The sequence below is a fragment of the Falco biarmicus genome, unplaced genomic scaffold (genome assembly GCF_023638135.1).
Source record: "Falco biarmicus isolate bFalBia1 unplaced genomic scaffold, bFalBia1.pri scaffold_27, whole genome shotgun sequence".
In the NCBI taxonomy this organism is placed as follows: Eukaryota; Metazoa; Chordata; class Aves; order Falconiformes; family Falconidae; genus Falco; species Falco biarmicus.
The window spans coordinates 3,890,122-3,961,483 of NW_026611833.1; the positions used below are offsets into that span (position 1 = coordinate 3,890,122).

A 71,362-nucleotide genomic window follows, 5' to 3' on the forward strand; every position below is an offset into this window, starting at 1 on the left:
ATTTTACTCCTGTTTCTATTTCATGATAAAATGAGTTAAATAACAGTCTATGTTGCACTGACTCTTTTATCCTTTCTTTGATTTTAATATTAATAACTACACCCGGGTCTTTTCCAGGTCCATATATCTTAAGTCCAATTTTGGTTACTTTCTTCTGTTTCCAAATCTCTAAATTTATAGGGTTAAATTTACTAGATTGCAGGTACGGGTTGTACAATTACTGTCTGTTTGTACCCTTGTGATTGAAGCTTGTAAACTTCCACGTGGATTACCATATCCCCAGCCTGCAGTATCCCAACATACACAGGACCATCCCCTTCTTCGGCATAGGTGTGCCAATTGATACCTCGCGGTTTGACTAGGTACATGATCAGGGTTTATTTGACATTGACGTCAGCCGGGGCAGATGTATTTTGGTTGATTACTATAGTACCGTCTCCACTCCAAACTCCCACAATTAGTGTCTGGATCATCATCTATAATATCACATGCATCAAAGATTACTGATACTGACGTGTTCAAATTGGTTATAACCCGACTTGTTCCAATTAATCTACCTACTTCCGAATTTGTCTTAATTTCCACCCAATATTGAGAAGGGAGTTCTTTTGGATCATAGCAGACGGTCCTGTTACCTTTTCTGCACAGAGCATACTGGGTTTGGTTATGAATGCAGTTTCCTGTTTTCTGGTCTTTACAGTCATAGACCGTATGATACACCAAGGTTTGGGAACTTACCCGTCCCCTTCTAGTAGTTACTATACATTGATTGCAGTTGTTGGTCGTAGCCTGGGTTAAGGAACTCACCCCAAGCAGGACTAGAAGAGGTCCGGTAAGGGCTATAGCGATCGATGGTCACAGCCCGAAGGGGTTGCAGCCCTTGGCAGACCTTCCAAGCCGCAGCACCAGTTCCCTATGCGGTCTTGCCCTCTTCGTTAATCTTAAGGGATCGCCTCTTTTAAACAGCCAGATGAGATAATTTGTATGCTGCGTCCCAAAAATTTTGGTATATATTGTGGATAGCTTATTACTGCCTCTTATTTCCTAAAAACACTTCTTGATTAAATCAACAACAATAAAACCTTACCCAGGGTAGGTTATGGAAGGGGGTGGTGGCTTTGTATCGAATACACCGAAACTCTAAGCTGTTATTTAGATAGTGTTCCTGTCCTCCTCCTGGGGAAGTAATATACTTAAAACATTTGGAACACTTAGCCCTTAAAAATAAACAACACTGTTTACACGACGGACAGGCACTAGTACCGGCTCCTCTCCAGGGGCTTGAGAGGGTACGACTTTTTGTCAATCCTCGTATACATTAATACATTACTGGCTCTTAACTGTTCCCGGTTACTGCTTAATTCTACAGGAGTAATTACAATGAAATTCCCACAGCAACTTAGCTTATGCTCTTTGATGAAGGCTTCGTCAAGTTCTTCTGATGGTTAGTTTAGTTCTTCCTGGTTCCGATGTTATTTTCCACTCCTTCACCAGACCTTTTACTCGCGAAACATGTGGCCATCCTTTCTCAGCAGTTCTTACAGCTGTTTCTGTAGTTAATAAAACAAGAAAAGGTCCTTCCCAGTGAATAGTGAATGCCGTACCACTTATCTAAAGGATGACGCACCTATGTTTAGTTGAAAGTTGGGACATGCCCAAGGACCCTTATTGCCACATGACAGATGCACAGACTGCTAAGTGCTTGGGTTGATTACCTTTAGAAGGGACATTTTGTCTTAGATTCCTGTTGTACATGCGATGTGGCGAAGATGGAGACTTTAAACATGGCCGCTAAGGAATAGAGTCTGCGTAGAGACAACTCCTCAAGGACATTGCGCAGGCACGAGATATGTAAATGGATTCTCAGAATTGTAATGAATATATAAACAATTTCTTGGAAAACTAATGAATAGGTCTGAGTAGCTTGTATAAAGGGGGGACTGAAAAGCCCCCTCGGTGTGCATGACTTTGGTGGAGCGATCCCCCATGCACCCAGCGCTGCCGAATAAAGATAACCTCCGCCCGCCTGCATATTGCTGACTGATTCTTCAAATCACCAGAGGGGAGATAGGTTTTCTTCTTCCCATGTTTTTATCAACACCTCATCTCCCGCTTTCAACTGATGCATTGCAAAACCTAGAGGTGGTGTTTGAGCCATCATCCCAATTTCTCTCAGCTCTTTTAATCTCTTTCCGATGGTAATGATATATTTTTGGATACTATGATCCTCAACTACACTGTTCCCTAGAGGCATCCCTTGAGAATAAGGCATGCCATATAACATTTCATATGGCGATAATCCAGTCTCACTGTGTGGTTTAGTTCTTACGTTTAAAAGTGCCAATGGTAAACATTTTGTCCAGGGCATTTGTGTCTCGATCATTAACTTAGCTAATTGTTGTTTTATTGTTTGATTCACTCTTTCTACTTTCCCCGAGCTTTGTGGGTGCCACGGAATGTGGTATTCCCACTGAACACCTAATGATTGACATAATAATTTTATTATCTTGGGAGTAAAGTGCGTGCCCTGATCAGAATCAACGTACTGGATTATCCCATATCTAGGTATCAAATGCTCTAATAAAATATTTACCACTGTTTGTGCCGTAGCTCGTGCTACAGGATAAGCTTCTACGCATTGTGTTAAATGATCTACTATTACCAACAAATATTTTATCCTCCCTACCTTTGGTAATTCAGTGAAATCAACTTGTACTTTCTCAAAAGGTCTGCAAGCTGGTTTTCTCCCCCCCCATGGCTACTTGTCGAAACACTGTCTTATTTATCTTCCGACAAGTTAAGCAACCCTGTGTGATTTGCTTTGCGATTTCAAAAATCCCAATGCAGCCAAACTGTTTAAGGAAATGATCACTTAACGCCTTTGTACCCCAATGTGTTGTGCATGCAAATGTTCCAATATTTGCCTAGCATAGGCTTTTGGCAACATCTCTCGCCCATCGGGCAGGGTCCATTTTCCTTGTTCTAACTTAGCTCCTATTCTCTCCAATTTTGTTTGTTCCTCAGGGCTAAACTTCTTTTCTTCTTCCTCTTGTCTTTCTTCCTCCTGTGCTACGTCCTGAGTCCTCAAGGCTGCTTCCTGGGCTTCTTTATCTGCTAAATTATTTCCTCTGGTTTGGTAATCTAATCCCTTTTGGTGTCCTCTCACACGTACCACTGCTATCTCCCTTGGTTCTCTTAATGCCCTTAAAATTCTTACTCTTAATTCCTGATGTATAAAATTCCTCCCTTGAGTATTAATTGAACCTCTTTCTTCCCAAATTTTTCCAACAGCGTGGACCACCCTATATGCATATTTAGAATCTGTAAATATAGTCCCGCTTTTCCCCTTTTTTAACAATTCCAGGGCCCTTCACAGGGCATACAGCTCACAAGCCTGAGCTGACCATGATGGACTCAAAGGTCCTGATTCCACAGGTTCTAGGTCCTTATTAATTCTTGCATAGCCTGATTTTATTTTCCCTTCCATACCCGGGAGGAGCCATCTGTAAACAGTGCTTCTCCTTTCTCCAATTCAGTATCCCTTAAATCTGGCCTTACCTTCGTCTGGGTTTCAATTACCTCTAAACAGTTGTGTTGTCATTTCTCCGATGGTTCTCCAAACAAAAACTGTGCTGGACTCTGAGCAGAGGTTACCCTCAATTCTCAGTCAGGGGAGTCAATTAGTATTGCTTCCTACTTTAGGATCCGGCTATCTGTTAACCATTTTTCCGCTTTCTGTTGCAAAACACTTCTGACATTGTGTGGAGTATACACCTTTAAAGGAGCACTAAAGGTAATCTTCCTAACTTCCTCTATTAGTAATGCTGTAGCGACCAAAGCTTGGAGACAAGCAGGCCATCCTCTACTTACCGGATCAAGTAACTTAGAACAATACCCCGCGGGTTTCTTAATTCCTGCCCAGTCTTGAGTAAGGACTCCATATGCTGTCTGGTTTGATGTATTTACAAAAAAAAATAAAAAGGTTTTCCCAGATCTAGGAGGCTCAATACAGGCACTTGCATTAATGCCCTTTTTATTTCCTCAAATTTGTGATCATCTTCTGTGAATCCCTGAAGTTGGTTATTAATTTCTCATATAAGAATTTAACCTTTTCGCTGTAGCTTTCAAGCCATGGTCTACAATATCCTAATAATCCCAATATCTGCCAAATTCCCTTTTTAGTTTGAGGGGGTCTTAAGGCTAGGATCCCAGATACCCTGTCAGGATCCAACTTCTTTCTTCCCTTACTCAGCCAATGCCCTAAATATTTCACTTCCTGTTTTACAACCTGTAATTTTGATCGAGACACCTTTAATCCCTTTTCTCCTAGAAAATCTAACAACTTAATAGTAGTTTCTCGGGTTCCTTCTTCAGTTTCTCCTGCTACTAATAGATTGTCCACATATTGCAATAATTTTGCCTCCCTGGGTAATGTAAAATCTTGTAAGATTTTCTCTACAGTTTGTCCAAATAAATTTGGTGATTCTGTAAACCCCTTTGGTAGTACAGTCCATCTTAATTGTTGTTTTCATCCCGTTTCAGGGTCCTCCCACTCAAAGGCAAAATAATCTCTGGATCTCTCACCCAGGGGGCAGGCCCAAAAGGCATCTTTCAAATCTATTACGCTATACCAAGTATGTTTGGGGGATAGATGGCTCAGTAAAGTATAAGGATTTGCCACTACAGGGAGTTTAGTGATTGTTTGCTGATTGACAGCTCTCAGGTGCTGTACCATCCTGTATGACCCATCAGATTTCTTTACAGGGAGGATGGGTGGATTATGAGGTGACATACGTGGTTCTAAAGTTCCTTTTTCCAGACGTCTGTCAAGTACAAGTTTTAATCCCTTTCGACCCTCCACTGGTATAGGGTATTGTTTGACTCTAATGGGACAATGCGGATCTATTATTTGCACTTTTATGGGGCCCATTTCTATCTTTCCAGTTTCCCCCTCCTTACACCATACTGAAGGGTTAATGGCTTCTTCATCCTCTTGTGTTAAAGTGTGAAATTTAACCTGCAGTTTGTCCCCTTGACTCTGAATCCTCAAGTTTAGTTTCAAAATCAGATCCCTTCCTAGTAAGTTGTACTCCGCTTCAGGGAGCAAAAGTAAACCATTAAGACAATTTTTTTTCTCTGTTTCTACTTCTACATCTTTCAAGACAGGTACTTGAAAAGGTTCTCCTTTTGCCCCTACTACTGACATATAACTCTTCCCTTTTTCTATTCCTTTTGGAAGTTTTCTAATAGTGGATTTTTCAGCCCCTGTGTCCACTAAGAATAAAACTTCCTCCTTATGGGGACCGATTAATAATTTTATCAAGGGCTCTGTTGATGTTGAAGTCCCCAGAAGATATAGCCCCTGACACCTCTGTTCTTCTTTGAATACTTTCTCATCCTGTTCCCGCTTGCGACAGTTCTTCCGAACATGTCCCTTCTTATTGCAATAGTAACAGACAGGAATTGTGGATCTTTCTCGATAGGATTGTCCCCTGGGTGTTTTCTCTATTCCTTTTTCCCTTCTCTCTCCAGACGGGGTCTTATTTCTCTGGCTTTCTCTTACTGCTGCTACAAAGATTTTGGCTCTTGCTTTTTGTTTTTCCTCATCTCTCCTAACATATACTTTCTGTGCTTCCCTAAGTAACTTTTCTAATCCTCTCTCTTGCCAGTCTTCCAACTTTTCTAATTTCCTTCTTATGTCCCCCCAGGATCTAGCCACAAATTGTGATCTAAGGAGTGTGGTTCCGGCCACTGTACTCGGATCAATTCCAGAATACATTTGTAGGCTTTTCCTTAATCTCTCCAACCATTCTGTTGGAGATTCATCTTTCCCTTGTTGTTCATTAAATGCTTTATTAATGTTTTGCCCTCGGGGAACCACTTCCCTTATTCCCTGTATGATTAATGTTCTCAAGTCCCTCATATTCTGTTTTCCTTGGGGTTGTTGATGATCCCGGTGGGGATCCACATTTGGCCATTTGTGGTCTCCCAGGGGTCCTGCCTGATTCTGTCTTTCCCAGATTCTCATTCCAGCTTGCCTAATCGTTCCCTTCTCCTCAGCAGTAAATAAGATCCCTAAAACGGACTGTATTTCTTCCCAAGTATAAGTATTGGGGCCTAGGAACTGGTCCAGTTTTTCAGCTGCTCCGAAGGGATCACCTAACAGGGTCCCCATTTCTTTCATCTGTAGTATTTAATGGGACTGCCACAAACCCGATGCCTCCCTGATTGCCTCCGAGGGGTTCCTCTCGTAAGGGATACAGAGAAGCTCCCTCAGATACGGCAGTCCTACTTCTCATACGTGCAGCCGGGGGTCGATCTAATTCCGGTGCTGTTGGTGGTGGAGGCAGGGGCAACGGTGGTACTGGTGGAGATACCATGGCCACTGGAGGGGGAGCTGCCGCCGGGGGTGGATTGTTAAGATATGGAGGTGGTAGGTTATCTAATGGCTCCCATTTATCATCTTTTTCTCTTTCCTGTTTTTCTTCTTCTGCTTTTAGTGTAAGTATTGAGGCTGGAAAAGGACGTGAAGTCCTGATCCATAATCCTGCATAATCACTTTCCTCCTGACTAAAAGGTTCCTTTGAATTAACATGCATATTTAAGGCCTGGCGAATCCAGTCTTCAAAAGAACCGAAAACAGGCCAAAAGAGATGTGGTCTTATAGGCTCCTTTGGCCATTCTACCATACAATACTGGATCATTTTTAATTTACTTTTTCCTTTTATGGGGCCAACAATATGGAATTGTTGTTCCAATTTCTAATCATTATTGCTAATGGACTTTCTGGTGGTATGTCTGGCAATTTGCTCCCTTTCTCGTGGTCCCTGGTCTTCGATTTTGTCTGGCCCATCTAGGAATTTTACTGTGGCAATTCCTACAGCCCTTGGTTACCTTAGTAGGAGTGTCTTGCAGGGGGTTTAGGACCCACCACCCACCCACGAATCCTATAGGAATCGCTTTGGTCCTTCACCGGCCAAGTCCCTCGCGGGAGATTGGAACCGCGGTTAGAAGACCTCCACAATGGCTCTGGAACAAAGTTCCGTCTCAGTCACACTCTTACACACACAGGCAACCGAATCCCACCCAAGGGAACGGTATGCGCCTTAAATACTTACGACTCTGTCTTCGTTCGGATCTTTGCACGCAGAATTACGGGCAACATATAGTGCTGCAGCCAGCAAGGGAGCTCATTGAAAAAATCAAATTCTTTGCTTGCCTTTATTCAGGTTCAGGATGGCGTTAGTCCCGACCTGACTCGAACAGGAGCCACCAAATGGTGGAGCGCCCCTCCTTGATCAAGTCAGAATTCAGGAACCAAAGCCATCCCAGATGAGCCCTCAGGTGTGAAAAGAACTTAGTCCCAAAATAGGATTACGATCAAAGTTTGCAATTTATTAAGCAAATAGAGGCAAGCAAACAGCGCTGGGTGCGCCGGGAGCCTCCGCTCCACCAAGACGCGCGCTGTACAAAGTTTATTTTTGGTTTATATTTCCTAAACTAAGACATATTCCTAGCTATTTCTAAGAAAGGGTCGGTTTATGTCAATGGGTCCTTGGAACAGGTGTGTACTTCGTGGCGCGTGCTCTTTCTGTCCCCGAGGGTCTTCTTAACCCCTGTCTGGCGGTCGGTGGATGAAGTCAGCAGTCTTCCTCGGCTCACCCTTAGGATGACCCTAGATTTTACGCGTGCGCCCTGTAAACTTCTCTTACTTAACACTCTGCTGTTAGCAGCTCAGCCTGCATATCAGGGTGTGTAACCAGATGTCCTTTTTAAGATACAGAAATGAGGTATGTAGCCAGATGTTCTTTGCAAGATACAGGAACTATAGACATTGATCACTCTGTTTTTCTTAAGCGTGTGGTTATACAAGGGTCTGTCAGACAGAAGGTTACATTTCATCCTGCGGTCCTAGCATTGTTCTATATCGACACGAATCAAATGCACACATTTCACACAGGGAAGTGGCTGTGATGAGGGAGAGCGATTTAGTGGGGCAGAAGGTTTTAGCCCAGCCGCAGGGTGGGAGCGGGCCAAACCAGGGGAAGTGATACAGGCTCCCCTGCGCCAGGCTGTGGGAAATGAAGGACCCATTACGGTGACGGTCCCGTTTTCAAGAACAGAGTTGAAGCATTGCAAAGCAACTGCAGGAAATTACCGAGACGACCCTAAGAAGGCGGCTGGTGTTTTTGAAATAATGATGGTTAAAACACAGGATGGTCCATGGCCGGAGCAGTGCGCTCCCCAGCCAGCTCTGGGAGCCGAGCGGCAACTCCCTGTGGGGCCGAGTGCTGCCCTGGGGGCTGGCAGGGGAGCCGGCACAGGGGCTTTTCCAGCTGGGACACGGGGGCACGGGCGAAGGGCCACAGTCACGCAGCCTCTCTCCTCGCCTTCTCTTGCAGACGGACAGCCCGGCATGCAGGGTGGCAATGCCCTCCATCAGGGTGAGGCGGGAGGAGACAGCCCGTCTGCCAGCAAGGCAGGCAGCAGCACCACAGAAGGTGCACGCAGCTCGGGCACCAGGAGCTGCCAGCACTTGCTGCAAGCTCCCGCCTCTGCCAGCAGCAGCCTCTGCAGCTTCTGCCCAGGGCAGGGGAAAGGCCAGCAGCACTGCAACCAGCAGACACCGACAGCTTGTCCCATCTACTCGGGGCATCCCTGGTGAGCAGGGGAAAGCCACCAGTGCGCAGAGCAGGAGGCATGCCCCACACAGCCCTGCAGCCAATGCCACAGCTGGGAAGGAGACAAAGAGGTGCCTTTTGAGTACGGACCCGGACAAGGTTTTCACTGGGAGCCACCGACCCAGCCAGCAGACAGCGGCACAGTGGCACTGGGAACACAGGCTGGGTGCGGCGAAGATGGCAAGATCAGAGGAGGTCCGGGTGGCCCACAGTGGCAAGGCCCCTGCAGGTCAGCACGTGCCTGATCCTCATGCACGTAAAAGCACCGGTGCTGCTGGCAGGGTTTCTGTGCCAGCTTCCCTGGGCAGGAGGGATGTGGCTTCAGGGCAGCAGGGACAAGTGGAAGAGCGCCACCCCAAAACACAGCTGTCTCTCATAAAGACCAAGTGCAAAGGCAAGTCGCTGCGGGAGCACTGAGAGGCTCTTAAGGAGCATGTGGCCATGCCGTCAGTGAAGACGAAGGATCAGATGGCCACCATCACCACAGCCAGCAGACACCAACAGCTTGACTCATCTACTCGGGGCATCCCTGGTGAGCAGGGGAAAGCCACCAGTGGGCAGAGCAGGAGCCATGCCCCACACAGCCCTGCAGCCAATGCCATAGCTGTCTCCCAGCCCACCCGCACCCGCTGCCTCCAGAACCAGCTGCAGCAGGAGATGGCACTGTCCACCCAACCCATCCTGCAGCGGTTCAAGCGCGAGCTGCCTGCCTCCCCCTGCACGGCCCAGCCCGAGGGCTCTCCTGGCCACCAGGGCCATCAGGGGATGCAGAGCTCCTGCTCCTCTGGCAGAAACAGGCCCCACACCTTGGCGGCCCTGCAGGAAAGACCAACAGAAAGCCACAGTGCTGGGCCACAAGCCACGTGCCAGGCTGTGAGAGGTGCTCAGCTCCGGGTGATGGAGCGGGAGGACTTGATGCTGCCTGGCAGCGCATACAGCCATCTCCTGGAGCAGAGCAGACGCCTGCAGCGTCTTCTGAAAGACCTGGAGAGGCAACAGAGTGCCCTTGAGATGGAGAGCCGCCTCCTGGGAAAGGACGGTTCTCCAAGAGCGTGCAAGGAGGCAGGGAGACTGCAGCAGAAGAATGCTCAACTAGCTGCCCTCACCTTGCGGCTGGGAGAGCGAGCCAGGCAGCTGCAGGTGACCATCCATCGCCTGGTCAATGCTCGCGGGCCACTGCCCATCCAGCGCTCCGCTGAGCAACTGTGCCCGCCATTGCTTCCTCAGCCGAGGCGTGGAGAAATGGGAGAGCCCAGCAGAGCTCTGCTGGCACGGGACAAGCGGCACGACTTGGCACAGAAGGCAGCTGAGGGGCTGGAGGCCCGAGCAGCTGCAGATGAAGAGGGATCCTCTGATGTGAGCACCCCCGGGCAAGCTTGTGAGGAGTTGCAGGTGCAGCTCGCCAAGGTGACAAATGAAAACACCCACCTGGCTGAAGAAAACGCTCGCCTGCGTGGGCAGATGGCTTTGACAGAACAGGTTCAGGCTGAAAATGCCAACCTGAAAGGGCAGCTAGCGCATCTGGCAGAGGAGCGAGACTCTGCCATCCAAGCAACCATCTGTCTTTTTACCCAACTGAAGCGGCCAAGCGCGAGCTGACAGCCATGAAGGACAGGGCAGAAAGGAGTCGACAGCTGGAGAGGGAACATGAGGAGACAAAGCTGGCCCACAGGGAGCACAGAGAATCCCTGCGAGCGTTTCCAGCCCCGCTGAAGGAACTGAGTGATCGGTTTGAGAAGCTAAAGAAATGCTGCCAGCAGCTGTTTCAGAAATTGGGACGGCTGGAAGGAGAAAGATCCAACAGCACCGTTTCCAAGCCGCAGCAGGCTAACCTGGGAGCAGACAAGGAGTCCGTCCTGCCGGAGGCTATGAGAAAACAACCGGCAGAGCTTCGAGCATTCATCGCTCGTTACAGCTATGATCCTTTCGATGGTCCCAACGAGCGGCCTGAGCTGGAGCTTCCGCTAGTTGCTGGGCAATACGTTTACATCTTTGGAGACGCGGATGGAGACGTTGGTACATGGGAGAGCTGACCGACGGCACAAGGGGATTCATCCCCTCTAATCTCGTTGAGGAAGTTCCAGGTGACGGGCGACCTGATGACACCACAGTCTCCCCAGAGACAAGTGATTGGTGGCAGGGCATAGATGACGTCTGTCCTGTCTTCTCATAGAGCTTCTCATTAAACCTCTTTTAATGACCTCTCTGTGTAATCTCACTCCCTGTCCTGTTTGTCTGTGAGCTGAAGGGACTCTGTGCCTGCTATGGGGGACGTGGCGCGGGTGGACTGAGTGCCAGCTACTGGAGTCAACGCGAGGCCGTAGGCAGCTCTGGCTTGTGGTGCCAGCTACTGGTGTGCGTCCCAGTGCAGCCAGTGGAGTGAGAGGGGGTCCGAGTGCAGCTACCGGAGCCAGTGGGGATCTCAGCCATCAGGCACTAGGGGTGGGATTGGCGTGCGTCCTGAGAAACCACAGGGTATTTGCACTACAGTAGCATGTGCAGTAAAGAAAACTGGTCTTGCAGTTTGATCCAACGCTGCATCTGCAAACAAAACGAGGTGGAGGCATGAGGAACATGGATGGAAACCTCACCTGCCACACCAAAGTTACGCCACGGAAACTCTTCCCTTTTTGTCACCTGCCTCGGGTTTGGTAAATCTTTTGCCGAGTCTGAAGCAAAGGCCCATTGCCTCTTCTTCCTGTTTCTAACGGCTAACGTCTGGGTTTCACAGGCTGCTTTCTTGTGCGGCACCGCTTACACCCCAGAGTTGCCTTCATAAATGCATCCTTGTACTCGGAAAGGAAAATTGCCTGTCATGCCAGTCATACCGCTGTACTACCCTACCCGCAGGGCAACAGACCGCCCTGCTTGTAAGAGGATTTAATACAGGAAATAATCCTCCAGTATCTGGGTGTTTTAACAGTTCAATCACGTGCTCGCAGTCTGACTGCTGACACAATCTAACAAGAAAAAATATTAAGGGGGCTAAATCTGTGTTTCAAAAAAAGTGGGGTTTCTCTTTCCCTTCCTGAGAAAACTTGCTCCCTCTACGTTTCTGCCCTGTCATTTCATCTAGCAGCTTCGAAGAAGGGTTTCCCGGCCAGCTATTTTGATGTCATGGTGAGCTCTGAGATGTTTGAGTTTGTTCCTTTCACGCCCCCAGAACCTGGAGTCCTGTGGCTACAACAGCATCTCTGCTGCTGTACAAAAGCAGGGCCCTTGCCAGGTCCTCACGATAACGCACTTGATGGGCAAGGTGAACACGTTATTTTACACAGCTTCAGAAATCTCACTGCATTGTTGCCTGCGAAAAGCCACTTTCCTTTTGGCATTTGAGACACCTTTGAACACTGACCATAGAGCCCTGTGGCAACCTCTAGGCCTGGGGGAAACCTGCATTAGGGAGGAAATAGGCATCTCCTCCTCCCCTTCAGCTTTGCGTGTTGTTCTGTAGAAGGAAGAGAGTTGCCTTATTGCCCCAGGGTGGGGTAGGGGAGCCCAGAGGCAGCGGTGCCTGAGCCTGGGACAGGGTTCTCCAGCCCGGAGGCCAAAGCTGTTGGTGGGACTCTTCCCTCCAGCCTCCTGCCTGGTCCCTGCAGGGGGCAGGGGACCCGTGCTGGGGCAGCAAACACTGCTGTAAAGCCTAAAGGTGTCCCCAGGGGCTGCTCTCAGCTCTGCCTGGGAGCTGCTGCCGTCAGATTCACCCACTAGCAAGCAGTTCCTGGTGCAGGAGTGACAACTGCGTGGAGGAGAACAAGTCTGGGTGTCTAATACCAAGGTCTCCAACATCAGCTGAGCAGCGTTTATTTTAATGGTTTGGGTTTTTTTTTCTCCCCAGGAGTTTCCATTGTGCCCCAAAGCCATTTTCTGTCAGAAAAGGTGCAGGCACGTGCACGAGACACGGGTGTTTCTCTGTGTTGTAACTGGGAACAAAGGCGGCTTTTCTTTTCGTTCCAGCTCGAAGGGGAGCACAGAGCGTCAGCCCCAGGGAGGCAGCCCTGCTCCCTCGTCCTGGCTGTGGGTGTGAGCCCGTGCACGCTCCACCTCTGGAGGAAAGGCACTGAAGAAGAGCAGCCTGGGAGGGACCTCCCAGAGCCGGCTGGGGAGAGGGCTGGTCACCCCGCGGCCCATGGCGACTGCCGGGAGCAGCTCGGCGTGGCCAGTGGCCTCTGGGCACGGGCCTGCGGGCCTCCCCTGCGTTGCTGTAGGCGGGCACCGGAGCGTCCCCAGGCCTGGGCGCCCTGTGTGGGAGCCATGGCTGGGGACAAGGCCCCGGGCGGTGGCAGCCAGAGCTGCTGCACGCACACAGGACTGAGCTCTGCAGAGGCTGCTGGCACCGGGGGGATGTGGGAGGTGCGGGCTCGGGCCTGCTGGGGCCTCTGTGAGGGGCAAGCAGGGGCTGCCCCACGCCGGGCACAGCCGCGCACAGCCAGTCCCCGCCAGGCTCCACAGCATCGCCAGGGCTTTGTGATGCAGGCGGCGCACCGTGCCCAGAGGTCATTGTGATGCGGGTCCCCACGGCAACCCCCGCGGGTATTTAAGGAGCCAGAGCCCTGGGGTGCCCACTCCCAGGAGAGCCACTCCCTCAGGAGGCAGCATCTCCCCTGGGTGACCATGGCCGGTCATCGGCAGGCGCCGCCGAAGATGCCCACGCATGAGGAGGCAAACGCCCCCCCCCAGCCCAACAGCAGGCTGCCGGGCCTGCAGAACTGGCGCCAGGTGAGGGACGGGGCAGGAGGGGGAGGCCGGTGGTGGGACAGGGCCACGCGGAGCTGCCTTAGTTCCAGGGCCGGGCTTGCCGCCACTGTGGGGGCCGCTGTGCCAAGGCAGCCGCCTCCAGTCCTTGACTTCTCCTCCTCCTGCCCGCAGATGGGCCACAGGCAGCCGCTGGCAGCGCCGCAGGACAGCCAGGGACAGGCTTCGTCGCCCCATGGGAACAGGCTGCCACCGCTCCCCTGCCCACAGAGCTCGCAGGCCGCTGGGAGCCGACGTGCACAGGTAGGGAGCCCGAGGGAGCCCGGGACAAACGTCTTCCCGAGTCCAGGCACTGCCGACAGGCAGGCGGGAGCTGCAGGAGGGGACGGGAGGGCCCGGTCACATAGCGAGCTGAGCCCACCTAACCGTACCTGCAGGCTGCCCGGGCATGCTGGGGATGCTCCCAGGAGTCACTGTGGGCCATGGCCGGAGCAGTGCGCTCCCCAGCCAGCTCTGGGAGCCGAGCGGCAACTCCCTGTGGGGCCGAGTGCTGCCCTGGGGGCTGGCAGGGGAGCCGGCACAGGGGCTTTTCCAGCTGGGACACGGGGGCACGGGCGAAGGGCCACAGTCACGCAGCCTCTCTCCTCGCCTTCTCTTGCAGACGGACAGCCCGGCGTGCAGGGTGGCAATGCCCTCCAGCAGGGTGAGGCGGGAGGAGACAGCCCGTCTGCCAGCAAGGCAGGCAGCAGCACCACAGAAGGTGCACGCAGCTCGGGCACCAGGAGCTGCCAGCACTTGCTGCAAGCTCCCGCCTCTGCCAGCAGCAGCCTCTGCAGCTTCTGCCCAGGGCAGGGGAAAGGCCAGCAGCACTGCAACCAGCAGACACCGACAGCTTGTCCCATCTACTTGGGGCATCCCTGGTGAGCAGGGGAAAGCCACCAGTGCGCAGAGCAGGAGGCATGCCCCACACAGCCCTGCAGCCAATGCCGCAGCTGGGAGGGAGACAAAGAGGTGCCTTTTGAGTACGGACCCGGACAAGGTTTTCACTGGGAGCCACCGACCCAGCCAGCAGACAGCGGCACAGTGGCACTGGGAACACAGGCTGGGTGCGGCGAAGATGGCAAGATCAGAGGAGGTCCGGGTGGCCCACAGTGGCAAGGCCCCTGCAGGTCAGCACGTGCCTGATCCTCATGCACGTAAAAGCACCGGTGCTGCTGGCAGGGTTTCTGTGCCAGCTTCCCTGGGCAGGCGGGATGTGGCTTCAGGGCAGCAGGGACAAGCGGAAGAGCGCGATCTCAAAACACAGGTGACGCTCACCAAAAACAAGTGCAAAGGCAAATCGCTGCGGGAGCACTACAAGGCTCTTCAGGAGCATGTGGCCATGCCGTCAGTGAAGACGGAGGATCAGAAAGCCCAGCCCAGCAGGACAGGCAGTCATGCAAGCGCAGCAGCTCGTGTCCCCAAGAAGAACTGGGCAAGGGCAGCAAGGCCACGGAACAGCCCGGGGTCCCTGCCAAAGGAAAAAGACTGGGGAGAAGACAGAGACAATGAGCTGCCCCAAGAAGAGGGCATCACCATTCACAGCATCTGGGTCAACCCCTCATTCCTGGAGTTCTTCCAGGACCCCCACGCTGGTCCCCAGGATGGGCCCTGCTGGCTGAGCAGTGTAGGCAGAGGGGCAGCAGCAGACGCAGCTGGCAACCTACAGAGCATTTCAGCTATGCAAGGGGAACCCGTGGAAGTTGAGCCAGCAGCTGCTGCCCTGGCCACACCTTCTGAGGAAGAGGGGCACTGCGCACATCTAGCTCCCATAGCACAAGAGTCAATGAATGCACCCGATTCTGCTCTCCTCAGTGAGCAGCCCACAGCAGCACAGGCAGAGAGCCAGGCGGCTGCCCCACACAGCCCCGCAGCCTACAACATGGCTCTGCAGGACACAGACCAGTGTAAAATGAGTGGGGTCCTGAACGAGGCTGTGGCTGCGATCCAGGGACTCGGTCAGCAACTGGCAGAACAGCGGGACCCAGCACAAAACGTGCATGTGGTGATGGCACCAAGACCACCTTCAGCAACTCAGGACAGCGAGTCTTCCTTGCCTGGAAAGCCTCCAGGAGAGGCCAGCACAGCCTCTCTCGTGCAAGAGGAATGTGAGGATGGGGAACACATGGCTTCTGCCATGTCTGGAGACCATCAAGGAGAGGCCAGCACAGCCTCTCTCGTGCAAGAGGAATGTGAGGATGGGGAACACATGGCTTCTGCCATGTCTGGAGACCATCAAGGAGAGGCCAGCACAGCCATTTTCTCCCCAGCAGCGCACGAGGAAGATCTGGCTTCGTTGCTGCCTCAGATCTCTCTGGATGATGCTGCCATACCCCACCTTGACCGAGCAGGGGAAGATAAAAGAGGTTACATGGATTCTCCCTTGTCTGCAGAGTCTTGGCACCAGGTGAGCCTGGAGTGCATGTCGGGCACGGGCCATCACAAGGTCCTGTAGGCACGTATAGTGTCCAGGGTGTGTGCGGCAGGGAGATGGCTGGTGCTGTCCGTGTCAGCCCGCTGACATCCCCTCCATCTCCTGCCTGTGCTCTTCTTCTCCCCATGCAAGTGGCCTCCCAGCACAGAGGTGACGCACAGCCCTCCTCTGGCTGCAGGGACCATAAACCTAACCAACCCGACACATGGCACTGCGTAGTCTACCACTAAAGCATGTCCCTAAGCGCCTGTCTTTCCCCGGTAGCCAATAACGGATGCTTAGATCTCCTTTGGCTGTTAATGTTTTTATAGGATGCGCCAGGGTTCATGTCTGAGGAGGACAATTGGGAAGATGACGATGATAAAGAGCTGTCCCAAGATAAGAACATCATCTACCACAGCATCTGGGTCAACCCCTCATTCCTGGAGTTCTTCCAGGACCCCCACGCTGTTCCCCAGGATGGACCCTGCTGGCTGAGCAGTGTAGGCAGAGGGGCAGCAGGAGACACAGCTAGAGACCTGCAGAGCATGTTCCCTGTCCCGGAGGAACCCATGGATGCTGAGCCAGCAGCTCTTTCCCTGGCAACCGCTCCTGAGGAAGAGGGGCACTGTGCACCTCTAACTCTCATAGGAAAAGAGGTGGCAAAGGCACAGGAATCTCCTCTCCTCAGTGAGCAGCCCACAGCAGCACAGGCAGAGAGCCAGGCGGCTGCTCCACACAGCCCCGCAGCCTGCGCCGCACCTCTGCAGGACACAGACCAGTGGGACGTGAGTGAGATCCTGCACAAGGCTGTGACAGCGATTCAGAGACCCAACAGGCAGCTGGTAGAACAGCGGGACCCAGCACAAACCATGCATGTGGTGACTGCAGCAACACCTGCAGCATCTCAGGACAGTGAGTCTTCCTTGCCTGGAGAGCGTCAGAGAGAGCCCAACTCAGCCACTCTAGTGCCAGCAGAATGTGAGGATGGAGAACACACGGCTTCTGCCGTGTCTGGAGACCATCAAGGAGAGGCCAGCACAGCCATTTTCTCCCCAGCAGCGCACGAGGAAGATCTGGCTTCATTGCTGCCTCAGATCTCTCTGCATGATGCTGCTGCACCCCACCTTGAGCCAGCAGTAGAAGATGAAACAGATGCCCCGGGGTCTCCCTTGTCCTGGGACTCTTGGCACCAGGTGAGCCAGGGGCGCGTGACCAGCACTGAGCACCACGAGCTACGGCCGGCAGGTGCAGTGTCCAGGCCATGTGCAGCAGGGAGATGGCTGGTGCTGTCCGTGTCAGCCCGCTGACATCCCCTCCATCCCCTGCCTGTGCTCTTGCTCTCCACGTGCATGTGGCTTCCCAGCACAGAGGTGACGCACAGCCCTCCTCTGGCTGCAGGGACCATAAACCTAACCAACCCGACACATGGCACTGCGTAGTCTACCACTAAAGCATGTCCCTAAGCCCCTGTGTTTCCCCCGGTAGCCAATAACGGATGCTTGGATCTCCTTTGGCTGTTAATGTTTTCATAGGAGCAGCCAGGGCACTCAGCCATAGAGGAGGACAAGCGGGAAGACGACGACGGTGGCAAAGAGCTGTGCCAAGGGGAAGACGTCGCCATCCACAGCATTATGGCCCACCCCTCATTCCAGGACCCCCGTGGTGGTTTCCAGGAGGGGCAGCCAGCCCCTGAGCAGAGCGATAACACGTGGCCCTGCTCCAAGCCCAGGGATGAGCCCGAGGATGAGCCAGGTACATCCCCGAGTGTAGCGCTGGCCCGGCAAGGGAAGGCTTAGCCCAGCCGTCCCGGCAATGTGCACCCAGGCCAAAGCAGAAGGACTGCGTGCATGGGGGCTGGCCGTTCCCTGGCCACCACTCCCTGGGGAAAGCTCTCGGTGGCGGGGAGCAGGCAGGATCTTGCCCGGTACCTGCCCAGCCCCCTGCCTACACTTGTCTTCCTTCCACAGGCATGGCTGCCCTCCCGCATGCCCCAGCTCGACGGCGACGGCCCTCCCTCCTCCGCAGGGCGCTCAGGGCTCTGCGCAAGGCTTTCTGCCCTTCTTGCATCAGGCCACAGCAAGAGCAGCAGCGCCGTGCTGGCAGAGGGGTCCCCAGAGATGGCAGCTGGCCCTGATCCTGTGCGGTACCCAGAGGGTGTGGCACAGGGAGGCACGCGAGGCATGGGTGCATGGACGGCGCCCAACACGTTCAGCTGCCATGAGGACGTTGTGGTGCCAGACTCTGCTCCACCCTGGGCACGTTCTGAGAGCAATAAAAGCTGAGCACGTTCCGCCAGTGGTTGCCTGTGCCTGGTCCATCCTGGGAGAAAGACGTGTGCAGGCAAGGCCCATGCCGGCAGGCAGAGCTGGAGAGCCCCTGTGCTCCTTCTTCTCCATGCCAAGCAGAGCCCACGCCTTGGGCCTCTGCCCGTGCCTCTGGCGCTCCAGCTGCTGACCAGCTGGGGCCTCTGCTGCCCTTGCTCCCAGGGCCTGTTATTTGAGTCAGCCTCTGTCCTCAGGGTGTCCTGGCACTTGCTCGGGAGAGCCCTGGGCTGGTGCTGGCAGCAAGCCGGCACTCTGGCCGGAACTTGCCTCTAGCTGACTTCCAGGTGCCTCTCTGCCATTCAAACCGAGGACTTTGACCATTTCCTTTGCATCGTAAACTTGGTCTGGTTTAACTAATGCTTGCACCGCACCACCCCGCAGCACCTTGGTCTCACGAGGAACCTGCCCATGGCAGGGGGGCGTAGGAGCACCTACATGAGCCACTTGTTTTTAAAGCCCTCCGTTTTTAAGACCTTGTCCTGAGAGTAGCTGTTTTGGTGAGAAAAGCCAGGCCTTCGGTAGTTTAGCTGTTGGCCAGACGTCTGGGGGCTCCGTCTAGAGTTGGTTCTTGACATTTTGCCATATTAGCAGGGCAGCAGGACCATGCTACGAACGAAATGAGGTGCACAACAAACCTCTCAGAATAAACTGAAAGAGGTTTTTACAGACGTTTGAAACAGAAATAGGGAAGACTGGATAAAGGTGGGGAGGAAGACTGATGAGGATACTTGAACATTGCTGCCTGAGGAAGCAAACCTCAGAGTAAACTGTTACGTGTATGTGCATTTATGTCTCTGTCTCAGGCATCTTTCCACTTGTGCATTTCCCTGACCTTTGGCTGTTCTTAGACGAGAATCAGTTCTGGAGGAGAGTGCTTCAGACTTCTTTCTGTAACACTGGGACCCAGGAAGTGCCTCGGTGGCACCCCTAGCTGTGACGAGAGAAGGATTTTCCTTCCGTGGAGCCTTTCCTTCACTGTGGCTGTTTAGAACAGGAGGAGGCATGGGAGACCTTCCAGGGTGCCTGCTAGCTGAAATGATTCTGGCGTTCTGTGGGCAATATAGCCACACCTTTCTCTGTCCTCCTTTATGGAGAACATCTGGCATGAACCTTGGGTGGTAATGGGTGTCATTGTGATTCTCTTTTGAAACGTAATTTTTCACAGTTTAAACTCCAAAACGCTCTAGTGATTACACGCATGCATGCAGTTGGGCATCCTTTTCCTTCCCGGAGAGAAGCCTAGAAAAACCTCAAGCATGTGGTGTAGCTGAGAGTTGCAACGGGTAAGAAACTAGGCAAGGAAGCGCTTTCTGACATCAAGGACCAAGCGGGTTGACAGTTTCCCCCCTTCTGGCTTGGCACTGGAGTTTCAAACCGTGGCACTGCATGCCCGGCGGCACCATTTTCTGTGTTGGCTGCCTGAGGCAATGGAACAGCTGAATTCAGAGGGATCCTGTGCCCAGGGCTATGAGGCCTCCTGTCGGGCCTCGCCCCCCTCTCACAGTGCAGCCAGGAGCTGCTCTCAGGTGAGCGTCCCCTGTGCCTGACGGGAAATGGAGGCTTTGAGATGTTTGCACCACCCCTCAATCATCAAAACCGATGAGATTTTTGAGACATCAGCTGGAAAAGTGTACATTGTGACGGAGCTGGGGGAAAAGGGAGACTCCTGGTCGGCACAAGGAACAGAGTTGGCTGCTTTGGGAAGAGCCCTGTCAGAGCGGCCATGGCCCAGAGGAGGTGACTGTGCCCCCAGCCCGTTCCTCTATACTCCCAGTTCCTGCTGGTGGGTCCACAGAGGGCCCAGGTCGAGCCCCCTCCCCAGGCAAGGGGGGGCCCAGGACGGCGGACACGGTAAGGGGGCCGGGGGCGGCACTGACACACACACCCCAAGCGGGGGGGGGGGCGTGCGAGCTGTCCCCCCCGGTGCCTCCCCAGCAGCAAACAGCCCGGGGGGGCTGCCCCACCCCCCTGGAGCAGGCAAGTGGTGAGGGGGCGGGGGGGACAGGATGGGGGCTATAGGGGTTAGGAGGGGCTGCAGGGGCTATGAGGGAGCAAACCGGGGCTGTAAAGGCTGAGGGGGCAGGGGGGCGGGGGTGCAGGGGGGCGCGGGGGGGGCAGGTGGTCGGAGGAGGCAGGGGGGCGGGGGACACGGGGGGGGGGCGCACGGAGTGAGCGGGGGGGGGCTCTCCGGGCAGGCACAGTTTTGGGGAGGGATGGGGGTGCGGGTGTGGGCAGAGGGGGGCCGGGAGGGGCAGGGGGCTGGAGGGGCAAGACAGGGGCTATAGCGGGGGGGGAGGGCGGCAGGGCCCACAGGGGCAACCCCCCCCGGGGCCGTGGGCATGCCCGTGGCCGGCGGCGGGCCCGGCCCGGCCCCGGAAGGCGGGTTTAATTTCCGGCCACGCGGCGCCCCGGCGCGGCTGCGGCGGTGCGGGGCTTCCCCGGGAGCCTGGAAGGCTTTCGGGCCGGGCCGTGCGGCGGCGCGCTGGGTGAGCGGGCGGGCTCGGGCCTCCCCGTCGGGCAGCGGCCGGCCGGGGGGGACGTGGCGGGCCGGCGCTCGGCCGCGGCAGGGAGCGCCTGGTGCCGGCGGCGGGCGGGCTGGGGCGGGAGGACGGCCCGGGCGCGGCGGGGCTGCCGGCGGTTCTCGTCTCCCCGGCAGTGGCGGTGCTCAGCGGGCTGCTCGCGGTGCTGCCTTTTTTTCACTCGGAGCTGCGCCGCTGCCTCAGCGAGGAGGCGAGGAGCGGCGGCGGGGCCCGGGAGGGGGGTCGGCCCGCGGCGCCCTGCCGCCCCCCCGCCGCCTCCGGGTGCCCGGGCAGCCGCCGCAGCCGCCGCAGCTCTGCGCGGGGCTTTGTCTTTCCCCCAGCCGCCGGCCGGGGCCGTGGCAGCGGGCTGGGGCCGCAGGGGCTGCCCTGGGGCCTGCGGTAACGCTGGCGCAGGGGGGCGGCTCCGGAGCCTCTTCAGCCCCTGCGAGCGGGCACGACGAAAAAGAAAGCCGGCGGCGGAAATTCCCCCCCGCCCCCGCGGCTGCTGTCTTTCTGTACAAAGTATTACAAAGGGCAAGCGCGAGGAATTGCTGGTGCCTCGTGGTTACGCAGCCGGGCCTGCTGGGCGCTTGAACCAGCGCGTCCAGTCAGGTAGCGTCATTTTTCTAGTTTGTAAATGAGCCTGAGGTTTCAGCCCCCTTACATTTCTGGACGGCAGTGTACTTGGTCAGAGAGCTCAGTCGCACTGCCAGAGCTGGCGCAGAGTTCCCTTGGGACTCCAGACTTGACTGTCTTGTTGACAGGCTCGAGAGCCTGCTTTGGAAGTCACTTGGCAAGGCACAGCTTTGCCGTGGTTTTGGTACTTGAATTCTGACTGTAGTGCCACTGCCACATGTTAGCCTTTCTCCAGAAGTTACAAAAGCATTCACGTTTTCACTTTTTAAAAAAAACTGAACAGGCAGTATAAATAAAGGAAGCAAGCTGAACTGTAAAAAAAAAGAATATAAAATAAAAATCAGTGAAGCTATCAAGGAGCTATGTGTACCCTCTAGAAGAGGGGTCCTGAAACTTTTTTAAACAGGGGGCTGGCGTGCAGATGAAGTGGCAGGCAGATTCTGCGGCTGCTTGGTTCCCCCCCCAACCCTGGGCGGGGGGGCATGTTTCTGTAAATACCGGGGGCCGGACTGAGGACTCTGGGGGGCTGTATCTGGCCTGCGGGCCGTAGTTTGAGGACTCCTGCTCTAGAAATTCCGCTAGCTAACATACCAATGGGTGAGACTTGTGCATTTTTCTTGGTGGAAAAATATTTCTGCCCTGTGAGCCCTGAGGATGGCTCTGGTAGCAGGGAGAGGCAGTTTCTGTCACTGTGCAGAAGGGTGAAGCTTCTGCTTTCCTGGCTGGGTTTGGTAGTGCTGTCAATGGTGATTGTGTGGTTCTACCAAGATCAGTCATTTGAAATGTTGCCACTTGTTATGTATAATTGGTGGCTCTGGTCTGGTGGGAAGCTAGATCTGCCCTTCATGCTGTGTGACAGGCCATCAAGACCATGTGTCAGACTGGTTATGCCTTTACTGGTGGCTATAGACAAAGAGAAGATCAGAGGGCAAGTGCTGCTCCTCACATTCACTCTTTCCACCTTTTTGCAGGCTCCATGAGAGAGCACCTAGATGTGTTTGAAGCGTCTGGGAATGAAGCAGACATGGCTTTGCCACCTCCGTCAGGACCTCGGAAGGGGAAAATAGCAAGAGAAGCTACCAAAGCCCCAGCAGAATTGGGGCAGGGGAGGTGGGAGCCCTCAGTAGGGTTGGACATTGGGGAATTGTGTGCCGGACAAGTACAGAATAAATGCTACATGTGAAGCAAAGACACCGTAAGGTGAGGAGTGTGTGAAGGGCGTGTTTGTATGAGAAGGAGCAGTCTGAAGGCACAAAAGGAAAATTGGTTGAACACAGGGATAAAATAAATGAAAACATAAAGCAAAAGCAAGAAAACAAAAGTAGTAGGTAATGTTTATTTGGAGGGGAGCGTGTGTGTGTGTAAATCGCAAGCCTTAGGAAGAGCCTGACATTTCTAAAAAAAACACCCCCAAAAAGGGCAGGCCGGGGGGAGAAAAAAAAGAGACTGGTCTAGGAGAAACATGTAAGAACAGGGAAAGAACCTGGAAAGGGCATGAGGTTTAACGAAACTTTGAGTTGCCACTAGCAGCAGGGATGTCCACTGTTAGCCTGTACAAATGTGTGATCTAGTAGCGACACGGCCTCTCCTCTTTCTCCTCTCGGTCCCTGTGCTCCCCTAATACATCTGCCTAGTCTGGGCTCTGGTCCTGCCCCATTGCCAGGGTGTTTGTGCTGTGGCCAGGCTGAAGGGTCCTTGGGTTCTATTGTGCTTGTGGCGGTTCGCTGCAGTACAAATAATGGATATAAGCTAATTATTAATGTAAGCTATGTTGTCGTAGGGAGGCTGAGTGGAAGAGGAAATTCACTTATAAAGGTTTTCAAAGGAAGGCTTTACCAAAGAGCTTTCTCTGTTGATGTGTTCTGTACCTTGGAAATGGAGACTGACTGTTAAAGAAAACCTGGAGTAAAACAAGAATAAAAGAAAAACAACTGAGAGGTTACTGTGCCATGTGCACACTACTGCCAAACAAAGAACTTCAGACTTGATGACAGAGCTGTATATAAGCTTGCATGATGAAATCTGAAGCTGGATAAACACAGCTTGGTCTTCATTTATAGTTTAGTGCCCGTAATCTGTCCAGCATCATAAAGATCTTAAAGCTGAGCCAAGTTTTACGAGACCTTGGGTGAGTTAGAGTTTCTGATGGAAACCATGCAAAAAAAGATGCCAAAGCAGACAAAAGTTAGGGTTCTGACTGTGTTATGCTTCAAGTTTCAGAATTAAAGTCTAAGCTCAAAGTAAAATAAAACTGGGGCACTTCTGGCCAACAGAAGAAAAAGTTAACTGGAGCTGCTGCCTGCTTGCTGCTTTGTTTTGGGTTTTTTTTTCTTTTGTTGTTGTTGTTGTTGTTGTTGTTGTGACAATCTGTAGTCTGCCTTTGTGGGTTTTTTTGTACTTCCCACGTTGTCAGAAATGAAAATGGAATACAGATTCTGTTCTGCCTTTTATTTTCTTGTTGACAAACATCTGGAGACTCAGCTTCTATAATAACTAAGCCTTAGCAAGTAGGTCTTGCTCTGCACTGTCTCTTGGGAGTGGTTATGTTACTGCTGGCTCTGCTCTAGAGGAGGAAGACAGCTCAACTTGTGTTTTCCCATTGCAGGTGTTGTCCTGGAGAAGGCCATGCATAAGTGCATTCTGAAGCCGTTGAAGAGCCATATTGAAGCGATGTTGAAAGAGTTTCATACTGCAGATGGTTCTTGGAAACAACCGAAGGAAAACCTTCAGGTGGTGCGGCAGAGGAATCCTCAGGAACTGGGCGTGTTTGTTCCAACACCAGACTACGTGGAGGTTGAAAGTTTGTGACCCCGCAGAAAATGTATTCGCCTGAAAAGAAAGTCGTACTGCTGCTGAGAGTTTGCAAATTGATTTATACTGTTATGGAGAATAACTCGGGTATGGTGCTTCTTGTGGTTCAAGGTCATTGTTTTTCTAAACCTGGGGTTGTGTTTTGGTGGAGGAAATGAGACCACCTGATTCTGCAGCTTTGTCTCCTTCGCCTGGAGCTCTTGTAGCATCTCCTTGCCCTTTTGAGAGGGATTCTTCCTCTCTGCTTCCTTCCTGATCTCTCTGCATCTGGCAGCACATCTTACACATTCAGTGTGAAGCAGAGTTGTGAAGCAGCTTAAACACACACCCCCCCCCAGCCACCAGCTTTGCTTGAGTGTAGGCATTTGAATTTGGCTGTCAGAAAGGCTGTCCTGTAAGCCTAGAATTTGACACTGGTTCTGAATTAGTGTTTTCCTGGAAATCGTAATAAAGGATACACCCAGTATCTAGCTGCAGTAATTCAGCAGTGTGTGTGCAATATGACAATTACAAGGGCTCTGTGTCAATGGCTGGGGGAAAGCAGCCCCTGATGCAGTGTTTTGGGTTTGCTGTGCCTCTGAATGTTCTCGTTGGACAATTTCTTTGTGTTTTTGCAAGAGAAATAACATCTATTTCTACACTGTAGCAGGAGTCCCAAAGTGACCTTGAAACCTAGATGGTGAAATGGAACCACAGACCAGTTAAGACCCGCTTGATTAGTCAGTGGCACAGTTAAAACGCTGTGCTGGACAGTATGAATTCATAGGTGCAGCTCTGTTGCCTGATGTCTTATCATACACTGCTGTGGTAGGTCACGAGCTAAGGTGAAGCAATGCTGGTGGTAGTGGAAGATTTTTTTTTTCTCTAAGAAAGTATAAGCTGCTGCAGGTGGTTGGCAGTTTTCTTTCAAGCGCTGAATCTGCAGCTGGGCTCTGTGCCGATCAGGATGCTTGCTTTCTTTTGAGATTTGAGGTGAATGGTGAAAGCTTGAGGCTGTAAAAGACCCCCAAGCACTTTGGCAAGATTTGGGCAGGAGCTTAGACCTGGTTTATTTCTGTGCAAAATCCTGCATTTTAAAATGGATATAGGAATCTTTGCCCAAAGTGATGTAAACTTTGTTTTTTTCTCCATACTGTATTATCACATTGAGTAAGGTATTCCCAACACGCAAAAGAAAAGTACTGAGAGGCTTCTGGTGAACCACTGTACTGAGGGGCTTGGGCTAAGATGCAGCAAATTGGGTTGTCTTGCTTTGTCGTGTAGAGTTTTAAAACGTGGCGTCGCGTCGAGCCAGCACCTGTTTCCAGTACCTGCTTTGTCCTGTAATCTCAGCCAGATAACAGTGCGATACCTGGAGGGTACGTCTTAGCTGGTCTGACTTTCAGTATCAGCCCTTCAGTCCTCTGGAGTTTCGCCACAGTTTAAATTGGCTCCCGATCCTGATGTTTCAAGTGACCATCGCACCGCTTCTGCAATGAGGACAGTTTGGCCAGCCCCAGAGATCTAGCCACATAGCGTTTTCTAAAGAGAAAGTTTAAATGCGGTAAAAGTAAGAGGAACGCATACAGACCTAGGTACAGCAGAGCCTCTGTGTGTTGCGTGCTGTCGTTACCGATGATGCTTCACCAGCTAGTTGGGAGTTACGTGAGGCTTTGCTCACTGGTGTTTTTAACCATGCTCCGTGAAGGAAATGTGCAGAGTTTTCATGTAAAATCTAATAGGCTTTTATATGCAGGCTTCTCTGCTGGGTTTCGGACTCAGGAACTGGTACTTGTGGCTGGATCCTTCCAGAAAGGGGACGTCATCCGTGCATGTATAAAGAAAATGCCCATTGATTTTCTCTTAGCCACTGACAGAAGTGCGGGTGGAGGTCAGGCCAGACTGGCATGGCTGCCTCTTGTGAGTTCACCAGTTGAGCTGACGCCAAGGTGAGCCCAGTCTTTAAATTCCCTTGCGTGCCTCAAGGTCTGCATCATCCAATTTGTGCTCGTTAGAAGTACAGGATGAAGCTGGACGCTGCCCACCAAGTGGCAGATGCTGTTCTCTTTGCTGCACATCTGTAACGAGAGGCTCTAGAGTAATACAAACGTACTGGTCAGTAAAGGCAGCAAAATAACGCTTTCCTTTCAAACACCGGAACTGGTCAAAGGGTGTGATTTGTCTATCGCTGCCTGTGTTCTCTTTGACCCAGGGAGGCTGTATGGAGCTGATGACTTCTTGCCTGTGTTGACATATGTGCTGGCCCAGGGTGATATGCTGGAGCTGGATACTGAAACTGAACACATGGTGGAATTGCTGGATCCATCTTTGCTGCATGGAGAAGGTAATCGACTTATTTCTATTAGAACTGTGTGAAGGGCTGGGGAAGGGGGATTCTTCCTCACCTCGTTTGAGTAGAAACCCTTTTGACGGAGTCATGTAGTCGGTGATGTCGGTAGTGTAACAAGAGAACCTCTTAATTGTTTCCACCTTAGAATAAGGGAGGGCTGGTTAGCTTGCAGAGTTACAGCCCCAAGTGACCTGGGAATCTACCGACGTATATGCTGCCTTAGGAGGGAGTGTGTTGTTTTCCGCCAAGAAGGAGGAGGCGTCCTGACTTAGCAAGCAAACACAGGCTGTGCAGGTGCCAGCTGTGGTTATCCTCCTGTGCCTGAAAATGTCCCGAGAGTATGTATGGGTCTGCAGCGTTCAACTGAGTGGTGAGACCTGGAGTGGGACCCGGGTTAGGTGCTTTGTAAAAACTTCTGGGGGAGTTCTCTGCCCCTCTGGGGAAAGTGCTTTTGAGAATGTTGCCCCCCTTAATGATCCTGGTTTATGCCCGATACTTGCTTCTCACAGAGTATTTTTATGAGGCCTAGGAATATGTTTCTTAAGGCACTCTTGAACGATGGCTGAAGTCCGCTCGAGGCAAGGAAATCTCCCTCCTTTGTTTTCACGGTGGTGGTTTTAACAAAGAGGTATTCTGCCAGCCCTTGGTAGGCCCCAGAATCTATCAGTTTATGAGGAAGTTTCAAAGGTTCTTGTGACCAAGCTGAGCTGTGAGTTTTAAGTATAGGTGTATATGTCCCATTTCTGCCATCTCTTGGGTTGCTGAAATTGCTGTATCCTTTTACATGCCGATACGCGTGACAGAATTGTGTCGGGTTTCCTCCGGTTCAGTACTGGTCTGTTCCCTGCTTTGTGTGCGGAGTGCATCGTTCGGGAATCCTAGGACAGAAAATACTTGAGATGTGAAGCTGGAGATCATCGACACGCTTGAAAGGCAGAAATATTTACTGGGCTGTTAAGTCGTGTCGTTTTTAATGTAGCAGAAGTCGTTCATCTATTGGCTGGCCCTGTCTGTGGCACTGGTTAAACTGTACGGTGCAGGAAAAATTGTTTAGTGCTTTGGGGTTGTGTGGTTCAAAGGTAAATGTATTGTCCAGGTTGTCTGGTGGGTCTTGCGTGTCTTCCACGTATTGACCTCGTCACAGAGCTGAAAGCGAGAGGATGCTGTCGGTAATACAGAAAGAACTACTGTGAGCATAGACTGCATCTCTGAATGACTCCACAAATAGACCGTGCTGCCTCTTGATTGAACGCTCCCACTCAAATAGTTTACTTAAAGAGCAAGAGAAATAAATGATAGCCTGTCTTTTGTTTCTCCTGGTTGCTGAGGACTGTTGCCCCTGTTGAGAGTCCTTTTCCTTTGTGACCTGCAGCTCCTTTTGTACATCGGCAACTCTGTTGTGGCTGTACTTTGTTCTCCACTCATGTAATAAAGGTGAAGTCTGGAGAGCTGTACACGCTGCCTCCCGAACTAGTTGGACGTAGTGTTGGACCTAGGTGAACAAACACAGCCTGCCTTTTAAGAACAAAAGCAAAACCTTTGGGATGCTTCCAGGTACAAATCACACACTCGGTCATTGCTTTGTTGCCGCTAAGGGAGTCACTTTTAAGTTCCTGAGCAGTGGTAGATGGTCTTTTATGTCGTTTAAACAGCTGTGTTTGTTTGATACCCGCTTGAAGCTCAGGAAGAAAACAAATGGCTGCTTGGAAACTGTTTAGAAGAAAACTCATGTTCCACCTTTGTAAAAACACTCAGGAGTAAAGGAGTGACACTGGTCCTTTAAATAACCGGCCACCCCCAGCGCTAGCGGACCCAGAGGTAGATACTATTGCACCCCTTGGTAATATGGAGCCCAGGCAACCACTGCATGCCTCTTAGCAGCTGAGAACACACCGTCCAGTATTTTGCAGGCCAGTAAGCTGTTTTTCTTTACGTATAAATATTTTGGCCATAGAATGCAGTGACTTTCGTGTATGTGTGCGTCTATTTATTAAAAAAACCCCAGAAATCGTTTGTACTTTTGACTGTGACCAGTTGGAACTGGCGTGGTGTTTGTGACCACTCTGAATTGTTCTTCCCCTGCTGTCCTTCCCAGGAGGCTATAGGTGCTTATGGAGCACTTTTGCTGATCAAGCACTTCCAGGAAGACCAGGCTGCCCAGCTGCTGAGTTCAGAAGCTAGAGATACTCTCCGGCAATGGCACAAGAGGAGGACAACTAACAGAACAATGCCTTCGGTTGATGATTTTCAGGTAGAGCTTCAGGCTGAAGAGAACCCCCCCCAGGGGATGGTTGTTGTGTTGGAAATCTCCATTTGAGAAGTATGATTCATAATGATTTCCTTGGGGCCACGAGTGGTGTGAAGCAGTGCTGAGAAGATGGCTGGTAAATTTGCCTCTGTTTCAAAGTCTTTCCACTTCATAACAGAGTGTGGTTATGATGGTATAAAGGAAACACTAAATAATGGAGCTTTCCCACTGTCCTTTGTATTTAAGTCGTGCGGAGCGAGGACAGACCAAATTGTATTTTAGATTCAGCTGCTTTGTACGCTTTGCTGTTAAAAAGAACAAACCCAGATTTCCAGTGGTATAAATCAGCACAACTCCCCAGTAGCGATTGGTGGCTTACCGTGGGTAATAGAGGGGAGACCTGGCAGAAAAGCTTGCCTACAATTCGAAAGTTTAAGCAAGGAGTAGAGTTCTATACTGTGGATGTCTTCATGTTTGTGGTTTGTTTTGTGGGTTTTTTTCTCCCCCCTCCCATTTCTTACTGCTCTTTCAGAGTAGGGCAGTAACTCCAACTGAAGAATAACAAAACAGTCGGGATTACTTTATCTTTTAAAACCAAGTCCGCATGCCTTTCATATAGGAAAAGATTGTTACATAGGTAGGCATGCTGTTGTCTGTCCAGATGCATCAGTTTGCGAACTGAAGCAAGGAGGATGTTGGAATCGAGAAGAAAGGATTTACTCCTTTGTGTCCTGTTGTTTACAGTTCATACCACAGTGCAAAGTTGCTGGAGAGGCTAACGACAACCGTCAATAAGTTATGATGTAGCTAAGAGCTTGATAAATGAAGGTACGGGGTCATCAGGAGGTAATTAAACCTTTCACTTGCGGCTCCTTCTGCTTTATCAGTGTCCGTGCAAACAGCCACGGCACATCACTGAACAGGAAGGAGCTGGGAAAAGCAGCAGTCTCCCACAATTTGCCTCTCTTAGGAAGAGGAGAGCTGACGAACAGAAATTTGAAACTGTGGCCAGTGCACAAAGCTAGTCCATCTTACTGGGATCCATTTTATATTCTGCTTACCTGTAGTTAGGTGTCACATTCAAGTAGCTTGAGTCTTTGTTCTTTCTAGCAAAATATTACACTTAATAGGAAAATTAATCACCTTTGTATTTCTGCTGGATGACTAAATGACAGGAGATTTTTTCAGCAGGATCTTGTATTCAGTTTCACCTTCTCTTCCTCAGCAACTGAACTTCAGCCAAGCTGCCTGTACAGCTGGACGCTGTGCTGCATGCTGGAAGATGCAGGGGAGCACGGGAAGAGCTGGCACCAGGTGTGTCCAGGGCTGCTCCTTTGTTGACTCTTTGAAAGAGAGCCTCAAATCAGTAAGGTCGCTCCACTTCCAGGCTAGGCTTGGCACAAATTCAAGCACTTTGCTGCCTGCCCAGAATGCCAGTTTTCCATCTCCTTTCTCCACATCTGCAGTCCTGAAACGAAGCACCTTCCCTACAAGGAATGTGTAACACAGCTTCAGCTCAACTCATCTTCCCCACATTGAACCAGGGTGTGGTTGCTACATGTCTGTGGTGCTGTCTCACAGCCTTACCACCAGCTTTTGGGTCCTGGAAAGGCCTTCATCCTCCCTCCCTCAAAAGGATGGAAAAGCAAAAAATCCGGTATTTTGATGATGATGAAATACAACTTGCTGATACTGCATAAAGAATCTTGATACTTACTATATGAGTTACAGGCATTTGCACAAACTTCAGCCTCTCCTTGAAGCAATCCTGTCCATCTAGAAGCATCGAAAAACAGGTCTTCTGTGTGTTAACTACGTTCGAAATTGAAACTGTAGTGTGCTTTGCCTTATTTAGAGCTGATTTGATTTTATGTATTTATTTTATTTGTCTTCACACCGGCTAACAAAAACGGATTAGTTCTGCTCAGTCCTAATGGTTTAAAAGCTGTTGCAAAGTTCCAGTGTTTCAGTCTGCAAGCTATCAAAAGTTTATTAAAAACCCAGAGTGCTCTTTGGAACTGAAGTCATAGGAGCATTCTTCTCAGTCTTAGCTTTTAACAGCTTGTTCTTAGGAAATGTACATTTTTGCCATTGTGATTTAGCATGCTTAATTTATTCAGCGTACAAACAGAAGTACCAGCTCAGTAAATAAACAGGTCTTTCTTACTGTCATTTTTTCCATCTCCTTTCATTTTACTGCTTTTAGTTTCTAATTGCAGTTAGTTTCTTTGCAAAAAAGCACGTGATGGCAGGCTGCTTTGCTCATGTGTCCAAAAGTGTTTTGTGGTTGGGTGGTTTTTTTTCCAGTTGCTTGTTATTTTACTTTTTAAATACTTTTTGAAAGGTAGAACTGCGTTTCCTTGTAGGGCTTGTTTAGAATTCATCTATGTTATCAGTTGTGCACATGTGTGAATTTCAGCAGAGAAAAAAGATCCAGCTTTTGCCTCATGATCATACGGATTTGCTTTAATGTTGCAGAGTAAATTTTCTTTCTGCCTCCCTGTTAGATGAAATTTGGTTACATCAGGCTCAGACACCAAGTTGCCATCGGTTAACGTGATGAAAATGTCCTGCATGAAAATGGATTGCCTTTTGCGTGCTGCAGCATAAAGAGTGTGAATGGTTTATCGTGCAGCAACCTGTGGATCAACACCCTTGTGTGTTGCTGGCAGAGGGTTGGGTTTTTTTCTTTTTCCTTCTGATGAACATATTGTCTGAAGCTTCTCTTCAATAGTATTGACCCAGCAGTTGCAGCATCATCTCTTGGGTGTGCTGCCTCTGATGTTTATTTTGCTTCACAGCATTTAGTTTCCTAGTAAGGCCAAACACCAAGTCCCGTTAAAACCACTGGCGTTTTCAATGGGGCTTTAAGACTGCTATCTGTTTGTTCGTAGTTGCAGGGTTAGAATGTGAGCCAAGGAAAGGAGGGTGTCAGCTTATGAATTTCTGTTATGCCTGCCACAGTCTTACCACCAACATCAAGTCACAAGGTGGCTGTAATGTACAGTAATCACTGGTGCGTGTTTCACAACTAGAACATAGCGAGGCTTGCTGTTTGTTGCTGAGCTTCCTGTTTTCAGAGGATGAGGTTTGGAGGTTTTGTTTCTGATGTCTGTTTTCTCATTCTACAGAACTGCCTTCGTGTTGCATTCCAGGAAGTTAACGGTGCATGTACAGGGAAGACCTTACTAGTAAGACCCTGTATCACTACCGCAGATGTATGTCAGCTTTGTGCTGAAAAGTTTATGGAGTGGACGATCCAGAAGAATACAGCCTGTTTCTTTTTGTTGATGACACCCGGCAGCAACTGACAGAAGGTACCTACCCTCAGAAGATTAAGACAGTTGCACAGCCGCCCGCAACCCAAGGTCTTTCGCTTTGTCTACAAGCGCATTAACAGTGATCCACATGGTGCCATTTTTCAAAACAATGATGAGTCAGCTTCTGAAAACCAGCAACTCCTTTAATTTCTGTTCCTTGTTAACTCTTGAAAACATCTTTGCTGGCTGCCTGCCTTAGGAGCTAAAACAAGTCTTAAACCATAAATACCTAGTTAAACATGCGCATTGCGTACAAAACCCCGTGTAAACCGTGCGTATGGCCAGTTACACAGAGCGTTCCACCAGCGTGTTTGAGCCAACAGCCCATGGGGCTGAATTTCTTGTACCACAGACTCTTTTGAAGCGTATTATACCGTGGCCCTTTGCAGGTCTCTTGCTGTAGCATGCAAAAGTGTATTTTCTTGCACTCACCCTATAGCCGAATGTCATTTTGATTCAAGTATATGTATGCTAAGACAAGTGTTTCAGTAAACCGGCTGGTATGAGCTCGGTTTCACCAGCATGAGTTTGACAAGACTGTCCGATGCAGCGGATCAGTTAACTCCTCATTACTTGGATGATTGCATCCTTTCCTAACTTTTTTAATTACAGAGATTCGCCATGTTTTTACGTGTGTGTGTGTGTGTATATGTATTTGTTCCTTCCAGTTCTTTTTATTCCCCTTCTTTTGGGGGGTTTGGGAAGGTGGGCACAGAATGGAAGTCTTTGTGGGGACCCAGGAAATGAAGTGTTTAACGGTAAAGCTTAAAGCATTTGCTGTAGGGAAGGTTTCTCTGTACCCACCGCATCAGCTGCTCATTTAGCAGTGCCTGATGTTTATAAGAGTGCCCTGTGGAAGTCTGCATGTTCATGAATGAGCTAACAGTAGCTTGGCTCTGTGTAGAAAGGAGAGGAACTATGAAGCACATATACCCATCCCTGCTTTTATTTTTTATTTTTCCTTCAACGTCCAGTGTTTCCAGGGCCTTTGCTTTCTCTTGCCACATTGGCAAAGCTTCCCAAGCTCTATTGCCCCATAGTCACGAAAGGTCTTCAGTAATTGCTGGGATGGTGAGTGGGTTTTGGGCTTCTAGCCCTCCATTCCTTCGGTCGTGAATTCCACTCAGTTAAAGACTCAAGAGAATTGCTTAAAGCTTACATTTGGCAGTCACGCCTCAAACAATGAATTTGTGGAGATCCATTTATTTATTTACACTAACGAAGAAAAAACTGTAATACTGCATCAAAATGAAACTTAGTGGCTGCTGAATCACTGAGTAATAGCGTAGAGTCGCTGCTTAAGCCTTTACCGCAATCATTGCAATGTTTGTTTGTAGACTGCTTGGTTTTTTGTAAAGTCATGTGGCTGCGTGTGGTGCATTATTCCCAAGGTGCTCCTTACTGCTCTGATGCTCTGTATGTTCGCAGTACCGGGTAAGGCGGAAGGCTCTGTGGCTGGGGAAGAGTGGCTTGGACGTGTTGCTGCGCTCTCTGTTGCACCAGAATTTCAACGGCTGGGTTTGGCTGCTAAATTGATGGAACTGCTGGGAGAAATTTCAGGAAAGTGAGTACCATGCTTATCTTTAATCTTCTAGAAGTAACCTCTCAACTGACATGGCTTAGGTATTTGACTTGCATGGAAGAGACCCAGAATCTTGCTTTAAGTAGTGTTCTGACTCGCTGAGGATTCCCTGTAATTAGAGAACAAGACTAAAAATACCGTGTGGCGGCGTAAGATCTCAGGGTTTCTATGAAAGCTAACTTTCCAGAATGAGTAGGGTGTAGCCTGAATTCCACTAGAGATACTGTATAAAAAAAGGTCCTTGTCTTGACAGCGAGAGAGTTTCGTGGAGGGTCAACACTTTCCCGTAGGGTCTCCAGCGTGCTTGTTCAGTGATCGTGAGCTTTTTGCAGTTCCTGCAGGCAGCCTTGGAACCAATTCTGTATGGCAGACAGTACCTTAGCTTGCTTTTTGTCATGCTTGGCTGCTTGTACTTGCTGAAAATTTAATTGAGCATCAAATGAACCCACAGGGAAATGTCCTGAACTCATGGTGGTAGGGCAACCCCATTGTAATCGGTAAAATGGGAAAATTGCACATTTTGAGGAATCTGCCTTGTGAGGAGAAGGGCTGCCTTGTGTTAGGTGACTGAACCTTGTGACCTGTTCTGCCACTGCCCCCTGCCACACACATTGAAGGAGGCAGTCCCTAAGCCAATGCAATTGAAAACGTGGAGTTTTAGGTTTGTTTGTTTTGGTTTTTTTTATGAAAGATTTCTTACGTGTATATGAGACCTGTGTGAGTGCTTAGCTTGCCCTGTTCTTTCTGTTCATAATTTTGAACCCACGGGCTGGTATAAAAGAATGGTGATGTGACAAAAATAGAATAAAATCTGAATTTAGACCGGATTTGTCCCTTGGGAAAGGAGTGCACCTGTTACTGCCATGTGAAAGGTGTTTGATTAGCATATGACATCGTCAGACCTGCTCTTGGTCGGATTACAAGTTATGGGCTATTTAGCAATACATGCACCTGCTATTCCTTACTGTGGTTTTTCTTTGGTTTTATGTTTCCAAAGAAAGGGTGGATTTTTCGTCGATCTCTTTGTGAGCGTATCAAATCGGGTTGCAGTAAATATGTCTAAGCAGCTCGGCTCCCGTGTGTACCGGACAGTATCGGAGCGCTACTCTGCTAGCAGTGGAGAGCCAGATGAAGATGCTTACGGTAAGTGGTTGTTGTGCCTTAAGTTGAACGGAAAGGTTCTTGTGTTGGGGGTTCCTGGGCCTGTACAAGTTCAGATAGTCGTTGATGAATGGGATCCTGTATACTGCTTTAGATAGCTTTTCCTGCTGAAGAGGACATCAGTTATGAGACTTGATTGCAGGAAGCGGAATGAAGCTGCGTCAGGGGAAGTTCAGGGTGGACGTTAGGAAAATCTTATCCACTGAAAGGGCGTTCAGTCAGGGCACCAAACCTGTCAGGAGCTTAGGGAGCATCTGGATGGTGCTTTCAGTCATACGGTTTAGTTTCAGGTAGTCCCGCAAGGAGCATGGAGTTGGACTTGATGATCCTTATGGGTCACTTGCAACTCAAGATATTCTAGGATTCTAGGAAATCTTCTTGAAAAATGATCTTAATGTAATAGAGAAGTCACTTAATGTGGCTTTGTGCAATGACTGTCTTTTATAATAGCATTGTTTTCTTTTGCCATAGATACGAGGAAAGCTCTTTGCAGAGATACAGAGAAGAAATCAATTATACCTCTGCCTCATCCTGTGAGACCAGAAGACAATGAGTAACTGTAAACTGTGATTCTCAGACAACCTAGTGTCAGTTTCCTTCTCCCCAAAGCCCCCAAGAACTCTACAGATGAGAAATATTAGGCTCAATGTTTTTCCCCGTGAAATACCAAAAAGCAACATTGAGAAGCTTCCCAACGCTGCTTCTGTCGGTATTGGCTGCATATTCGTGCTCTTACCCTATTGTTCTTCCTTTCGAACCGTGGCACTCTGGAGACTATTAAAATGGAATTGCTTCCTGTATGGTGGTGTCATGGTTTTCCTTCTCGGCCACAAAACAGTCCCCTCACTTTGTCACTCTCACGGAGCCCTGCTCCGAAACTGAAAACGCCTGGCCGCTGCTCCCACACAGAAGGTGCCAGGAAGGAGTTCTGTTGCTGGCTCTCGCCTTCCCTTTGCAGCCATATAACTGCTGCGACAAAACCTGGGCTCCGTTCTTTCTGAGCCACAAAACCAGAAATTGGGTACATCACAATACACTCTCCAGAACTCAGAGGTCTCTGTTTCTCTGTGCCTTTTACTTCCCTCATTCCCTAATTTAATTCTTGGATCCATCTGTCCCTTCACAGTCTGTCTGGATGTCACGGATGCTGTTACTTGGAGGCATTGACCAGGCACTTAGTTCCAACACAGGTTTCTGTCACTGTCTTCCCTGGAATTTCTTGGAGAAGAGTGCAGAGGAGTGAAGGCAGAAGGTTGATGAGCATTGATAACATGCAGCTGTGACCTTGCCTCCAAGGCAGTGGGTTGAGGGACGTGGATGATGAGCAGCTGTAGCTCGTTCCCGTGAAGTAGTTAAATAGCCCTGAGGAGTGTGGGAGAGGGGGTTGGATGGAGGGGGAGTGGTCTGACCTGACCTGACCTGACCTGACCTGACCTGACCTCTGGAGGAAGGAGAAGCAGCACAGACAGCAGAATCTGACTGAGGGTAAAAGCCTTGTTGCAGCCTGATAGCTTGCTTGTGCTGCAGCAGCGGCTGCCCTGTGTGAGGCTGCCTGAGTTGGGCTCCAGCTACCGCAACTGGCGCCCAGCGTAGCTGGGACAAGCGGGAGAACCTGCGACCCTTAACAGACATGGTGAGAGGCGAGCCGTTGCAGCTAATCGATACGGGTGTGTTGCGATATTTGTTGTCTGTCTTAACTCGGATCGCAACTGAAGAGGACGTGTATTACTTGTGCTCGTAACAATCTCCAGGCAGGGTGTCTTCTTTTATTACAGTCCCGGGCATGCAGGCTTTTGCTGCTATTCTGGTTTTGCTGTTCTCCTTAAGTGCCCAGTGAGGTTTGCTCTAGTATCAGCCATGGCAGTTAATGTTCTCTCGCTCACCTGTTGTGTTTTTAGCACCAGTTTCTGTGGGCGCAAGGGGTCCACTTCAGATCTTTGAGTCACCGCGTCGTGCCCTTGGGGCTTTTCCATTGGCGAACTGCTGCTGTAATTCCCTAAGGGGCTTCCTAGGTCAGGAGGTAGCGGATGGGAGCAGGTTGCCGCCCTGGGTCAGTGGTGAGTGCTGGCATGTATCATCTGACCTAGAGCTGATGTCTGTCACCACTTTAGCTCTGGAATGACTCTGAGACCCAGGGAACTCTGGTTCCCTTAAGCTGCAACCTTGGAGCTTTTCCAAGCAGTGGATGAAATTCCTGTCACAGGCTCTAAGGCACCTTAAGGAGAAGGGGGCACAGTCTGAGTTTTCCCCCATGTAGGCGCCAGGGAGGTACAGTTCTGAGCTTAGTGCTGGCCGCTACTGGGAGACGCTTTCAAGTGATCTGAGTGCAGCTCTGGCTACCCAAAGCTGGACAGGGTTGGCAAATGGTGATGTAGAGTTTTGGTGGTAAACTTGACCAGCCTGTCTTAACGAGCAGGCATGTTCTGTGTTCGCAAGCACCGTTTGGTCCCGCCTAGGCATCCCGAAAGTTTGAAGGGCCGCGGTCACATCTTCCCTGGGTCACACACAATGAACGGTTGCCTGTGCAGAGTTGCTTTTTAAGGAGCAGGCTGTGGTTCTATTTTCTCTGTTTGGCTTTGCATTTGGGAAATAATGTAACAGCTACAGCTCAACTGAAGGAGCACGATACCTGACGTGGCAGAGAAGGAGGTGCGTTTTACTAATTTTTTGGTGTGCGTCAGTTTGACCCCAAAATGACATTGTGTCAAAGCTTGTGGCCAGGTTCCGCTGTAGATGTTGACTTGGGGTATGAATGGCTCCAGGTGTGCTTTAGGAGAGCTCTGTTGGTGTAGGTGTGCTGAGCAACTGCTCTGCTGTGTGTGCAGCTGTTCTGGTTTGGCTTCCTGGTGCGAGCACGCAAAAGAAAACTCGCAAGTGTGGTCAGCCTTGCCGTAAAATCAGAACGCTTTCTGCTGCTGCCTGGATATCCGAGAGCCTCCTGAACGTTTCAGGCAGGCAAGAGATGTGCTCCAGTACATCTGAGAGTCCACAGCTCTGCAGTTCCCTAGAGGGGCACTCACTACAGGTAAGGCTGTAAGATGGCAGAGCTCTCTGCAAGTGACGCTGACGGAGTTTCTTTGGGTATATATTTGGATACATGTGCGAGCTGAAAAGCTATTGTTTGCTTTCCTGCTCAGTAAGCACAGATCACTTGGGTGGTCATGGACACTTGTCATTTACTGAGGAAGTTTCCACCCGTTGCATGGAAAGGGAAACGGTTCAGAGGCACTGTTTAGGGTTTGGGGGTTTTTTGTTTGTTGTAAAACCTGGAGGTTTAGCATTTTGTTCTGTGGTGTCGGTTAAAGAAAAAGTATTTTCACAGCCAGCGTGAGTCTAGGTACCGACTATCTCAAAGAACTTCAGTTACACGATAAACCTGCTTTTTTGTAAATTAAGTCTAGCATTTTAATTTCAAAGGGAACTATGGGAACTCCTGTCCGCATGGTGACCTAGCATAAGCAATGATGGAAAGGTGCATCAGATGTGACCTCCGTGTCAGCTCAGTTGTGCCTCAGACAGACCGCGTTTGGCACTCCGTGGCATGCTGCGCAGCTCCAGAAATTCATGCTAGGGAAAAAATGGGCAAAAATAATAGTCATGTAGACACATGAGTTAGGAAGAAATGCTATAAATTAGGTATTTCTGTTGACTGAGGCAGTTGATCTTGCTTGTGGATCTTTGGGGTGTGAACTTGATGCTGAACGACTCGTTTTTCATTTGACATGCCGGAATTATTTTAAAAGAGATAGAAGAGAAGCTTATGAAATAGAATAGGTTATTGAGTCTTCCTAAAATGCTCACAAGGATTATGTATAAAGCCAAAGTGAAGGATGATGTAATAAAATTCTGTGCTTTACAAGTAAATGCAGTACACTTAACTAGGACCCTGCACGGAGATCAGGTTTATTTCTGTTTTTAAAATCCAAAAGAAGTTTAGGAAGTCTTAGAGGTTGGTATTGTGGGAAATAAATGGCTCTTCCACAAAAAATTCCACGTCAGCAAGGCTCTTTGAACAATTCTTTTTGAAATCAGTTCTAACTACAGCCAGTTAGCAGTTTAATGTTGAAATGTATACTTGCTCTCCTATAAAGCAGTATTTCGTTTGCATTTCAGTGCTGTGAGTCTTGACAAATTTGGGAAGAGCCCGAGGGAAATTTTTCATCCTGAGATACAGAAGGTAGGAGGCGACTTCTTTTTTTTTTGTTTGGTTGTGGCTTTTTATTCTTTTCTGGAAAAATAAGTCGTTAGGTGTAAATGCTAGTGGTTTGTTCCTTTCGGTAGCAGGATAGTAATGAGGAGTAGGGTTACAGTTACAAAATAAGCTGTCTTTATCGGTTGAACTGGCTACTTTGAAATTAAACAAATATACGAGTATGTTCCAGGGGGTTTTGTGCTGTCTTCAGTACCAGTGTGCTAAAGATACTGATTTGTTTACAGGATTTATTTGCTCTTGAAGAGCAAGAGGTAAATGAGGTAAATGTAAACTTTTCACTCCTAGCACTTACTTAGTGACTTATAACAACTTCGGTATCGATTGCTTATTGCAGTAAAAAAATGTGGTATTTCTGTGCAAATATGAGATGGAAAATCATTTAAAGCACCGGCATAATATATCCTATTAATAGATGAGCAACTTAGTGCTATCATAAAATTCATAATCTGTGATCAAAAGTAAATTATTAGGTATCTGCTACTTGAGCATGCAATAGAGCTGGTATGAAGTGTATATTCCCGTGTGTAGGGCGTATACAAAAGATGTATAAAAAAGTCCTTAGAGGAAACATTGTTTTAGGTCTTTTGTTTGATTGTCTGTTTATCCTGTACTATTTGGTTTTATTTCTCAGGGACCTGTGAATTTTAAATTTGGAGTCCTTTATGCTAAGGGTGGGCAGCTTACAGATGATGAAATGTTCAGCGATGGTGAGTTTTTCACCTTTTTCTTGGCTGACGGTTGCATCAAATATTGAGCTTCACTGTGAGTACAAACAGTCACAGTCGTGACCCTCTTAGAATTCATCTTAGGAGCCTTGAAGATTTGTATATAAATCAAATTGTTATACTGGATAAACTGTTTCTTTTTCTCTAGTGTGCGTTCCCACAATTAAGTGGTGTCGAGCTGAAGGGGACTACAATGGAATGGGGATGGAGCCGTTTGGACCGAGTCTTGAAGATCTCTTCAGTTTTTGTTCAAGGAAATTTAGTCTCGAGACAGTCCTATTACTCGCTGACCAAATGGTAGGAACCTGCTTTGTTGATCTTGACGGTGCAGTATGTTGGGATATTCAGTTTCCTTGAGAGGTCAGAACCAAATACGTTGTTTCTGTAATTTAGAGGTGAATAGGCCTGTTATCATGAAAGAAAAGACTCAACATTGGTTTTGTTTCTCTTAAATACAAAGTGCCCCATCTAAAGTGATTACAAAGTTTTAATTGATTTCTAAAAAGCAGACTTGCGCTGTTTGCAAACCGTCTGTTGCACTGCTCAAAGACAAAAGAAATTCGCCCGAGAAAGTTTTTGGAAACAAATGTAAAATAGACACGGGGAAAGAGCTGGAGAGGTTTATGTGTTGTCTGTCGAATTATGTTCTCTTTAATGCCCTTACATTTTACAATAAAAAGTTTCATTACCTCTTTTATCGTTAAGACAATGTTGCTAGTGTTTTTGTACGGAAAAAAGTGTATGCCTAGTCTCTCTCGAGTGATTTATGGTTTGTTGGGGTTTTTTTTTCCTCTTTATCTAGATTAGTTGAATTGAATACGTTCACTCTGAGAACTTCATCCACTGAGATGTGAAGCCAGACAACTTCTTAATGGGCCTTGGGAAGAAAGGCAATCTTGTCTACATAATAGACTCTGGGTTAGCAAAGAAGTAGCGAGACTCTCAAACTCACCAACATATCCCATATCGTGAAAATAAAAACTTAGCAGGAACCGCCTGTTATGCATCCATCAACACGCATCTTGGAATCAGCGAGCTGGAGAAAGCAATAAATAAACTTTGAAAGTGTCGATGCACTTAATTTTAGCACAAGTAGATGTTGCTTTAATGAGGCATAGAGTATGATCCTTATTTATGGCACTTAACAGCGCAGTGTGCTTGGCCTCTTATCTCTTGATTGGGTGGGAATTGGTCCGACTGTAATTCTCAGGAATTAGCACCTTTTTTTTTAATAATTGCAAGGGTGATAGGCTTTTTCTTGTACTGTTTATCGTGGGCATAGTAACTCAGCTATCCCTTGTTTTTCAAAGGTTTTTTATGACGGTCTTGTTGCACAGTCTTTTGTTTTTCCAGTACTCCTAATGAGTCCACTTTTTTATACTGTTGTAGAGCAATCTCACAGAGATGACTTGGAGTCCTTGGGCTATGTACTGATGTATTTTAACCTGGGCTCCCTCCCCTGGCAGGGACTGAAAGCAGCAACTGCGACGAGCGAGGGGAAGCACGCGGCCGACTCAATATGGGTGATAAAGCAAGCTTGGATTTATTACGGTGCGATTATGTCTTATATACAGTTCCAGTTAATTATGCCTACTAGTCATCTGCTGATTGGCTAAGCTCTAAAGGGTTACATTTTCATACGTCCTCCTACTTGGGGTTTCTGCGGATAGCTAGCTACATATTTTTTTTTCCTCTCTTGTCTACGCGAATTCCTCAAAGTTATTTACAACATTAGGCACAAGGTCAGTGTTTTTCTCAGCTTCCTTATCAGCATGCCTCAGCATAGCTGCAAGGCCTGCTTCAGCTAACTTACGCTAACTTTGTTTCACAAAGATCTTTAAGGGAGTCATGGCCATGATCACACAGCCATTCTGCAACAACAGACTACCACAGCACAGCCCTTTCCATTACCTCCTCCCACCCTTGGGGTCTGCAGCTCAGAAACGATCCCTTCCCCTCACGTGCCCTGCAGCTCAGGAGTCCTCATCTGAAATTTCAGGGGCAGAACTTATGAACGGGACTTCATCAGTCCAGCTGCCTGGGCATGCTGGACTGGCAGAAAGGCATCAGTCCAGTTTCCAGGGCCTTGGTGCAGTTTGGTCCCTCACAGCACAAGGGTTGTATCGACATGATGAACATCCGACATTAGGGGCAAACTCCATCTGCTCCTCTTCAGGGTGAGTTTAAAATGGTTCCCAAAGTCAATAGGAGTCATGCATGCACATCTGAGGGTCTTCACTAATCCATCTGCTAATTAAATAATAATTAAAAGCCATGCTGTCCACATGCACTGCAATCATTACTTTTCATAATTAGCTAAACGTGTAAGTCAGAACCACTGCTTCAATTATTTTTTGTCCGCTGCCTCAGCCATCGCTTGCTTTGATTGCCTAGGCTCTTCACCAAGATAGAAAATTGGTTTAGCTGGCATTTAATGGGTCTGTGCTAAGTACCACTACATGCTGTGAACTCCTTGATGCCTATTTAATGACTCTTGCCTATTAAAAGCATTTTCAATTGAGAAAAAGAGATGATTCCAGGATGACGTTCAGCAGTGGTCTGGAGCAGCAATTGAACAAATCCAACGAAACCCAAAGAAAATGGTCATGCCGCCTGAAGGTTGCTACAGCAGGTGCTTACAATTAGAAAGCACTCAAAGAAACCCTGGGTGTGGGCCAACACTGTTTACTACATATTGACACGCTCTTTCTTCAGCTAAACACGTCTGTTGGACCACTTGCATTGGTGCTTTCCCCAGCTTTGGAGAGAGAACAGAAACAGTGTGAGCAAGGCAAGAGAGCCACGGGCACAGGGAGGCTCCCACCTGTGTGCAAAACACTGGCCCTTGGGCTGCTTTTAAGACTCAGCCCAGTCCTCACTGCCTGGAGCACATTTTCCAACAGAATTCAACTCCAGTTCAGATAAAAGCCTATGTTTTGGGCATTATTTTGATGTGGTGTAAGGAGAGAGAGGCACACACACTAAAATTAGGCTATGGCTGGTTATCAGCCCAAAGAGGCTCCCTAGCACCAAAGTAGGGTTGGGTCCTCTGCTAAGCTGAGCAGAACTGCCAGTTGGACAACTCAAGCTCAAACTTCTCTGGAATAAGGCCCCACCTTTTTCCTGAATGAGTATTATTCCCTTGCCAAACTGCAGTTCTGCTCAGACCTCAACATTCTGCCTGCAGGCTTCTCGGGAACAAACGTAAGTATTACTTTTATAATGGGGAAAGTTTCTTTTTTCATGCTGCCCTAACTCAAAGCCAGCCAATGCAATTTTGCTCAAGCTTTCAAACAATAATGCCGTCTCAGAAAATGTCTACAGATTGTATTTTTGAATGACTCCAAAACCTGGAAGCCTGTGTCTACGTTGCAGGAGAACAGACTGCCCAGTTACACGATTGCTTGAATACTCCCAGATCATCCCATCACATGTAGGCTCTCAGCTTCAGCATTGAATTTAAAAGTGCAGCAGCTTTAGGCATCCCTGGAGGCCACAGTACAGGCAGGTACCTCAAGCAGAAATTCAGATCTTTGGTGCTGAAAACGGTCTCCTGGAAGTGCTCACCTGCCTCCATTCCCTAAAAATGGAGCCTAAAGCAACCATACTCCTAATGCAGGTACCACACCTAAGTGGCTAATGGGTAACTGTTGGGCTCACGCTGACTGTGCAGCTCACCACCCGGGGAAGCCGGGGGTCTCTTTGCCTGGGAGGGGTCCGTGTTACATGGCTCCCAGCAGCGAGCGGCAAGATACAGGTGTCTGGCACTGCACTGAATGATGATGTGCACATATATATCTCCAGGGTGACCAGGCAAGGCCAGAAGAAACTGACGCTCAGGCTGAACACAGGTAAACGAGCCCAGCGGTGGATCTGGAAAAAATCTACACCTAATCCTGCCCAAGCCGGAAGGTGCTTAAATTCCATAAGTATATCCTTTTTCACCTGCAAGAGCCCCGGGCATTCAGAGGAGTCTCACTGCAAACCCCCAGCCGGCCTGGTGGTGCAGGGGAGCTGGAAACACGAGGCACAGCTACGCCCGGCAGGACTTGGAGAGGACTCTGTTAAATAAAGTCCCCTGAGGTGTTCAGTTCAGTAGGCATTCTCAGGACAGATCTAACATGCACCAGCTGGATGAGAGTCATCTGAAAGCTCAGCTGCAGCAGCCGTTCTCACTGAAAACGTATCCAGAGGAGACACAGGAGGTATGCCCAAGCTTCCAGAATTCCTTCAGCAAGTTGTGAATGAGGCATGAGATGAAAAATCTCTCCCCAGCGGACAACACACAGACAAAGCTCAGCATACACTGCCCTTCCCTTTTTTGTTTGCCTCTGCTTTAATCAAGGACACTCCACAGTCAGCTTGAATGAAAAAAAAAAAAACAAACCAAAAGGAAAAAAAAAAAACCTTTACAAATGCCCATCAAGCCCAAAAGTGTCAAGACTATAGAAAAATGGATGGGGAAAACCCCTTGAGAAGGTATTTAAAATATTCAGTACATATTAAAAATTTCCCTTTTTTTAAGTTCACTGAAGCTCCCTCTAGCAAGATCAGCTCCTGCTTAGGGAAAAGTGTGAACTGTGGTTATTTGTTCAAAGGTAACCTTTCCCACTAATATATAAAAAAAAATAACTGAACCAAGTATTTCAGAAGTTGTAAAGACTGTTTGAATCTGTGCTTTGGGTTTTGTTGGTTTTTTCATCCTAGTTAACACTGAAAGTTTACTCTTGCCTCTTCCAGAAGTAGCCAAACAGGCAATCAGGGATATTCTCCAGACCTTGGGTCCCACTGCTGGTGGCTGTCTGCCTGTTTTACAAAGTACTTGGAACACCAGGTTAACCCGGGACGGTACAAAATACATGGGCATCAGGTGAACCAGGTCTGGACCTCAGAGCCCAGCTAGATTTCCCAGATCAGTAAATGGCTTTTGAAACAAGCACTACCTACAAGTCCTTCAGGGTTGTCTTAAAATTTACTCATTTTGTCTCAGGTTTAGTGAATAAATAAGCTTCTCTAATTAGTGGCAACATTTCCTTTAATGTTCTCTATACCTGCTGAATGTAATCTCCTAAATGCCGAGATAATGTTATTCTAACGTCTTCAGGAACTGCCACCTCTGTAACAGGGACACTGACTGATCTGTGGTGAACAGCAGGAGTAGGTAAGCACTGTGAGAAAGCAAATCTCTTCCTTCATCCAACACCTTTGGTTGACTAAATGCATGGATTGTTTTTGCATTTGGTCACAAGTATCAAGATCTCAGTTATACTTTCCATTCCAGCTGTAGCAGTCAGGGACTTGTACTTCTAAGTTTGTGCATTCGCTTTACTCCTAAAAACATCCTGAAACCCCTCCATGAGAAATACTTCAGCCACAATTCTTCCTCTTCCAAGTTCCTGAACCTTGATTTTCAAATACATGGCATCAAATTACGATTCCCTCATCATCATAACTGTTGCAAAGAAATTACATGCTTTTCTCCCAAGAACAAAGTTTCAACAACTGTGGAATAAATCTGGACAAGTGGCTGGTGTAAAGGCAAAGTATCTTTCCAATGGTAGAAAATACTCATCGCGCTTACCTGCCTGAAAAAGTGCTGTGTTGTTATAGCAAAGACATCAAAGCCACAGCTGGCCCTTTTAAGGTCACCTTGAATATTGCTTAATTTCTGGGACTGCTCATCACACTCTTCCTTCAGTCTCTGAATGAACTGCTTTTCAGCATCTCGACTCTCTCCCGGTTTGGGGCGGAATCCCCTCTTTGGGGTGGTTGGCCTTTGCTTGGGATATCCTGCAAAGGAGAGAAGAAAAGACCATCAGGGTCCCTTTATATGTATGGATATGACCTTCCTGTGTTTCTAAGGCCCTTGGGACTCAGCCCTATAAAAGAAAAAAAGGTCTGTAGCATTCACACAGATCTGTAATGACTTTCAAAAAAAGCAAGAGCACAGCGCAATATGTTTCTGTAGGGGCCAAAGCTCAAACCTTTGTAACAGTCATCTCACCGCAGGCTCTGAGCCTGAAGGTCTGCTATGAGCCGGGGAGAGCTCTCCTAAGAACGTCTTACTGAGAACTGAGGTTGTTAGAGGAAGGTTCCCTCTCGCCTATGTTAGACATCGACAACAACAGAGGTCTGCATCTTGATGCGTGATGCTGGACTCCCTTGGATAACAGTGAGAGAAATGGGCAGTCCAGACTGAGATTCAGCTTATCCTGTTGTGGATGTGGGAAACAATAGGATGATGTCTACACGCTACACATGATTTCTTTGGCCACCTCAACCCCAAGTCTGGTGACTTGACAGAGGTCCCAGATGGCCTTTGTAGATTTCCTTTTGCCTCCAAATAGGACAATGTGGGACTGGAGTTGTCCTTCCCTGAATGCAAACACAGCATGGGTTGCTTGCTATTGGGATTCGCGACTTCTTTTTCTCAGCAATACTGCAGTTTACCTTGCCAGTCCCCCTTGCTCTGCCCTTTGTAACACTTCTAAAGTTGCAGCACAAAACAGATCTGTACAGAAATGCCCCCAGGTGCCACATGGTGATGACCGTTACACCACTGGCCCTGCATGGCTGCTCTCTCTGCACCGTCGGTCACAGCAGCAGCGCTGTACGGTTTGCCCGCAGAAATGGGCCCCGACCGACTCTGGCTCCTCTGACGTGCTCCAGGTTGGCTTGAAGCAAGTCTGATCCTGTATAAAGATGTGGAACCACTGGTGTAGCTTGTGTTCAGGATATCAGCTCAAACACGGTGTCATATTCACGTGAATGGCTCAGGAACTAAAGCTCGCTCATGATAAGTCACTTTGGGGAAGTGAGGCTTTTATCCTAGTTTAAGTTCATATCCTGCCTGGGTCAGCTACTCATTTCTCTGGAGATACTCGGGACGATGAAGCAAGAAAGGGCAGTGTTCTGGTAGTGTCAGGTTGCTCAAGCCACTGCTTGGACCATCTGTTTTGTCTTTATCTTCTTACCTTCCTGAGAACTGTCTGCAAACATCAGGCTGGGGCAACACCTTTGATTTAATGGTTCTTGTTGCTACCCTTGTGTCTCCTCAGTTGTTGCTTTCTAGCTCATTCCTGAATACTGGCCAGGAATTTCTGGTTCACTTCCTGAGCTCCTCCCACTAGTATCAAGCGTTTAGCCGAGGAGCTCGAGTCAGTAAGAAAGAGGCAGAAAACAGCCAGACACCTTGTTCCCATGCGTTACTAGAAATGGAGGACATTGGTCTGGATAGATGAAAAACGAACACTGCTGTGCTGGCAGCAAGGGTTGGGTATGGAAGAAACTGGGAAAAAAGAAAAGAAAAAAAAAAAAAAAAGAGTATCTTGTGGTCTTACAGTCTTGTAGCACGCAGTTCCTGCAAAACAACACAGGAACAATGTCTCCAACTAGTTGTCAGCAATGAAGGTAACAGGGGACAGTCTTCCACTGTGGATGCTACCTACCCCTTTCCCAAAAACCAGAAGAATCTTTCCACAGAGATGCATCTAATGGTATGAGTTAGAACCAATTTACAAAGCCGAGCATTGTTCCAGAGGTAATTTTGTTGCGGCGAATGAAGAGACGGGACGCAGCTTGATGCAAGCAAGTTGTCCATTTATTAGTGATTTTCTTACAATTATATATGTTTCTACCTTCTACATATTACACACTGATTGGTTAAATCTTAAGCGTAAAAAACACTGATTGGTTGATATTTAAGGCCCACCGTTAGAACAATAGGAACTTAGTAGTTTATCTTGACCTAGCAATAATTTCTATTCCAAGGTTAGGGAGTTTCTTTCTACGCGGCTTTCTTGATTACATATCGGCGCCATCCGTTCCCTTATCTGGCTACTTGTTTCTCTGTCCGTCTGGTTGCCTCCTCAACTGTGACGGCTCAGGGGCCTGCAGTTAGCTTGTTCCTTTGCTCCCAGGGCTTGTGCCCTACAAGTTCTAACAAGTCTCTATTCATCAGGCTATCAGTACTTGGACTCTTGTCCTTGAGGCCTTGTCCTACACTTCACCGACGGCGCAGACGAGGGGATGGAGCGCGCCCTCCGTCAGTTGGCAGAGGACACCAAGCTGGGCAGGAGCGTCGATCTGCCGGGGGGGCAGGGGGCTCTGCAGGGGGCTGGGCAGGCCAGGCCGAGGGGCTGAGGCCACTTGGATGGGGTTCAACAGGGCTCTGTGCCGGGCCCTGCCCTGGGTCACACCAGCCCCAGGCAGCTGCAGGCGGGGGGCAGGGGCTGGGTTGCTGCTGGTGGGAAAGGGCCTGGAGGGGTGGTCAGTGGCCGGCTGGGCACGAGCCCCCAGTGTGCCCAGGTGGCCAAGACGGCCAGCAGCAGCCTGGCCTGTATCAGAAACAGTGTGGCCAGCAGGACCAGGGCAGTGACCGTCCTCCTATACCCGGCACTGGTGGGGCCGCACCTGGAATGCCACGTTCAGCTTGCGGCCCCTCACTGCAAGAGAGACACCGAGGGGCTGGAGCGTGTCCGGAGACAAGTCGGGGGCTGGGGAAGGGGCTGGGGCACAAGGCTGACGGGGAGCATCTGAGGGCACTGGGGGGGTTGAGGCTGGGGGGGTGCTCAGGGGGGACCTTCTCACTCCCTACAGCTGCCTGACAGAGGCTGTAGGCAGGGGGGGTTGCTCTTTTCTCCCAGGTAACAAGCAACAGGACAAGAGCAAATGGCCTCAAGCTGCACTAGGGGAAGTTTAGATTGGATATTCGGAGACATTTCTTCACTGAAAGGCTGCCCAAGCATTGGAACGGGCTGCCCAGGGAGGTGGTAGAATCACCATCCCTGGAGGCGTTTAGAAAACACATAGATGCTGCGCTTAAGCGACATGGTTAGTGGTGCGCTTGGCAGTGCTGGCTTAATGGCTGGGCTTGATGATCTCAAAGGTCTTTTCCAACCTACATGATTCCATGATTCTAAACAGACAATATAGACAATAAGAAGCATCAGCCCCATATTGACCTAACTGAAAAAGAGAATGATAATAAAATCAAATACATTGTTAAAATCATAGACAAAATCTGTACCAGTCAGGAACAGGACACAGATCTCCTTAGACTGTAGTTAACTGGCATAAAGACTGTGAGACAACCGCACGAACTGCAGGGTCCCTGCTTGAAAACGGCTTCCCCAGAAATTTACAGTGTACCTATAGCTTTATTGTTTATTGTGATAACATAGTGTATTTTCACAGAGGTGTCTGGTTTTGCACTTTCTTAAGAAAGTCTCCAAACTATTTCGACTAATTTTGTTTTTCTAATCACCCTTTGTTACGGCCTGTAAACAGATCCCTAGCTCCAAACATAATTTAAATATATTGGGCTGCAAGTTCAAAGTAATAATAATAATAATAATAATAATAATAAAACCCCACCAAAAAAACCCCAAAAAACCCCAAAACTGTAAGGAAGGAAAATTGAATTTCAGATAGTCTTTACTTACTACTAGACAAGGACTGTTCATCCAGCTTTGAGCAGAATAGTGGAGTAGATGGCCTACTGCAGTTCCTTCAAACCTGGGTTACCCTATAGTCTTACAAGATTCTTGGGTTTGGGTATGTTTTCAGAAGTCCCTTATGATTTAATTTACATGGAATATCTTATTACTGGCTTCCTTCAGACTGAGTGGAAAGTCAATGGCTTTGTGACCTGCAAAATCACTCCCAATGTATTGTTGGAAAGGATTTTAATCAGTTCTCTGGGATGTACATCTTCTTTTTCTCGGATGAAAGCCCATGATTAGGAAAAAAAAAAAAAAAAAAAAGACATGGACCAGGAGGAATAAAGGCTCAAAGTCTAAAACTCATAATAGAAGAATGAGAATTCTTAGCCTGTACAAACTGCTCTTCATGTGTGGCTCTCAAAGGACACGGCAATGAGAATTCTTTAACCACTGTGCATGAAGCCAAAAAACACCCACAACAAAACAGGTTTATTAATGTGCAGACTTCCCTCAAGCACTGCCTTTTGATGCAGCATACACTGTATACGAAAAAGTTATTTAAGCTGTTATTAGCAGCAGAACATATATTAGTGCAATTGTGTATGACTTTACCTTATCAGGAAATGCATAACTAAAAGCAGCAAAAGCTATAGTTCAGATGGCTACTTAATTACTTGCTATGAATAGATCGATAAACAGCTTTGATTCTGATTTGTTTGAATATGTTAATTGAGCAATTTATCCCTGAGCAGGAGTGATTTTGCAAAATGCCATGATCCCCAAGAGACAAAAAGGTGCAAAAAGTTGAGTTGCTGCACTATTTTCTGAATTTTCTGTTCTCTCTGATGCAATTTTATACAAAAGGGCTAGTCTGTTCTAAGTGGTTGATTGAACATCTGAAAGTTGTAACAGAAATGGTTCAACCTAGAAAAGCACCGGTGGTCAAGGCCACAAATGTTATCCTGACCCCAGGAAATCTATAGAGGTTTTACCACTGGCTTCAATACAACCAGGATTCTGCTTCCTGAGGAATACAAAAATGTAGATTTATTTTTTTTTCATTTGCTTGTGTGGGCACCATAATGGAAAAATTTATATAGAAAGCTCTGTGGTGGAAGAAGCCATATGAGCACTTGGAGCGGTGCTGTGAGATGAATAAGGTGTCATATTTAGCAAATAAGGGAATCCTCCGGGGTGGGGGGAAAAAAACCAAACCAAAAAAAAAAAAACCAACCCCGAAACAGAAAGGTATGAAAAATTAGTTCCTTAGCTTAGAAGCTATAGACTGAAACCCAGAATACGTAGCTTAGAAAGAAAATGTATTGGCCTCTTCCCTATGAACACACAAGTCATTGCTGTACTATATGTACAAACTATTACAGGTGTTATGCGAACACTGCGGTGCAATTTTTTGTTACTGTCTAGCTTAAAATGCTTTGTTGTTTCTTTCTCTCACTTAAAGAAAAAAAAAAAGAAAAAAGAAAAAAAAACCCCACAAACAACCCATCTCAGAATGTCTCCAGAAACCTACTTTCCAGCCCAAAAAGCTGGCTTAGAAGGAGTTTCTAAGACAATTTATCTTTCCATATAAAAGGTGAAAATGTGGCAAGGTATCTGCAAAATACACCCAACCATTTCTAAGAAGCTTAAAAATGCAAATATCTGGAACTGACTATTCCTTAAAGAAATCTTCAGTAAGCTATTATTTTGTGTGCTGCTTAATTGGTCTCTTAAATCTAGAAGCTAGGGCAAACACCTGCAATTACAGTATTTATTTCTTTTATTATAATAGAAATACATACTAACAAGTACAATTTGGTCCTGAAATAATAGTCTTATACATTTAGAGGAGAATCTAGAATCTAACCCTGTACTCCGTGCAAACAACCAGCTTTCTGTGAAAATCATCTCCAGCTCTGTCCCCAGGTGAATTCAACTTCTAAACACCTGCCAAAGATACATCCATATACTACTCTTTTGAAACATATGCAAGAGGGGAGCTTGTATCCATCCGCAGAATCTATTCACAGTACTTCTGGTTTATTAACATGATTCAGGATCCTATATGTTAAGGCCCAAGGAAGAAGAAATCATTTTCCACTTGCAGAGTCTCTGTGCTACGCTAAATTAAGCAAAATAATAGCAACAGAGACAAACCATGCATTAGAAATAGTCCACAAACAGCAGGGAGGAGGGAGAGGAGTAACAAGCATTACAGTATCTCTTAACTAACGGAATGCTTATGGAAATAGGGATAAGGTGCACATGCATGCCAAATGAATCTTTATCTATAGCACCGTAAGAAAATATACCAAAATAAATCCATGAGGGACAGCAGTTTAAAATGTAAGACTGTAAGCATACAGCCATTAGTTTCATCTGAAATGCATTTTAATCGCTCCCATCACAATGAACTCATTTCCCATCCATGAAAATGTGTTCTGTGTTTCCACTTATAACCCAGTCTTCGATCAGTACCATTAAGGATTTATATAACATCAAATGCTATCATACACAATTAGAGCATAGAAGAAGTACTGGGTGCGTATTAAAAGAGCTTCTAAAACCGACTTCCATCTTTGGCATCCCTCTTGGCCTGTGTCCCTGCTGCTCCTCTCCGTGGCTCTGTGCCTTTCCTGTGCCAGGCTGCAAGGGATGGCTTTTCCAGCTGAACCGAGGGATGCACCAGCCTGCTCCTGGCTACACATGTGCCTTGTCTTCAGGCTTGTGAACACGTGCTTCAAAGCAGCTTCGGAAGAATAAAGTAACCTTTCTGATTTGTGTCCTTGAAAGTGTTTACGGAGCCAAGAAACCCCTGGCATTTTAGGGATGATACTATGAAACAATGAAACTATGAGACAGTCTCATTGTTATTGAACTCACGGTGAGAACAAGGAATGGAATGGAATGGGAGTAGACTAGTTGTGTTGCAGGGTACCTACAACAGCCATCTCATTGAACTGCCTGATGACTTCAGGGATGAGTAAAAGCAAAGCACGGTGTTATATAATGGTATTATATATTAATGGGCATTATCCAAATGCTTCTTAATCACTGAAAGGAATGGGGTAATGCCCACTTGGCCAGGAAGCCTGTTCAAGGGTTTAACCACCCTCTTTGTGTTGTCAACGTAGCTTTGAGCCATTCCCAGGCATCCTGGCACTGGGCACCGGGGGGAACAGCTCAGCACCTCCTTCTCCATGTCCCTTCCTCGGGCAGCCGTAGAGATCACCGAGGTCACCCCACAGCTGCCTTCTCTCCAAACTAGACAAACACAGAGCCCTCAGCCACTCCACAAAGGATGTGGGACATGCCTTCGAGCCCTACTTTGGGCACAACCAAGGACCTTAACAGCCTTCCTAAATGGGGGGGCCCTGCACACAATGCTCAAGGTGAGGCCGCCCCAGCACTAAACGCAGCGGGATGATCACCCTTTGGACGGGCCGGTGACGCTGTGCTTGGTGCACCCCAGGTGGGGTTTGCCCCCGTGGCTGCCCGGGCACACTGCTGACTGCTGCTGAGCCTCCTGTCAGCCAGCACCCCCAGAGCCCTTCCCGCAGGGCTGCTCTCCCGCCACTCCTCTCCCAAGCTGTACTTGTGGCCGGCTTTACTCCCTCCCAGGTGCAGGATCCGGCATTTGGTCTTGTTATATGTCATGCCACTGATGGTTGCCCATTGCCCCCGTCTATCCAGAGCACTCTGCAAATCCTGCATCCACGTCACTGACACAACTATTGAAGAGAACTGGCCCCAGAACTGAGCCCCGAGAAACACCGCTGGGGACCGGTCACCAGTCAGGTATTGCCCCGTGCACTACTAACTCCTTGAGCCATTCATCCAGCCTTTCACCCCATGCGCTCTGTACCTTGTTGTTGAGGGGGTTTGTGCCTTTTTTTCTCTTTCTTTTTCCTTTTTTCTTTTCCTTCTCCTCCTCCTCCTCCTCTCCTCCCCTCCACTCCCTTTCCCTTTCCTTGTCTTCTCCTGTCTTTTTATTGTGCTTCTTAACTAGTGGACAAGTCTATTGAAGAAGTACAACGAAACCTTTGGCCCATTGAATTAATTGGGGAATATTTGTGTGTTCACTGGTTTCTTTCGGCATGTAATCTTTATGTGCGCATGTTTGGAATTGTTCAGATAGTATAGAAGAAATAAATATAAGTTGTCGTGCAAGTTTCAGAGCTGCATTTGGAAGTCTGCAAGCAGATGGATTTCTGTGGCTACACAGTATGCCATGAAGTCAGTAGTCTTCATAAGGTTTCGGTGTTTGGTTAATGGATTTCATCTTCTGTAGCGGATAATATTTGAAGTTAAACAATGAGGATAATTTGTCATAGTGTAGGAAATTCTAAAACTGAATATTGAAGTGTAAATAAATACATGTCTGTTGGGCAAGAAAAACTTCAGCGACCTCTTGGATGTCATTAGTTAATTTGGTCCATAGATAATTTAATGTTCTTGTGTTTACAGAGAACTCTAGAAATCAGAAGGTTGCCTGATTATAAAAGACGGTATCGTTTGTTTCTCTTGCTCAAGGAAGTCAGCTTTCCATTTGTTAAATATGGGGAAAGCTAATAAAATAAATAGGAAACTTGTTAATATTTAGATAGTTTCCATTACAGTCAGTACTTCCACTTGAGACTTATATGTTTTACTCCGGATGTCATCTTTTTATATTATGATGGAGAAATCCTTTAAAGTGCTATGTCAAACGTAGTCAAACAGCTAAACGTCCAGCAAAGCTGCATGAAATGCGAGTGTACGTGCCTAGAGAAAAGATGATGTATGTGTAAAGAGTAGTCATGGAGGGAGGCCAAAGTGCAGGCCCAGACCGAATATGCTGGAGCATTTGGGGAAGCTTTTGCAGTAATCCACCTGATCACATGTGGGACCTTGCCTGATCCAGCGTAGTATTCTCTATAATCCCTAAATATCAGGCTGTCTCTTGTGAATTGAGGTGTTTCATTGCAAATAAAATTTCTCGTTGCTCTGGAAAGCAGTTAGCTGTTGTCATGGATGGCTTCTGTATGTACTTGAAACCTCAGCAGGACCAGAGATGGTGTAATGAATCTTTTCCCTGATAAGGATGGGACAAAACCACTTAGCCACTCAGTCCTCATGGAGCCAAGCTACAAAGCCCAACTATGCACAGTCACAATTGTTTTGGCTTCTCAGAAATAGCAATCTAAAAAATATCATCTCTGCATAATGAAATATATGTTGAATATATTAATAGGTAGTGTTTTCGTTCTGAGTATTATTGGAGTAGATGGGACAGCATTTATAAGCCTTCAATGAAAAGGAAAGCAATATTAGACATAGTAAAGCATCTTTATTTTCATGTATTCCACCCTCTTCTCCGAATTCTGTGGTCATTTCTGTGCATGATCTGACTTCTTTATGAATGCATAAAAAGAGTATGCAGGAAAAACAGGGTTATGGAAATACACCTTTCTCTGCTTTTCTTCTCGTGAATCCTATGCCTGCTGATGCTAGAAAGAATCTGTTGGATATCTGCTAGCAGGAAGCCACGAGGCAGCTGGTACAACACTGGGGTTTCTTGGAGTGTTGCTTCTGCACAGCACTGTTGGAGGTACATGACACTCCAGGTAGCACTTTCACAGGATGCAGACTGCAAGGGTAGTTGGAGTTTCTGAGAGTGCTGATTTGTGTTTCCTTAACAGAACCACTTGTATAAAAGCACTCTGTCCCTTCAGGTGGAAGTAGTGTCCCCTGCAATGAGTTCGGGTGTGTTTAATGATGGTTGTGTAGCTCCTGAGAGGAGAGGGAAAGAGGTCCCATCGTTTGGCTATGTGGAAGTGAAAAATTTCACATTCTGGAGAATGTGAATCTCTGGAGGTTGAAAGTTTCTTGTCAGTCTAGCATAATCTTTATTCCTCTTATCGTAGTTTTAATTTTTTCATTAAAAGAATTAAACTTGTGATCTTTAGTGTTCATATGTGGGACTTTTGTCTTAGGACCAAGCTATGCCTTTTTCTGTAATTTGGCATAATAAATTATGATTTCTCTCTTCTACCTTACGAGCTGACTGAGATAGAACCAGATGACAACATCCACACAAGGGAAAACTTTTAAACTGGCTTCATTAAAGATGCTTACTTTAACATGAAGTCTAATTAGCTTTTTCTTTTCTCATAATGTCATGTTTCAAACCACAGGTTTGCTAAAAAGCTATGTACAGAATGTGTTTTAAAACAACGAATGGGTTTTTTTATGATAAATGAAATCACTGAAGTACTGTGATGTACTGTGGAGTTCTACATTATGCTTCATTTGAGAGATTAATAACAGAGAATCAAGACATCAAAAATTGTCTGTCACTCACAGTGTAACTAAACTGCATTCTTCTATCTTGTAGCATCTAACGGCAGTGGGGTTTGAACTTCCTAATGAACAAGTGCTGAAATGTCAAACCCACAAGAAACACGATATTACACTGAACTGCATATGATAGCGGTGTTTGCTATGTAGTTAGGCAATGCCTCAGGAAAACATGCTTAAGTTTACGTGGCAGTCTTCAAATGGATTCCTAAATGTAAGTGTGGCTGATGTGATTTGGGATAATGATGAAATTTTTACGAACTATCAGGAATGGTCGTTATAACTTTGAACTGTAACTTCTCCAATCCGGAGACACCTTTTGAAAGCAAAATGAAAAAGAATATTGGTTAGGAATGCAATTGTCCAGATTTCTCTTTCTAAGTGTTCAGTTGCAAATGGCCAAAAAGCCAGTATCAAAGGGAAGCTATGTTCTTGAAAAAGAAGCAGGGTACTTAATGAAAACATGTCTTTTTTTTAATGCCTCACACCAATATTATTTTTTTTCATTATGAAATAATTCGAAAGGCTACCTCAGTGCACTATATTCCTTTTCCTGTCCAAGGAGAGGAGTTAGCAAGATGCGAGAGTGGAGAACATTGATCTTGAGATAATTAAGTTGGATCAGTGAAGACTATGTCGAGGATTCAAGCATTCAAAAGCTGATGAAAGAAAAAAAAGGTGAAGTTTGTTTAGTGGTAGCAGTTGAGACCTGCATTAGTCTTCCTTCTGCCTCTTCAGGAGAATAGAAATTAAAACTGATCTAATTTTTTCATCAAGGTAGTACAGGAAATGGTTTCTTAAGGTTCAAGCTAATGCAGTGAAAGCTTTGAAGACCCCTCTACTTCAAGATAGCCTTTCAAATATATTTTTTTAAACTGTGGTACCTTTTTTCAGTGATTCTAGGAAGCGCTGTTTAGAATCATATCTAAAGAATTGTGCTATGTTGTTTTGTAAAAGAAAAAAAGTCAGGCGCTAACTGTTTTGTTTTAAGTTCATATGCTGCCACGATATGATAAAATGAACTGAAAGACACTTTAAGGCAGACGCACGCATTTGATTTTTCCCGTTGTATAATACCAGGTTATAGATTAGTCTAGTCCTCGGAAGGTAGAATTAGTCGTTGATTCTTCAGTTATTGAACTGCAAAAAAAAAAAAAAAAAAAAAAAATCCAACCCTTGCCCATATTCTGTTCACTGTGCTGAAAACAACCGTACTGTTAATTCCTTTATGTCCTTTGTTCTTGACTTTAATGTTCCTTAATCTAAACTGAACTGCAATTGCCATCTGTTAGACTAGGCCCTTAAATGATCCGAGTCCTCCTTCATACGGCTGTGCTGTGTCTCATTATTTATTGTTCCTTTCAAGATATAATCATTTTTTAATTCTTCTTTCTATTAACACCCATATGAGGTAATTTTGTTCGTTAGGGCCCAAACCTGATTTAAGCTTTTCCCCCCAGGCACTGTTTTTAGCATAACAATGGTTTGTGCTGCTGCAGTCTTTTTTTTTTTTTTTTTCTCTGAAGGCAGGAGTGATCTGTGTTCTGTTTCTTGAGATACTCTTGGCATTAGCTTTTACATACCTACAACTGGTTGAATGGTTGGAAATCATCTCTAGTAATCCAGAGGAGTCATGCTCTGCCTCATTAATACCCCTTCAGATTTCTGACAAGTTGTGTTGGAACAGCCGTTTGATTGTCACTTTGATAGGAGTTGGTTCCCTGAAAACGTTATTTTGGTCACTTCTTTCCACTGTATCTTGTAAAGCATCTGATTCATCTATTGCATATGTTTTAAAATATTGTAAACTTATGTCATTCAATACCACGGTATGTTCAGAAAGTAAGTTTTCTTCTTGCTAAATTGTTACGAACATAAATACTACATGAATACAAGGGGAAGTGTACAGCTTCATTGTCTCAGAAGACAATATAAGTAAAAAGGAAAATATGCAATCAGTAGTTGGTAATTAAATTTGAAGATTCATTATTATCTTGATGAAGAAACAACGAAAGGAACAGTAGAAGGAGAAAATTACTGCAGGAATGGTTGAATTACATTTTGGGATTGATGCTATTCCCTACCTAAATAGATTAAGAAACTCACTGACTCTTGTTTCTATAGAATTCAGTCCATAAGAACACTCTTAATTTACTTTTCTTTTTCTTCAGGATATTGGATTTTTCCGATCTAAACCCAATTTTCTACATTAGCGAGATGAGAGCAATAGAGCTCATATCACCAGAGTAACTTTACTGCAAAATTGACATTTGTCAATATCAGACAAGATCGTCAAAATACTCATTAACTTCAATTGAACCTACATTTTTCATTTTTATAAACCAACTGCAGCTCCTTTGAAGTCCATAGCAGAATTAGTTTCAGATTACTATGTATAGTTTTAAACTTTTATCTATCTATCTATCTATACACATTAAAGATTAAAAAAAAAGGGGATGGAAGGAGAAGAGGGTGCTCTCTACTGTAATTTTCCTCCACATCAATTTTATACATCGGATCTTGTACCTAGAACATTGCTGCAAAAAATGCTTAGTTTAATCACATTACTAATGTCTGTTGTGGTACCATCCCACACAATTCAAGAGAAACTGAAGTACCAACTATGTTCTTACCAGAAAACACAATTGGAAATCTCATAAAATGAGATTACTCTGACTGTAATTTTTATCCTCTCTAGAAGGCAGTCCACTTTTAAATGGGCTTTCTTGTGTAGTTTTCTAAGTGATTTGTAGTGTAGCATATTGTAGAACATATTGCAGTAATCTGAAGCGACAAATGGACCGATGATGGTAAAAATCATGATGTTCAGTAACGAGCTATCTCCAGGAATTAGATTTTAACTTCCTGTTAATATGTCTGCAATAAAGAAATATGAGACTGTTATAGTTATCCTTAAATTATGAGTAACTACTCTCAACATCAATTCATTTTTATATACTTTTTAATTCAACAGCAAAGGTTATGAGCACATAGAATAGTTTATAGATGATGCTACTTAACAGCATTATCGTTCTTAACTGATGTCTGCTCTTTGCAAGTGTGTTTGTGCAGAAGTCTTATACGCAGCTCTGACAAATTGTCTCTAAACACTTGTGGTTAGAAGTAGCCACATTATGATTTCTTAAAATAATTGCCAGCGTATTAGGGGAATACTCCTACCAATATTGTGGTGGCTCTAATTGCCAGGAATATATATCAAATTACAGTTAACTAGGACAGATTTTTCACTTCCACGTACCTTACACGAGATTTCTGTGTGCTATTGACAGAAAATGAGGAGTAGCTTCTCTTGCAGATTTTGGGATGACTATCACGTTCTGTTCTCAGCTACGTAGGAATGATTCCATAAATGGTGATGATACAGCTATTTGAGATGGTACAAATTATCTGCATTACCGTTTCTGCAAGGGAGGCTGGCTGCAAGCAGGTCACGGATTCGATCTTTCTGAAGAATGGTCTCCACTAACAAGCAGTGTCTGAGAAACTGGAACCATCCGTGAAGAAGCTGGAGTTATTTCCAAGCTATAAATGTCTGGTTGATTTCCATGGGACATACTACCACATTAACAAACAGTTAAGAGTAAAAGTGAAAAAGCAGTTTGTAACCAGCACGCAATACATAATGTTGAGATTCCTGCCTGGCAACTTTCTCCTTTAAGCCTTCCCAGACATCTGAAGGCCATCCCAGCAGGATGACTGTATGACTGAGATGCAGGCACCTGCTCTTGAGGGGCAGGGATGTCCATGGTATGCTGTCAATGTGTTTTTCCAGCTGAGGAGAGACCCTGTCATTCTAGACTGTCTCAGTCCATGCCTCATGACAGGGCTTTTTAGTTACATCCAAAAAATGTGTGAAGTGTCAAATCCCTCACCCAGAGAAGGAGCTTCCTTCCTGCACACCAGCCACAACTTACCCCCCACAATCCTGTGGGCACAGATCTTTCAGCTTCCAGATTTTGGACAGGCCAGCTTGCTGAATGTCGAGGGACTGTCAGCCTCCGCGCGTCCCTTGCTTCTACCCTACGTGCCCTGTGCGTTGGTAAGCCAGTAATTTTTTCCTTACTACAATCAAGTGCTCATCAGCCATTTGAGCCAGTCTATCAACATGTTACAGGTGAAATGTGTGGAGAATTGGTTAACCGAACAAGGACATGTTAACATCGGAATGTTGAGTCATCAAGACCTTAAGAAATATCGAAAGCAGCTTATGTGAGAGTCAATGATTTACAAGGACACTCTGTCCTTGTTATCTTTGAGGAGGTTAGCACAGGGAACTTGTGGTTAACAAGAATGAGAATTTTGCCTAGAAACAAAGAGCATAGACGTAAGTTAACTTTTTAGTTGGCCAGCCAATAAGGAGCTTAACTTTTGCAATATGTATGAGCTAATTATAAGTGCTATAAAAGCTGTAACCGTAGTTGAATAAACGAAGTATGCTGATCTCTCATATTGAGTGACTGCTTCTTCCCTCCATTCCGGCAAATGGCAACAAATTGGCGCCCGAACAGGGACCAGAGGACATAGGACCGGCGACCCGATAGCGGAGTCCGGACCCGGCGACCCGATAGCGGAGTCCGGGAGCCACGGTCGGCGGAGAAGTTGAGTGCGGTCCTGTAAGCAGCGCAGGAGGCGAAAGGGATATCTTCCCCGCGCCCGGGAGCACCTATAGAGGCTGGCCCGCCTGCTACGCGCCGCCGAAGTCTGCAAAGGCTGCAATTGTGCACAAATAGAGGTATGAGCAGACAAGCGGCGTATAATTTGCTCAAATGCTTTTTAGAAAAGCGGGGCACTGAAGGGATAGATCTGAAAAAGGAACTTCCCGATTTATTAAGCTATGGTGTAGTCAGGGGATTTTTTACAGATCCTAATACAGTTTTTGAGGAAAGCGAATGGCGAAAGTTTGGGGATAAATTATTTGATGCTGTTATAAATGAGGAGAAAACAGCAAAGAAATTAATGAAACCGTGGCGGGCAGTTATAAATACTATCACTATGCATAAAGCTGAACAAAAGGTTGCTGCTGCTGCAGCTGAGAGGCTGGACGGTACGGTTTCTACCGGAATGCCCTCTGCACATCAAGCGAGTGCTGCTCCTTCGCCTGACTGTCCTTTGCCCCCTTCCGTACGCACCCTGGTTGTTCCGCAGAATCCTAGTGGACCTTGGGATCTCTCCCATTTAGATTCCTCTTTAGGAAATGAGTCGGCAAGATTACATCAAGCTGACAAGGTAACTATAGGGGAGATGCCCACGGCTCCCCCTGCCTCTGCAGAGGTAGTCGGAACCGGCGAGACAAAACAACCATCACTCACGCCAGTATCTAAACGAGGAAACAATCCCTTTTTAAACCAGAATGTGTCAGACCTTGTTTCAGAACGCCAGCGATGTTGGCAAAAGGTTACGGAGGCGGCTATGAGCTCAGGCGATCGAGAGGCTGCAGCCAATCTCATGACTGAAGCGCCAGCACGGGCCAGGCGGCAGCGCGCAGGGCCGGGCCGTGGGGCGGCTGCGCTTCCCTCCCCGCCGCCGGAGCCGCCTGACGGCCCGCGGGGAGCCTCACCCAGCTGGGACTGGCGGCGCAGCGCTCGGGGCAGGCGGCAGGCCCGCCGGCCACACGTCTGTAGCAGCATGGACGCCATCTTGGCGCTCACGCGCGGCTGGGCGGCGGCAGCGGGCTAGCGGCGGCGGCGGCGGCGGGCTGACGGCCTGCTCATGTCCCGCCGCCCGGACCCCGCGCTGCGCTCCCCACACGCCCAGTAGCGCCGAGCCGCGACCGGCGGCGACATTTGCATAGCACCGCCCCGTGGAGCTGGGCACGCCGGGAAGTGTAGTCCTCGGGGGCGCACGCAGAGTAAGACTGGAAACATCTGGGCTGAATGGACTTTAGCATCAAAAGAAGTTCTCAACTGTTAACTCGAAAAATTAACTACATCAAAATGAAGCAGGTACCAGAGATCCTTGGAAGTTTCCACTCCTACAGGTACGCTTTGGGTCCCTAGCCGATGGGTAAAGCCTGCAGTAGAAGAAAACAATAAAGACAGCTCCGAAGAGCAACAAGGAACGACACGGAACACCGCTCCCAACCGTGGAGAGACATAGTACCACGTTGAATGTTATCATAGAAGAAGGCGCATATGTGAGCGAGCCAAAAAGAACTGTCAGTTGCCAATGTAACGTGTACTATATGTTACCAGTGTGATCCTTGGATTTTATGTAAATGTTACACCTGTGGAAAGGCGTGGTGGCGTCGTAAAAAGCTTGCAAATCGCTGGTGTGAAAGTTGTCTAAACGAACAGTTTTTGTTAACTAGACTTTTGTTTGTGACAGGGCTCGAGTAAAAGAAAAGTGTAAACAGCGATTTGCTTGGAAGTTGACTAAAAGTCAGGCAAAATCTATTTAGTGAAAGCTACCCGTAAGATAATAAGTAGTATCTTAGTTGTAGCAGATATTTGCCATTGATTTTTTACTTTTGGCCCATGGCCATGGATGTAAGGATTTTGATGGGATGTGTTGTATGGATCTGGAGGATAACTCTAGCTCCATACACAAGGAAATCAAACAATTAATGGAACATTCGCAGAAAATACAGCAGGATGTTGGGTTTTTTGGGTTAGAAGATCTAACTAATCGATTGGGTCTAGGAGGATGGCTAAAAGGGTTAATTCAAAGCTTAGTTTTAATTTTAGTAATGCTTGTAATAGGACTTTTGATTCTTAGCTGTGCTTTATCATGTGTTAAGCGTCTTGTTACTCAAGTAACTAATAACGTTTGGCTAGCACAAAATAAAAACGGGGGAATGTGGAGAATTGGTTAACCGAACAAGGACATGTTAACATCGGAATGTTGAGTCATCAAGACCTTAAGAAATATCGAAAGCAGCTTATGTGAGAGTCAATGATTTACAAGGACACTCTGTCCTTGTTATCTTTGAGGAGGTTAGCACAGGGAACTTGTGGTTAACAAGAATGAGAATTTTGCCTAGAAACAAAGAGCATAGACGTAAGTTAACTTTTTAGTTGGCCAGCCAATAAGGAGCTTAACTTTTGCAATATGTATGAGCTAATTATAAGTGCTATAAAAGCTGTAACCGTAGTTGAATAAACGAAGTATGCTGATCTCTCATATTGAGTGACTGCTTCTTCCCTCCGTTCCGGCAAATGGCAACAGAAATGGGAGCTAGATTTCCTTACAGGCATACCCTAATCAATCTCCCATCATCTTCTAGACTGCAGGGAGAGTCTGAGATGCTTTTCTAGAGATGGTTATTGTCTTTATGCACATCGGTGTATTTATCAATAGACAGAGTACAAGGTGCAACAAACTTTGATCTGTTAGTGGTACTTGTAGTTCAACAGAAGGATCCTGAAGTGGTTCAGAGGATACATTTGATTGACATAAAGGCAACCTAGATCCACCCGCACGTATGGTTCTGTCTTGTTTCGTACAGTGTCCCACTGTAAAGCCTGAAGCAGCCTCACCGGGAGAGGAAGCGTCAGGGCTGCGTTGGTCAGAATCCAGTATCAAAAAGGAGCGCCCTTCACAGACGTAATACCTAATGCAGCTCTTCTTGCTAACAACATGCCTACGGCATCCAAATGGCTAGTCTAGGAGTCTTTGCTGGCTCGGAAATCCGAGATGAGGCTCTAACCGGCCGAATACATGCTTTACTGACATGTCACAGCTCTTACATATACAGCGTTTTCTGCCAAAGATGAGATACTACTGTGAGTGAACATATAAGCTATAGCAATCCTGTCTTTAAAAGGAACCTGCAGCAAGCTACCAGCCCAGGCTCTCAACAAAACTGTGTTATATTGTCTATACAACTTGACAGGTGACAATTACAATTTTTTCCTTCGTACCTGGCAGGGGGATTAAAGCAATACAGAAATAAGAACTACTCTTCTTCCTTTCCCCTGCCTTTTTTTTTTCTTTTTTCTTTTTTTTTTTTTTCTTTTTATCTTGGTGCAAGAATTGTATTTTGTTTGATGTAGAGCTTTGGACTAAGGATATGAATATTAAAGTCATAACCATCTTGCATCACTTGCTGAATTTTATCTCATTTGGTGTAGCAGCTTATGACGTGTCCAAACCTCAGCGCAGCACCTGAGGGACCATCAGCACTCAGACTCTCATGGAGAGGAAGGCCAAATGGCAGTTTATTGAAAGACACAGGCACTTCCATACTAGTAGCAGAGCCAGCCCTTCGTGGGTGGTTTTCTGCTGAGTTCCTACGATTCCATCACAACACGTGATGTTCCGCATCGCCACATCCCTATGCTACTACAATTCCCCCCTTCCATGCTAACAAGAATACAACATTAAGTGCATTGGTCAGTCATGTGATGTCGCGACGGAGGGAAGACACAGTCACTCAATATGAGTGATCAGCAGACTTCGTTTATTGAACCTTACAGTCACCTTTTATGCCTTCTTATAATTAGCTCATACATATTACAAAAGTTAAGCTCATTATTGGTTAGTTGCCTAAATACCAAGCCCGCCCCTAGTTTCTCTTCTGTAGTTTTCTGTTCCCACCTGCAACATTCTTTTCCCACCCAAATCTTCCTGTTATTGTGTAACAAGGACAGCCAAAGACAGTGTATTTTGCTTTACTTCAGATAAGCTGAGAGCGATGTGCATTTTTGTCCAGCCAGCTGGACTATGTCTATGTGACCCTTTTCAGCTAGCCAGTTAGCCACAATTCCCCCGTTTTTATTTTGGGCGACATAGGCTTGGTTGACCATTTTCAATAACAGCGTTTTAACACAGGAAAATACACAGCCAACTTATAAAATCTCAGTTCAGAAGTATAATTCCTGAAATACTTGAAAAATAAAGTAGCTTGAAGCTTTAATTTAGATGCTTTTTCTGTTCCAGTAATATAAAAAGTTTAAAAAATTCAAAGGTAATTTTAAAGTTCTGAACATGGACTAATGCAAGCTCAAAACCCAAAAAGAAACCAAACTGATGTTTGACTAGGAATATTTGCAAATATTTGAGTGGAAAATCCCTGACCATTAACAATTTTCTGTCCAAATAACAACTGCCCCTATGCAACCAACCAGTCCATACATTTTCTGAAGAATACCTCATTGATATCAAAGAATTAACAAAGGGGAAAAATTAGTTCTAAGCTATATACATTCATAAGTGGATTTTTCAATAGTTACATACAGATTTACACACTAAGCCATAATGGCTTGTAGGTGATACACACAAGAGTACGTTGCTTATCTGTCTGAATGTCTATGCTAAATTTGACAACTGTGCCACAAGCCAAGCCTACATGGGTGCTGTATGTTATGCACGTTCCTTAACAAACAGAAGTATAATAGACAAATTCTCAAGATCTAGTCCCCAACCTAATTATATTATTTTGTAGCCAATTAAGGAAAATAACACAAATGTGCATATCTACATGTGCACACACCTTTTAGTTCAGAACCGATCTGTGATAAAAGGCCTTAGCCTTATGGCATCATCAAATCTTAACGAGTACAGTAATTAAAAATGCAGTCTTACTGTAAGTGCGATTTATGCTGACATTCCCTCAAATGCTACACGTGAGTATTTCTCACTCAACTGCCTCAAGTTAAAATAGTAGTATTTGTTAATATGTATTAAAAAATCATTCATTCTCTACAATAGCAGTTGACTTCCATAACACTATGTAAGCAAAAGAGGCTTAAGATGGGTTTTCTGAATACTAACAACTTATTTTAGACTGTCTAAACTCAGGTCTTGAAAGATTTCACTCTGCCAGACGTAGAAACACCGTTGCACTCCAGTTGTGATATCCCTTTTCCCAAGTTGTCACATGCACATCTCGCTCAAGCAACATTATTGTTAAAGTTTCTCTCTGCTACATAAAAGCATGTTGCACTTGTAGACATAGAAGACCCCACCCTTACTTAGATTATTACCTTATTACCTCATAACTCTTAGTATACCTTGTATCTCTGATTTCATCACTTCAAAAATTCACCAGAAGCAGATAAAACCACAGCATCAGACTAAACTACACCTTAACTGCTGATTCAAATAAAGGCATTCTCTTCCACATATGCCTAATGCTTACAAATAATTTTGGCTGGTTTTGATCAAAAAACTATTATTACAATAAGGATCAAAAATAATAATCCCGTTTGCAAAATAACCTTTAAGCCAGCCTCCTAGTCCCAACCAATTTCCACATTCAGAATACAGCATAAATACAGAATACAGAATAAATTATCTCCATCAAGGCAAAAAGGCTTCTCTTTAAGCACAGAGATGTTTGCTAGTTCAAGGCAGAAACCCATTTCTTGTAGGTGACGTCTGAAGCACTTTTTTTTTTTTTTTTTTTTTTTTGGTGGGTTTGTAATCAAGTCCGTATATTTCCTTGAGAAGCTTAAGCTGTTCCTCTTGTTTCAGGAGTGTTTCCAACTCTGATTTGTCGAATAGGTCCGTATTTCCCAAAGATAGCATACATTTCCTCCGCTGTGATTTTATACGGCAGGTTCCGAATATAAAGGATCCGATTGACCTCTGGGGGCAGCCAGATGTTAGCTCACTTGGCCGCTTGCATCGCCATGGCGCCGATCGGAGGGGGGGGGTGGGGGTTGGGGTGCCGCCTTGGAGAGAAACCGCGGCCGGGAAGGGGCCTGCCGGGCTGCACGCCGCCGCTCGCCGCTGCCGCGGGGGTCCCAGATGCTATCCCATACGCTAATAACCCGGGTAATGCCTTTTTACAATCTATGTCCCGAACCCTCCGCTTTTCTAAAAAGCATATGAGCGAATCATACGTCGCTGGTCCCTCCACATCTTCGTCAGCGCTGTTGCAGCCTTTGCGAGACTTCGGCGACGCGTGGCTGGCGGGACCCTCTGTAGGTGCTCCCGGGCGCGGGGACTGTGCCCTTCCGCCTCCTGCGCTGCTTTCAGGACCGGTACCCGAATCTCCGTCGAACCGTGGCTCGCAGGTTCAGCCCTCTCTAGGGTCCCTGTTCGGGCGCCATTAGTCGCGACGGAGGGAAGACACAGTCACTCAATATGAGTGATCAGCAGACTTCGTTTATTGTCCCTTACAGTCACCTTTTATGCCTTCTTATAATTAGCTCATACATATTACAAAAGTTAAGCTCATTATTGGTTAGTTGCCTAAATACCAAGCCCACCCCTAGTTTCTCTTCTGTAGTTTTCTGTTCCCACCTGCAACATTCTTTTCCCACTAAAATCTTCCTGTTATTGTGTAACAAGGACAGCCAAAGACAGTGTATTTTGCTTTACTTCAGATAAGCTGAGAGCGATGTGCATTTTTGTCCAGCCAGCTGGACTATGTCTATGTGACCCTTTTCAGCTAGCCAGTTAGCCACAATGTGAGCCAACAAAACATACTGTGCCTCTACTGTGTCTAAGCGAGATTTAATAAATGCTACTAGTCTATTAAAAATGCAAGGTCCAAAAGTTAAAAGCAACATCAGGATAAGAAGAGGACCAGCAAGACTAGATAATAAAGTGGTTAGCCAGGGTGATTGGTTAAACCAGGATTCATACCGTGCTTGCCGTGCCTCACATTCTCGTTTACGCTGTAGCAAACCCTTCACGCAATTTTGCTAGTGAATCTCTAACTGTGCCCGTGTGGTCCGCATAAAACCCGCACTCTTCCTGCAGGGCTGCACAGAGGCCTCCTTGTTGTAAGAAAAGAAGGTCTAGGCCCCACCTATTCTGTAGGACCACCTCTGATAACGAGGACAGGGATTTCTCTAGGGCCGAGATAGATCGTTCAAGTCTTTGTAAATCCTCATCAACTGCTGCGCGCAACAAGGTCCAGCCATTCCGTTGTTGAACTAGGGAGGTGACGGCCGTCGCCATTCCGGTGATTCCAAGTGCCATGAGGGTTGCAACCGCTATGGCCGTTATCGGCTGCCTCTTGACCCGGACAGGTGATGGTTGTTTTTCCCAGTGTGCATATATGTCCTCCGAGGGATGATACAGAATCCTTGGCATAACTAAGACTTGGATACAAAAATCAGTGATGTTATTAAAAAGTTCAAGTGATACACACGGTACGAGGCCCTTCCTGGAACAAATCCACCACCCTCCTTCTCCGGGAAGAACCCATGTGACGTTTCCACTAAAGGACTGTTGAGAGATGTTATAAGCACAAAACGAGACCCAGCTCCTGTTCACCCAGCCCAGACAGTTTCCCTCCCCCCTGACTGCTAACATCGTGAGGCCTGTCTTAGACTTCTCCCAGTTACATGAACCAGGGTTATCCTCCGTAGATAAACTATAGGTGCCATTCCAAGCAACACCTTCATAAAACGGGGGTTTGATGTCATAGCAAAGCCGACAGGGGTTAGTGAGGTTTGGATTGGATTCATTCAAGGTCAAATACATCGTCTGCATCACGGACCAAAGGGGATAAGGGTCAGGGCTTTCGGTATGAGTCCTTTGAGGGACATGAATTGTACCTTTAGTCGCTTCGGGAGTTGTGTCAGGGGCGTGGGTCTGTGGGGGTAGAAGCCCTGAGATTACTACGTTTGGGCCTAGGGGTTGAGGTTGAGGGGTGTACCGTGGGGGTTCTTTTAATAAGGGTGCCCCTATCAGTACCTGATGTCCAAAGCATTACTCCCCAAGTTTTGCCAATAAACCAAGCCGGACTGGACGGGTTAGTGACGTTTATCCAGAGGTACCTACAAGTCCCACGGTGCCATACCGTCCCACCATCAGTTTTGGAAGGGGTCTTACAGTCAAAGGGACCCCATGTTACTGTAAGAAATCTATCAGGTTGACTCGGGGTCCATGCTGTGGCAATAGTTTCGCAACCCCAGTAGGCACAATAAAAATAATGAGGGGAATTACAATAACTTCTACTGGGATTTGAACTTGGGCACCGATATGTATTCCTACCATCAGTGTCCCATCTGCTCCTGGTACTAGCACAATTCGGGGCTCGCCAGCCATCCAGTAGATCTGGGCCCATCAGCTGACAGACGGTGACATTGAAGGAGGGAGCACCCGGAGTCACTATAGATTGTAGGACTCGCGATTCTTGAAGTTGTATCAGTGTCCAGTTGTACGGGAGATCACCTTTGACCAAGGACACCAAAACCAGTAGCAGCGCTAAAAAACTTCGGATCCCTCCTTTTCCCCTTCTCTGCTGCTGCACTACGTCCTGTATTTGCTGAACTGTTGCTTGCAGCTGTTCATAAGGGCTGGTATGGTAGCTGAATCTACTGCAGTTTCCTTTGGCGGCTCAACTGTTCCTTCTCCCTCCTCCTCTTCTATGTCGGTTAAAGTCCTCCCTTTGTTAGTTGGACAGACTGTGCCCTTGTCTTCCTTACCTAGCAGTGCTGAGTGTGTCCTTGGTCTCGCTCCCCCCCTTGGGTTGATGTGTCTAGGCAACCAGTCTGTGTCAGGTAGCTCATTGCTGGCTGCGTTACCACAGTTTTTTGAGTCCTCTTCATCTGAACTAGATGAAGGGGGGGTTGCCACGTCCGAATAACTCGGCGGTTGTTCTCGCTGGTGCCATGTGTGGGTGTTGTCCCCTGCTTTGTCTAGTCTGCGCAATCTGTCTTCGCCCTGCCTAATAGCCTCCTGGAACCGTTTTGCTGATGCCCAATCCTTTTCCTTCTGTCCTTGCTCCTTTTCTAACTCTGCCAACCGTCCTTCATGTTCTCTATCCAGCACACTACTTTCTTTTGCCTTAGCCCTTTCCTGCTGTTCTTGTTCCTCAGCTTTGAATCTCCACATTACATTTGCCAAGTCATCTGTCGGGTATAAGTTCTTTTGTTCCCGCTGTGCATTCTTCTTATCTACGGGATAGCATCCCGCCTTTCTTTCTGACGGTGGGCTGTCCGGTAGATTACCCGGTGGACTAGGGGGAGGACCAGGAGGTTTAGTGTCCCGTGCTATTGAAGTGCCCACCTGCGTTTCCCTATTTATTCCCGGGAGCCGAGGACGCTCCGTACCAAATATAGATGCTCCCGCCGCAGCCCATATTTGAGCTCCTTCACATTTTTTGTTCATAGCACGACATATGTTACCCCAGGTTGTACCCCACGCCATCGTGCCCGTTTACTCAGATTCCCAAATTTCTTGTTCAAATTTTTCCCACAGTTCACAACACATAATATCTTGCAGGTTAACAATCAACCCTCTGCCCTTCATCCACAGGATGATTTCTGTTACATCTTTTCGCGGGCATTTTCCCCCCGCCTCCTTCACCCATTTTTTCAGTACCTGCACCACAGAATCAACACCAACATCTTTTTTCAGCTTCATTGCCCCTACAGAGGTCCAGCGTCGTCCAGCGCGCTGCTTCCCAGGATCACGTCGGGGTCACCACCTGTAGCAGCTTATGACGTGTCCAAACCTCAGCGCAGCACCTGAGGGACCATCAGCACTCAGACTCTCATGGAGAGGAAGGCCAAATGGCAGTTTATTGAAAGACGCAGGCACTTCCATACTAGTAGCAGAGCCAGCCCTTCGCGGGTGGTTTTCTGCTGAGTTCCTACGTTTCCATCACAACACGTGATGTTCCGCATCGCCACATCCCTATGCTACTACAATTTGGGTAGTGATGCATGCTCCCTATGGAGGATCCATCTGCTTTGCTTATCTTATCTCCGAACATTTGGTTAGGAAGACTTGCACCATGTCGGTTAGAAACACATGGGGCCACATGAGTCCATGTAATCCAAAATAGCCTGGCACTATGCAGTGAAAATTAAGAGTGGAAAAGAAGGCGGAGTACAGAGTCCTGGAGATAAGAATGATGGAAACATGGATAACATGGAAAGATGACTACTCTGGTCACACCCAAACCTCATCAGTGTATGTAAGCACATTTCTGTGAACTTGATGAGGAAGTACTGAAGCACATTTGAGTACGCCTCAGTCTATCAAAGTCTTGTCATGTAGTTAAAAGACTGAAGAGCAATATCAGGACATAAGTTTTGGAATGACTCAGAGATTTGTGTTAACAGGTATGAGATTTACATAGATGAATTGAAAACATACTGCTATGTACTACATTTTACGGGGTTTATTGCTGCAAGGCACATCTGTCACGGGAATTAGTATTCTCTGAAACTGACGGATGATCTCCCTGGAGAATCTGCTTTTGTGATAAATACAGCAAAGTTAGCAGCATGGCATATTTTCACCTCTCCACCACTGGAAGGACAGCTGTGGTCAGTGGTGTTGCTCTACAGAAACAGCTGAACCACCTGGGGCAAAGGCCTGGCCAGCTCACCCAGGGAACAGGGCTTCTGTGCAAGCCAGCTCAAGGCACCAGGATAGATTCTTACACGTTTTCTGTTCCAAGTCCCAGACTTGTTTCTTTGACTTGGCTGTCAGTAGCAGAATCTGAGTCTCTACAGAGTTTTATACTTAGTATAAAACAGCAGAAAGAAAATTTAAAAAACAAACAGGAAAACTTAGAATGTTAAAGAACTATACATGATAAATAGTAGCGACAAAACCTGATGAGCTTCTAGGAAGCTTTGTGGCATTATGCTAAAGGGTAGTCTGTAGAAAAAAAGAGAATTTTCTAGGTTTTATTTGCAGGAGAGGATTGACCTGTTTCAGTCCTTGGCTATTTGAGATGGACAATGTGAGTAGTATCAGCTGAGATGTTGTTTTTCACACTGAGCTAGTCAACTTGAATTTAAAAGTTCTTCACACCTGAGTGGTAGAATAGTATTCTTACAGGAAGACAGTGTCGCTAATACTAGCCGGACCATCATTGTTTTAATTCTGAAACCCTGGGTCTTTCTCACTCTTTTTATTTGTATTTTTTTCCCTGTGGAATGCCCCCCTAAGAAAAAGTAATAGTTGGTCTGTAACAGGAGTAGTTCTGTGCCTTTTCTTTATTT

At 47.1% G+C, this 71,362-nt stretch overlaps 1 protein-coding gene, 1 long non-coding RNA gene and 1 other non-coding gene across 3 annotated transcripts; all 3 read left to right on the forward strand.

Moving 5' to 3' along the window:
- Window positions 1-14,493: 14,493 nt before the first annotated feature.
- Window positions 14,494-28,005, forward strand: LOC130143404 (uncharacterized). The gene is given in 9 exon segments (XM_056326089.1): window positions 14,494-14,545; window positions 14,642-14,766; window positions 16,161-16,331; window positions 17,364-17,583; window positions 20,546-20,641; window positions 23,916-24,104; window positions 24,107-24,208; window positions 26,313-26,444; window positions 27,823-28,005. Coding segments are annotated over 9 exon segments (1,215 nt in total). The 3' UTR covers window positions 27,951-28,005.
- A 682-nt stretch (window positions 28,006-28,687) lies between these two features.
- On the forward strand, window positions 28,688-34,263 carry LOC130143344 (uncharacterized). The gene is made up of 3 exons (XR_008819713.1): window positions 28,688-30,198; window positions 31,605-32,015; window positions 33,447-34,263. It is a non-coding gene; the product is annotated as an uncharacterized LOC130143344 (long non-coding RNA).
- A 2,547-nt stretch (window positions 34,264-36,810) lies between these two features.
- Window positions 36,811-36,895, forward strand: LOC130143431 (small nucleolar RNA SNORD45). The gene has a single exon (XR_008819736.1). It is a non-coding gene; the product is annotated as a small nucleolar RNA SNORD45 (small nucleolar RNA).
- The last annotated feature ends 34,467 nt before the right edge of the window (window positions 36,896-71,362 follow it).